Here is a 72089-nt window from a genome sequence, read left to right as displayed (position 1 = left end):
TTGGTAGAGGTTGTGCGGCCCTGCCACAGGCAAAGGCCCAGTTGACCCTGGAGAACAACCACATTTGCTGATATGGGAACAAGGTCATTAAGGTGAAGCCTGGTGCCAGAAGTGTGTTGTTTTTTTTTTTCCATAATCCCTGCAACACTGCTGCTACACAATCATGTGAAATTTTTCTGGGGCAGGCTGGCACACAGCTGCAGTCTCTGGGCATCAGCAGCAGGGTCCAGAGAACGGTGCTAAGAGCAGCTGACACCTGGCCACTGCTTGGTAAGACACTCTTGCAGAGGGGCACAATGGGTCCAAGCCACAGTTCCTCAGAAGTAAGGGGTTGGGGAAAACAGCCACATCTGAGATAAAACTCAGGAGGGAGGTACAGCCTAGCAATCTGACGGCTTGGTCATGGACAGTGTAAAAGCAGGGAGTGGACAGAGCCAGAGACAAAAGACTAGTGCTGGATTGCAGATCAGGGAGAATAGAGTTCCAATACTGAGACTGGGTAGTTGGGTGATGCCATTTTCACACTTCCCGCATATGTGCATACACACCCACACATGCCACAACAATCCACCCCAGTAAGTTAAGCACTGCCATCTAGTGGAGAATGGAGCCGTTACACTAAGCCCCAACCAAGTGAACCAACCTCCCCTTCAGGAACACCACAAGTCCCTGCACCTGCTTAGTTTACAGACTATAAAGTGCTTCAGAGTTTGACTTCTAGGGGAAAATGATGTAATTTCAAATGTATTGCAGTCTGTTCACTGATCCATCTATTCAATTTTCTTTTCTTTTTGTTCTTTTTCCTTTCCTTTTTCTTGAATACAGAAAGAGAAAAAACATGTTTATTTTAAATTTTTATTAAAAATTTTTTTAATTTTTTCTACTATATTTTTTACTTTTTTGTAAATTTTTCCAATTCTATTTTCCTTCCATAATTTCATTTTATTCTATTTCATTATATTAATTTATCAAATTTTCATACACTTTCCTTTTTCACCCCTTTTTCTCTAATCTATCAAGCTCTGTTCACCACTCAGACTAAAACACCTAGGATCTAGCATCATTTATTTGATTTTTATGTGTGACAGTGTTGTTTTTAATTTTTTAATGTTAATTTTTTTACCTTATCAACTCCTTTTCTTCCCTCAAAATAATGAAACAAAGGAATTCACCCCAAAGGAAAGAGCAGAAAGAAATGACAGCTTGGGACTTAACCAACACAGATACAAGCAAGATGTCTGAACCAGAATTTAGAATCATGACAATAAGAATACTAACTAGTTGAAAATAGATTAGGATCCCTTTCTACGGAGATAAAAGAAGTATAAGCTAGTCGGGATGAAATAAAAAAATGCTATAACTGAGCTGCAATCTCAAATGGATGCCACGGTGGCAATGATGGATAAGGCAGAGAAGACAATCAATGATATAGAAGATAAACTGATGGACAATAATGAAGCAGAAAAAAAGAGGCAGACCAAGGAAAAAAGAGCATGATTTAAGAATTAGAGAAATCAGTGACTCATTAAAAAGGAACAACATAAGAATAATAAGTATCTCAGAAGATAGAGAGAAAAAGGGGTATAAGGGTTATGTGAGCAAATCATAGTGGAAAATTTCCTAATCTGGGGGAAGACACAGACATCACAATCCAGGAAGCACAAAGGACTCCCATTAGATTCAACAAAAACTGACCATCAATAAGGCATATCATAGGCATATCAAAGTACTCAGGCAAGGAAAGAATCATGAAAGCAGCAAGGGAAAAAATTCCTTAAGCTACAAGGGAAGACAGATCAGGTGTGCAGCAGACCTAACCACAGAAACTTGACAAGCCAGAAAGGAGTGACAGGATATATTCAACGTGCTGAATCAGAAAAATATTCAGCCAAGAATTAAAGAATTCTTTTCCAGCAAGGATGTAATTCAAAATAGGAGACATAAAAAGTTTCCCAAACAAAAATTAAAGGAGTTTGTGACCAGTAAACCAGCCCTGCAAGAAATCTTAAGGGTGACTCTCTGAGGGGAGAAAAGAAAAAAATACATACATACATACATACATACATACCAAAAGCAAGAAAGACTAGAAAGAAGCATAGAAAACCACTAGACACTTCAACTCTACAAGAAACATAATGGCAATAAATTCTTATCTTTCAGTACTCATTCTAAATGTTAATGGACTAAATGCTCCAATCAAAAGACATAGTGTAACAGAATGGTTAAGAGAACAAAACCCATCAATATGCTGCTTACAAGAGACCCACCTTAGACCTAAAGATACCTTCATACTGAGAGTAGGGGGATGGAGAACCATCTATCATGCTAATGGTCACCAAAAGAAAGCTGGAGTAGCCATATTTATATCAGACAATCTAGACTTTAAAATAAAAACTGTAACAAGAGATGAAGAAGGGTATTATATCATAATCAATGGGTCTACCCACCAAGAAGACCTAACAATTATCTACATTTATGCTGCAAATGTGCAAGCAGCCAAATACCTAAATCAATTAATCACAAACATAAAGAAACTCATAGATAATAATAACATCATAGTAGGGGATTCAACGCCCACTTACAGCAATGAACAGATCATATAATCAGAAAATCAATAAGGAAACAATGTCTTTGAATAACACACTGGACCAGATGGACTTAACACTTATATTTAGGACATTTCATCATAAAGCAGTGGAATACAAATTCTCCTCCACTGCACATGGAATGTTCTCCAGAACAGATCACATTCTGAGACACAAATAAGCCCTCAACCAGTACAAAAAGATTGAGATCATACCATGCATATTTTCAGACCCCAACCCTGTGAAACTCGAAATCAACCACAAGAAAAAATTTGGTAAGGTAACAAATGTTTGTAGATTAAAGAACATCCTACTAAAGAATGAATGGGGTAACCAAGAACTTAAAGAGGAAATTAAAAGTTCACGGAAGCCAATGAAAATGATAACACCACAACCCAAAACCTCTGGGACACAGCAAAGACGGTCATAAGAGGAAACTGTATAGCTATCCAGGCCTTCCTAAAGAAGGAAGAAAGGTCTCAGATACAAAACCTAACCTTACACCTTAAAGAGCTGGAAAAAGAACAGCAAATAAAACCCCAAACCAGAAGAAGGCAGGAAATGATAAAGATTACAGCAGAAATCAATGTTATCGAAACCAATAACACAGTAGAACAGATCAATGAAACCAGCAGCTGGTTCTTTAAAAGAATTAACAAAATTGATAAACCACTAGCCACTTGGATCACAAAGAAAAGGACCCAAATAAATAAAATGAAAATGAAAGAGGAGAGATCACAACAAATACAGCAGAAATAAAAACAATAATAAGAGAATATTATGGGCATTTATATGCCAAAAAATGGGCAATCTGGAAGAAATGGACAAATTGCTAGAAACATATACACTGCCAAAACTGAAACAGTAAGAAATAGAAAATTTGAACAGACCCATAAGCAGTAAAGGAATCGGATTAGTAATCAAAAATCTCCCGAAAAACAGAGTCCAGGGCCAGATGGCTTTCCAGGGGAATTCTACCAAACATTTAAGGAAGAGTTAACACCTATTCTCTTGAAGCTGTTCCAAAAAATAGAAATGGAAGGAAAACTTCCAAACTCTTTCTATGAACCAGCATTACCTGGATTCCAAAACCCAGACAAAGACCTCACTAAACAGGAAAACTATAGACCAATTTCCCCGATGAACATGGATGCAAAAATCCTCAACAAGATATTAGCCAACCAGCTCCAACAGCACATTAAAAAAATTATTCACCATGACCAAGTGGTATTTATACCTGGGATGCAGGGCTGGTTCTATATCTGCAAAACAATTAATGTGATTCATCACATCAATAAATGACAGGATAAGAACCACATAATCCTCTCACTAGATGCAGAGAAAGAATTTGACAAAATACAGAGTCCTTTCTTGATAAAAACTCCCAAGAAAGTAGGGACAAGAGGATAATACCTCGAGATCATAAAAGCCATATATGAAAGACCCAATGCTAACAGCATCCTCAATGGGAAAAACTGAGAGCTTTCCCCCTAAAGTAAGTAACAAGACAGGGATGTCCATCTACTCCCACCACTGTTATTCAACATAGTATTGGAAGTCTTAGCCTCTGCAATGAGACAACACAAAGAAATAAAAGGCATCCAAATCAGCCAGGAGGAGGTCAAACTTTCACACTTTGCCAATGGCATGCTACTTTATATGGAAAACCCAAAACATTCCACCAAAAAAACTGTTAGAACTAATCCATGAATTCAGTAAGGTTGCAGGACATACAATCAATGCACAGAAATCGGTTGCATTCCTATTCATCAGCAATGAAGCAACAGACAGAGAAATCAAGAAATCGATCCCATTTATAATTGCACCAAAAGCCATAAAATACCTAGGAATAAATCTAACCAAAGAGGTAAAAAATCTATACACTGAAAACTACAGAAAGCTTATGAAAGAAATTGAAGAAGACATCAAAAATGGAAAAAATATTCCATGCTGCTGGATAGGAAGAAAAAATACTGTTAAAATGTCAATACTACTGAAAGCAATCTACATACTCAATGCAATCCCTATCGAAATAACACCAGCGTTCTTCAGAGAGCTAGAACAAACAATCCCGAAATTTGTATGGAACCAGAACAGACCCCAAATAGCCCAAGCAATCTTGAAACAAAAAACAAAGCAGGAGGCATCACAATCCCAGACTTCAAGCTATACTACAAAGCTGTAATCATAAAGACAGTATGGTACTGGCAAAGAACAGACACTCAGATCAATGGAACAGAATAGAGATCCCAGAAATGGACACACAAACATATGGCCAACTAATCTTTGACAAAGCAGGAAAGAATATCCAATGGAATATACAGTCTCTTTAGCTGGGAACACTGGACAGTGCAGTGCAGAAAAATGAACTTGGACCACTCTCTTACATCATATTCAAAACTAAACTCCAAATGGATGAAAGACCCAAATATAAGACTGGAAGCTATCAAAATTCTTGAGGAGAAAGCAGGTAAACACCTCTTTGACCTGGGCCACAGCAACTTCTTACTCAACATGTCTCTGGAGGCAAGAGAAACAAAAGCAAAAATGAACTACTGGGACCTCATCAAAATAAAATCTTCTACACAGCGAAGGAAGTAATCAGCAAAACTAAACGGCAACCAACAGAATGGGAGAAGATATTTGCAAATGACATATCAGATAAAAGGTTAGTATCCAAAATCTATAAAGAACTTATCAAACTCAACACCCAAAAAAAACAAATAATCCAGTGAAAAAATGGGCCAAAGACATGAATAGACACTTCTCCAAAGAAGACATCCAGATGGCCAACCGACATATGAAAAAATTCTCAACAGCACTCATCATCAGGGAAATACAAATCAAAACCACAATGAGATACCACCTGACACCTGTCAGAATGGCTAACATTAACAACTCAGGCAACAAGAGATGTTGGCGAGGATGTAGAGAAAGAACATCTCTTTTGCATTCCTGGTGGGAATGCAAGATGGTGCATCCACTCTGGAAAAAAGTTTTGAGGTCCCTCAAAAAACTCAAAATAGAACTACCCTACGACCCAGAAATTGCATTACTAGGTATTTTCCAAGTGATACAGGTGTTCTGTTTCAAAGGGACACATGCACCCCAATATTTATAACAGCACTGTCAACAATAGCCAAAGTATGGAGAGAGCCCAAATGTCCCTTGATGGATGAATGGATAAAGAAGAAGTGGTATATATATTACTTGGCAAATAAAAAGAATGAAATCTTGCCATTTGCAACTACGTGGATGGAACTGGAGGGTATTATGCTAAGTGAAATTAGTCAGAGAAAGACAAATATCATGACTTCCTTCATATGAGGGCTTTAAGAGACAAAACAGATGAACACAAGGGAAGGGAAACAAAAATAATAAAAAACAGGGAGGGGGACAAAACATAAGAGACTCTTAAATATGAAGAACAGAGGGTTACAGGTGGGGGTGTGGGAGGTGGGATGAGCTAAATGGGTAAGGGTCACTAATGAATCTACTCCTGAAATCATTGTTGCACTATATGCTACCTAATTTGGATGTAAAATAAATAAACAAATAAATAAATAAACAATAAATTAATAATAAATAAAATTTAGATATTTTTTAAAAAGCATTATAATCAATAGTAAAAAAAGTTACTTGAATTTTTTTGTGTAGATAATATTTTGTTAATGATATTTTCATTTCTTTTTCACTTTAAAATGTTTTACCTCCTTTATTACTGCACTGGGTGATACAGTGTTAAATAGAAGCAGTGATAGTGGATACCCCTTTTTGTGTGTGTGTGACTTTACATAGACTGCTTGTAAATTTTACTATTGCATATAACTCTCACATGTTTTTTATTGCTCTGTGGGCTGTTTAGAAAATAGTTTTTATGTTTTGGCACAATTAGAACTTTTTGAGAAAATTTCACTGAAATTTAGGATCTAGACTAAAAGAATACACCTTGGAAGCTGATAAATTATTTGATAGGAGAGACTGGAGAAATTCACTTCCCCAGGTGAATATGTTTATTTTCCAAGTGGGGACGGGGGCGTTGGGGGTAGATTCAGGACCTTGGAGACCTCCTTTTAGTGATAAAGCCAAAGACCTTGGTCCTCTCTACTAAAGGAATGTATTTACATTGCAGAGAATAAGAATTAGGACCTAAGTTCTTGTCCAGGAGCAAAGTGTTTTCTCCCTTCCTTTCAGAAGAGGAGAAGAGATGGTTGTCTCTCTTCCATATAAATGCCCAGGTTCATAGTTGTGTGGTTCACTGCCTGCAGTAGACCCCATTATGTGTAGGACTTATTATCAGGCTCTCACTGCATCATCTCAGGGATAAGAATTGATGTTATAGGAATGGGTACAATTATTTGTTATAAAGTAGATAATGATCTGTTCCAGAAACCTTGTATTTGTATTCAGTATAATATTAATTAACACAGATATTTAAAAGTTTGCATTTCATCAGATTAACAAAATTTCCAGATACTCCCAGTTTGCTGAGAATTTCAACAATAACATAAATATGGGAAGAGCCCAAGTATCCATTGATGGGCAAATGGATAAAGAAGATGTGGTGTGTGTGTGTGTACACACACACAATGGAATATTACTCAACAATCAAAACAAATGAAATATTGCCATTTGCAGCTACATGGATGGAATTAGAGGGTAATATGTTAAGCGAAATTAGAGAAAGAGAAATATCATATGACTTCACTCATATGAGGACTTTAAGACACAGAACAGGTGAACATAAGGGAAGGGAAGCAAAAACAAAATAAAAACAGGGAGGGGAACAAAACACAAGAGACTCTTAAATATGGAGAAAAAACATAGTGTTACTGGAGGGGTTTTGGGAGAGAGGATGGGCTAAATGAGTAAGAGGCATTAAGGAATCTACTCCTGAAATCATCGTTGCACTATATGCTAACTAACTTGGATGTAAATTAAAAAAAAAAAGAAACAAAACGAAACGAAATGAAACAAAACGAAAAGGAAAGGAAAGGAAAGGAAAGAAATGTTTTGAAAATTATGGCCACATGAAAGAATGAGAAAGAGTCATTAAGCTCCAATATTTAATCCTGGGTCCATCTTAGTGTCTGTTTTTTGAATTAAGGACTACATGTATTTATTGATTTGGGTGATAACCAACAATAAATAAGAAAAAAAAGAAACTGTTGAATTGATTTTCACTGCAGAGTTGACTGAAACCCAATGGTGGAACCAGGATTCAGAGAGATACAAACTACTCCTCCAAGAAGATGGTAGATACAGGCAGGAGCTCCATGACAGACATTTCTGAGATACACAAAGAAAGAGTTTGAATGTTAAGAGTGCAAATGTATAGAAACAACTCAGATTTGTTTATAATTAGACTTGTTTGTTTTTAGCTAGCTCAAACTGTGTTCCTATTTGATTGGGCACCTTTGATTTGTCATCATGACTTGCTAATAAATGAACTGAGAAAGTTTAAAAAAAACAGAAGCTTGGCTCTGCTACTTTTTACACTTCACATGCAAACAACGTAAGCATCTGGTATTCCATTGTCGAGGGAGCACTGAGTCTACATCTATGCTTCTTTCCAGCAGACTACGTACTTCCAGGAAGGAAGAAACAATAAATGCTTGGGTAGTAATTGCAGATAACCCATCTAACCCCATACAGTTTAACTTTCCCTCATGAAGAGGACTGTGTTGTAGTGTAGGACTAGGAGTTGAACAAAGACTGTAGTATGTGCTGCTATCTCTTTGTGCTATTTGTACATTATTCCCTCTACCTGGAGTGCCCTTTCCACATCTTCTAAATCTACCTGCCCAATTATCATCATTCGCCTTTCTCAGGTCTCAGGTCAAGAATTACATGGTCTTCAAATACTTCCCTGATGACTTCAGGCATAATGGAGTCTAGTACTTGTTCTCCTATTGTGCCTTATGAAAACCACAATGATGTCAATTGTTAATATGTGTTATAATTGTTTGTTTGCATGTCCATATTAGGACAAAGGTCCTGTTCATTCATTCTGGCCTCAATCCCCAACATGGTGACTGGACTATAGCGGTATTCAATAGTCAAAGAATGAGTGACAAAAACTATATGACCCCAAGGCCTCCAGTCCACACTGCTAGGGAAGGTACAATGGACTGTCAATCAAGGTCACAGGTGTTTGATTCCAGAACTTCAGCTAGCATGGTTATCAGGAACCCAACCTCTGTGTGTCCTCTCTTGTTCCACAAAGGTTTTTGTGGCTCATGTATTTTCCTCAGTGACATTTAAATTGTCCCTGATGCTGTGGCTATTGTCTTGCTCACCTTCATGATGTGGTAATATCCATCAGCACTGCTAATACAGGTGTACCCACGGACAGCATCCCCCAAGATGCTGATTTTGCCACTGTTTTCTCCATAGCAGTGCTTCTAAATGGAGGGGAAATTTTGCCCCCCAGGAGACACACACCAATGTCTGGAATATGGGAGAACAAACAGAGATGCTACAGGCATCTGGTAAGTAGGCTAGTGATGTTGATAAATATCCTGTAAGGCACAGGTCAGCCCCATGGCAGTTGTCTGGCCCAAACTGTCAATAGGGTAGAGGCTAAGAAACATTGCTCTAAAATGAAACAGAGTCATCCCTACAGGCATGGCAGTTCTTTTGCTTGATTTCCCAAAAGTAGTCTGACTCTAAGTTTCTCCGTGGACCTTCTTCTTGTCTTCTCTACCCAGATAACCTAGAACAAAATCTCACAGGGCTGAGTTGTAGAGTATTAATGTTCTATCACCAGGTGCCTAGCTAAATAGGACCTCCCCTACTGGCCCAAACATTTGCCCCAAGACAGAGGTTGAACATCTTTACTTTACTCAACCCCGGATCCAATTCTCTGTTGACCCATCAGACTCAACAGTGTTTATTTCACCACTGGATCACGCGTGGTCTTTCCATAGGATTTTAAACTCCAGTGTTCTGTGGCTCAGTCTGTGGTTCAAAAGCCTGCTTCAGCATTTCTTTCAACCAATGTGTAGGATTATCATAAAAATAGAACACCTGTTGTCTCATCCTAACAATGCGGAGTTGCTAATGCAGAATACCAAATAGCATCTCCTGAATTACTTACCATTTAAGTATTGACACTTAAGCATTGTTCTGCAATCATTCTCAAAATAAATCTGTCTTGCAGAAGGAGGCCATAAAATTGAAGGGTGGAAGGATAAGATGAGGGTCCTAAAGGACCTTATAGTCTTAAAGTGATAGGCATGGACCAAGAAAAGAAAGCCATACTTCTCATGTGCACCCTCCCTTAATTTAATCAGAGAGGAAAGGTGGGGGATAGAGCAATGGGTTAAGCCAGGGGTTGTACTCCTCTCTCTGGAGTTTCTGTGATGAAGGCAAAGGCCAAAAGTCGGTTTTGTTCCTACTGTGACACAAAAGGTTCCACTTGGTTCTAAGTAATAAATGTTTACAACACTGTAATTTCTCTTTAAAGGAAAATAATCTTTGGATAGGTGCTAGAAGAACTTGTATTAGCAGCATGGGGGTATATTGTAGGATATCAAATATAGGAGATAACAATATAAAAATTTTTAAATTCTATCTTGAAAAATAGCATATGAATATAGATATTAATATTGATACCTCAGAATATCCAGGGAATACACTACTGGGTATTTACTCAAAGAAAACAAAAACACTAATTCAAAATGATATATGCACCCCTATGTTTATAGCTGCATTATTTATAATAACCAGAATTTGGAAGCAACCTAAGTGTCCATCAAGAGATGAATGAACTAAGAAGTGATAAATTTATACAATAGAATATTATTCAGCCATAAAAAGTAATGAGATTTTTCCATTTGGAACAACATGGATGGACCTAGAGGGTATTATGCTAAGTGAAATAAGCCATTCAGAAAAAGACCACTACCATATGATTTCACTCATATGTGGAATCCAAAAACAAATGAACAAACAGAAAACAGATGTTAAAATACAGAGAACAAACTGGTGGTTGGCAGAGGGGAGGTGAGTGAAGAGATGGGTGAAATAGATAACAGGGATTAAGAGGTACAAGCTTCCAGTGATAAAATAAAAAAGTCATGGAGATGAAAAGCATAGCAATCCAGTGAATAATATTGGAACAATATTGTATGGTGACCATAATTATTGGAGTTACCATTGAATAATGTAAAGAATTGTCAAATCAATTGTCAATATGTTGGACACCTGGAACTAATATAACATTACACATCACTTACACTTTAATAAACTCTTTAAATTAAAAAAATAGTGAAACAAAAAGGAACACATGATGAATGAAGATGGAGCTGGAACAGGGTGAAGAGCACAAGCAGGAGGTGGGTTACAGATGGGTGACATGAGGGGAAACTATGCTCCACTCACAAAAAGAAGATGGAGAAAGCACTCAAGAACACAAGAGGTCTGCTGCTCCATCAGTGCTGGGGCAGAACATCAATAAGATCCTGGAGGAAGAGACCTTATTCTCTCCCCAGAATCTTCTATGTAGTGTCAGACTGCTGAGTTTAAGCAGCTTCCTGACCTCCACCCCACAATCTATTCTGCCTCCTTAAAAAAAAAAATCCTCTCCAATGCCCAAGATTCTCTTAAGTGTTAAACCTTTTATTTTTTAAATTTAGTAATTTTGAATAACAAAATGCTTGGTTTTTGAAGCACTTAGGTGCAGATTATCTTCAAGTTAAATACAGTCAATCAATTAACTAGAACAAATTTCTGATTATAACACCTTCCACTTTTAAAATATTTTGTAGTTTATAAAGCATATTCACCATTTCATTTAATTCTCTCAATATCCCTGTGACAAAATCCCTTATTTCCTTATCTTATAGAGTAAGAAAGTGAGGCTCACAGTGGTTACATGATTAAAAATTCAACCTAGTTGAGCCACAACAAAATTACCCTTACTCTTTTTTACCTGAAGCTGATTAACTGAATCTTTCCCAGTCTGTATTAACCTGTTAGAATTTTGAACATAATACTTATTCATCAATTATTTATTGTCTATAGTTACCTGAATATGAGGGAAACAATATTAAACTACCTTCATGGCATTTAGACACCACCATAGGGGCATTTGAGCATCCAATTTTCATATAGTGTAGTATGTGCACTGATATGGGAGGTCCAGGGTATTTTCATATCATACAGGAGAGTCATCTATTCCAGACCCAGTGGGGATAGGGCAATATGAGGGAAAGCTCCCATCAGGATATGATGTCTAGGTCTAGACATAAAGGATCAGTGGATATAATCAAGTAGACAGGTAAAGAAAGGTATTCAAGGCAGAAGGACCAGCATGGGCAGGCGAGGAAGATTCAGTTACTGAACTTGCACTACAAAGAACTCAACAGGAATGGAGCCAAGGCATGAAACAATGGAGGAGAACTCAATCTAAAGAGAAGCCTCGACTAGATTGTGTAGAGGCTTGTAAGACATTCTTAAGAGGTTTGCAATTTACCTCAGGGGCCTTAAGGAGACTTGGAAAAGTTTCATGTAGTAAGAAGAAAATAATTAGATTTACATTTAAGAATGATTAACTGGTATGCTTGTGGTAAATGGATTTGAGTCACAGAAATCTCTGGAAACAAAACATAATGGAATCCATTGCAGTGGATTCCTATATAAGTTGGCAGAATTGAACCCTATGGAAGTTGGCAGAATTGGCAGAAGAGTGACTTTAGCTCAGTTTTCTGGGACGGGTCTAATGACTGGCCCAGAAAGTGACACAGATACAGGAAGACATCATTCCTGCACTGCCCATAATTTGATCATCTGTGGACAGGCCATGTTGCTCAGGCTCATAATGAGGAATACTCCTTATCACTGCAGGGACAAGTTCTCATGAGAACTGAAGCTTGGCTTCAATAGTTTGAAAAAGGAGCAGCAGGAGACCATCCTTTTTCCACTGAAGAGACTTAGTTCCTTGTCAAATATCCATTTACTGTGTATGCAGGAGTTTATTTCTGGCTCTCTATTCTGTCCCATTTGTCTATGGGCCTATTTTTTTATGTCATGCCATGCTGTTTTAGTTATTATAGCTCTGTTGCATAGTTTTAAACCAGTAAGTGTGTGGGGCATCCAGGTGGCTTGGTAAGTTAAGGGTACAACTTTGGCTCAGGTCATGATCTCAAGGTTCGTGGGTTGAACCCTGCATCAGGCTATGCATTGAGTGTGGATCCCATTTATAATTCTCTCTCTCTCTCTCTCTCTCTCCTCTCTCTGTGCCTTCTCAACTCATGCTTTCTCTCTCAAAATAAATAAATAAACTTAAAAAAACATGGAAAAAAGGAAGTGTGATGCCTCCACCTTTGTTCTTTCTCAAGAGTGCTTTAGCTATACGGGGTCTTTTGTAATTTCATACAAATTTTGCAATTTTTTTTCCTATTTCTGTGGAAAATGCCACTGAAATTTTGACAGGCATTGAGTCTATGGATGGCTTTCAGTAGTTCAGATGTTGTAACAATATTAATTCTTCTTATCCATCAACAGAGGATATCTTTCTGTCTCTTTGTGTCATCACCAATTTCTTTCACCAGAGTCTTGCAGTTTTAGGTATACCAATCTTTCACCTCCTTAATTACATTTATTCCAAAGTATTTTATTATTTTGGGATGTTATTGTGAATAGGATTGTTTTCTTAGCATTTTTCAGACATTTTGTCCATGTATAAAAATGTAACTGATTTCTTTGTGTTGATTTTATATCCTGCAACTTTACTAAATTTGTTGATGAGTTCCAACAGCTTTTTGTTCAGTCTTTAAAATTTTCTATATGTAAGATCCTATCACGTATACATAAAGACAAATGTACTTCTTCCTTTCTGATTTGGCTGCCTTTTATATATCTTGCTTGAATGTTCTGGCTAGAAATTTCAATACTAAGTCCAATAAGAATGGTGACAGTGGGGCGTCTGTGAGTCTCTTAAATAAATGGTGTTGGGAAAACTGGACAACTACTCAGAAAAATAAAATTGGACCTCTATCTTAAACAGTAACAAAAAGTAACTTTAAATGGATTCAAGATTTAAAAAGAAGATTGAAACCGTAAAACTCGTCAAAGAAAACATAGGGGGAAAGCTCTTGGCTATTTGCCTTGACAGTTATTTTTTGGATAGGACACCAAAAGCACAAGCAACATAGACCAAAATAAATAAATGGAACTGCATCAAATTTAAAAACTTCTCTATAACAAAAGAATCAACCAACAAAATAAAAAGGCAACTTAAAGAATAGGAGGAAATATTTGCTAATCATATATCTGGGTAGGGGTTTATACACACGCACACACATATGCACATACATGTGTGTGTGTGTATATATATATATATATATATATATATATATACATATATATACTGATATATATGTATATACTGAATTCCATATGTATATATGTGCTATATATATATATATATATATACATATATATACTGATATATATATGTATATATATATATATATATATATAGCACATATATACATATGGAATTCATACGACTCAACAGAAACTAAACGATTTGAAAAGCAGCCAGAGGAACTGAATAGGCATTTTTCCAAAGAGGATATACAGATGACCAACAGGTGTACAAAAAGGTGGTCAACATCATCAGTAATCAGGGAAATGTCGATCAAAAACACAGTGAGAGCTCAACTCACACCAACAACACAAGAAGTAACAAGTGTTGGCAAGGGTGTGGAGAAAAGAGAACCTTGTGCACTTTTAGTGAAAATGTAAACTGATACGGCTACTATAGAAAAGAGTATAGACGTTCCTCAAAATATTAAAAATAGAAATACTATATAATCCTAAAATTCCACTTTTGAGTGTTTATTCAAAGAAAACAAAAACACTATTTGAAAAAGTATATATGTACCCTTGTATTTATTGCAGCATTACTTACAACAGCCAAGATAATGGAAGCACCCCAATAGTCCATCAGTAGGTGAGTGAATACACACACACATATATACAAACAATGGCATCTTACTCAGACATTAAAAGGAACGAGATCTTGCCATTTGTAACAACATGGATGGACCTCGAGGGTATTATGCTTAGTGAAGTAAGTCAGAGAAAGTCAAATACCATGTTTTCACTTATTTGTAGAAACTAAAAAACAAACGAACAAATAAACACAAAAGTAGACTCTTAAATACAGAGAACAAACTCATGGTTAGCATAGGGGAGGTGGGTAGGGGTGGGAGGATGAAATAAAGAGTATTAGGTACAAACTTCCAGTTATAAAATAAATAAGTCACAGAGATGAAAGTATAGCAAAGGGAATATGGTCAATATATTGTAATAACATTGTATGGTGACAGATGGTGACTACACTTACCAAGAGGAACACAAATATTGAGCAATATTGAATAAATATGTTGTACACATTAAACTAACATAGCATTGTATGTGAATTATACTTCAATTTTTAAAAATTAAAAAAAGAATGTTGCTATACAAAATAGAAAGAGTTCTGTATTGTATATGTGAGAAGTGCTAACAGTAAATCTTAAATTTTCTCACCACACACACAAAACAATGGTTATTAAGTGAGTTGATGGAGGTGTTAGCTGAAGCTATGATGGTAGTTATATTGCAGTATATCAGTTTATCAAATAAACCCATTGTATATCTTCAACTTATACAATGTTATATGTCAACTGAATTTCAATAAATCTGGGGAAGCAATAATGAAAGGACAACTGACAGGATCCAAATGCATGCACCGAAGAGAAAACCAGAAGGTTGTTAGACTCCAAGTGCTCTTCATTTACAGATTCTGGGGAGTGATGGGGGTTAGCAAGAAGACTATGAAAACATTCACCATTTAGGATTAAAAAGAATCCTGGGATTCAGGAAGGTATCATGGTGAGAGCTTGTTGAACAGACGGTGGGAGGAAGCAGAGGGTAATGAGTAATGAAGTACCTGAAGAACTTTAGTGGTGACCATAGATTGAGAGGCATAGATGGGAATAACTGGCCTGAGGATCCTGAGTGGAAATTGGGTGGAGAGTTTTATTAGAGGACTTTCTTTCAGTACGCTGTCAGCAAGGTGCTAACAGAGCATTGCCTACATCTCAGATGTGTCAGGATGTGGATCACTACTGTGAAGATGCTAGAAAATAGAAAGGAGATAAAGTATGTAATATTGGGGGAGATTATTTGCATAGCCCAAACACTGCATGTAACTGTTTCACAGGAGTTTGAACTGATGGCTGCTCTTTCTTGAGATACAGGTTTCAAAACAAACAGAGAGAAAGAAAGAAAGAAAGAAAGAAAGAAAGAAAGAAAGAAAGAAAGAAAAGAAAGAAAAGCAAAATAAAAGTTTGTGCCAAAACCTGCAAAGGTTTTTAAGATCCAGTATCATGCAGCCCCTAATCTCTGCTCTTACTATAATTGGGGTATACATTGGTAACAAGATAAAGATTTAAACCTTCCTAGTTTAGAAATCTCTAAGCACACAACCAACTGACTCAAAGGCCAAGAAGAAATCATAAGGAAATTAAAAAATACTTACAACTGAAAGATAACAAAAAACTTTACAGCATAATTTCTGAACTGTAGCTAAATGAATACTAAATGAAATTTACAACTTATAGGTTTATATGAAAAAAGAAGAAAAAATGGAAGTCAGTAAGCTAAGCATACAATTTGAGCAGTGAGAAAAATATTAACTAAAAAGGACAGGGAGAATTAAAAAAAGAAGGTCAATAATTAATGAAAAAGAAAAAAAGTCCCAAACAGAGAAGACCAAGCTACCCAAGTCAATATACTGATAACATTCATGAAACTTGTCTGACAAACTTCAGGTTAGAATGACTAAGAACAGAAAAGAAAAATGGAGAGAGAAATTACATAAAAAATACCGTAAATAAATAAATGTAAAAGATTTTTAACAATATTGCAATAAAAAGATTTAAAAGAAACTTTAAAAGTCAACACTATGAAAGTCTTTATGCCATAAATTGTTAGACAAAATGAACACATTCTTAGAAAAATGTAAATTTCTAAAGTAGACTCAATATTTAGTAGGAAAAAAAATTCTTATAGGACATTAAAGAAAACCAGTCATTCAAAAACTGTCCAAAAGGATTTACTATAAAGTTACACCAAACTCTCAAAATAAATTTAACTTACACAAGCCCTGTCTGAGATAAGAAAAACAAAATATTGTACCACACTATTGTAAGGCTGCTATGTCTAATAACAAAGTTAGTGAGTTACAGGAAATATGAAAAAGGAAAGACCATCTCACTTATATATACAAGCACAACAATGCTAACAAAGTATCAATTAATTAAATATGAAACTATATTTTAAAAAGTATAGCTCCTCATGATTAATGTAAATTCATTCCAGGGATGCAAGACTGGTTCAATGCCAGAAAATGTTAATTAATTTAATTACATTAACAGATTAGAGAGGACAATTTATATAACTAGATGGTCTGCCTCCTAAGTGGAAAATGCAATTTCTACACAACTTTTTAAGCTAAAATTGCTCACTCTGGACTTGCTCACTCTTTTGTCCTTCCCTGAGCTGGAGTGTCGGCATGATGGTGACCCAAAGGAAGGCAAATCCACACAATGGAAGAAATCTGGATGTTAGAATGGTCTCCTGACGCCTGAACTGCCCACCCATCACTGTAATGTTTTATTTTGGTCTTTTGGAATAACTTCAAATATGCCCTAGTTAACACAGAGAGAGAAGGGCAACTTTATGAAAAGTAGATAAAATCTGACTGACACACTCTCTCTTCCCCATTACAAACCTGGGTACTGAGGAAGAGTAGTGGAAAGGAAATAAACATTAGAGTCATACCCAGTTTTGAATCCAAGGTCTACTACATGCTAAAGGTCGAACTTCGGGCATGTCAATTTCTCTGATCCTCAATCTCACCAGGATTAACAGGGTAAATGTCTCTCCCCCACACTGTGCAGGTTCTTTTTAGAATGTGAATAACAAAGAATAGTAATCAGTGCTGCTCTTGGGAAGAAAGTTAGGAATTTAGGAACACTGATTTTTTTTTTCTGAAAAGTTGCCAGATAAAATACGGGAAATCCAGTCAAATTTGAATTTTCAGATAAACAGTGAGTATTTTTTTAAAGTATAGTATGTCTTAAGTATTGTGTGGGAGAAGGTTAGACTAAAAAGCACATATTGTTTATCTGAAACTCAGTATTTTGTTATTTGTTTTGTTAACTACAAGCAATCATATCTGAAGGAAAGAAGAAAGTAGATTTCTTTGGACTGCCATGAACCATAACTAGAGACAGAACAGTAAGAAATGAGTGATTTCCAGCCCCGGGGGGGTGGGGGGGCTGGGGGGAATCACCCATTTGGCACCTGCAGCAAGCAAGTGGTCAGTCTACCCAAACAGACAAGAATGGACTCAACACAGTGCCAGGGACTCATGGCTTTGGCATGAGTGATGCACAGAATCACAGTCTGGAAGCTAGCATGCAAGCTTAAGAAAAATGTTAAAAAAAAAAAAGGATGTTTGGGAGACATCCAAACATTTCCAAAATTCCTCCAGCTGCTTCTGAACCCTGCTCCCTGTTGGACAAAAAGGATATGTAGAGAGGAATAAGCGAAATCTTGTCTTCGTTAGAGTCTAGCATTTCACCTTTGTGCTTCTGGGAATACCCGTAAGGATGAGATGGGGACAGAGTATCTTTGCCAGAAAGACAGAGATAATAACACTCATCTCTCAAAGTCATTGTAAAAATTAAGGTAAGGTAAAGGGTTTAAGGTCTTGGCTTAACATCGGGTCTGAGTATGGACCCCATCACCAACATCAGTACTATTACTCTCCTCTGTTCCTTGTTTTCCTTCTTCTTCCTTCCTGAGGCTCACCATGGCCTCAATTTGTCCTAGATTCAGGGCTTCAACATCTTCACCTTATTCCTGAGGTCAGACCTACCAGGTGCTGTGCTTCTCTACCCTATGCACCAGAAGCAGTACTACCTCTTTCTTGCAAACAGCAGATATTTATTTAATTTACATTGTATGTCATGTACTTTGCTGGAGAGAGTGATCATGCAGTGAACAAGACAAATGGGCCATCACAATAAAAACCGTGGCCCTCCAACTACTTACTTAAGAATAATTTGAAGATCACGTGAACATTCAGATTTCTGAGCTACACCCTCCAAACATTATTCCAAAGAAAAACCATTTAATGTTCTCTGAACTTTGGGAACTACTGACCTGAGTCCTTATCATACAGGTGCTAATAATGGTGATGTTGCTAACTGCTGATGAGGCTTACAGGTTTTACATTTTGGGGTCCACTGCATGGTGTGTTGCCTACCCCAAACGAAGAAATTTCAAGTAGTGGTAAATCAAACATCAATGACAGGCTGATAAGGCGATATTCCAAGAGGAGCTTGCATAGAGCCCTCAACACTAGATCACAGAACCAGATGCCAACTCTACCTATGTGAGAACAAGAAGCTTGAGGAGGCACAGACCTAAAGCAATGCTCCTACTTTCTGGTCTCAGAATTTCTCTGCAATCACAAAAATTATTGAGGACCCCAAATCTTTTGCTTGTGTGGTAAACGTACTTCAATTTAAAACTGAAAAATAATTTTTTTTAATTTGCTTGACACTAACAATAATGAACATATAATGTATTCAGACAATTTTTTAAGTTCATTTTTTAATTTATTTTAAGAGAGAGCAAGAGGGGAGGGGCAGAGAGAGAGGGAGAGAGAATCCCAAGCAGGCTCCATGCTGTCAGCACAGAAGCCAATGCCGGGCTTAAACTCACTAACCGTGAGATCATGACCTGAACCAAAGTCAAGAGTCAGACACTTAACCAACTGAGACACCCAGGTGCCCTTTTATGCAATATATTTTTATGAATAATTTTATCAAAGCAAAAAAAATACAGTGAGAAGAGAGATACTATTTTACAACAATAAAAGGATTATTAGAGAAGAGTAAAATTCTCATGTCTCTGTATACAGTCTGTTAGTATGTCACACTGGAAAGCTCCACTGTCCACTCATGAGAAAATGAGAAGGAGAAAAAGGGACACAATAGGTTAGTATGATTATTAACATGGTTAGTCTTGTAAGCTTCCTGAACGGGTTTCAGGAATCCTCAAGGTTCTGGGCCATGCTTTAAAGACCACTCACCTAAAGGATGAGGAATTGCCTAGGGATGGCCCCAATGCTTCCACCCAAGTGGTATGCTGTTTGGGAATCAAGATGAAGGTAAGAGAACAACTCTGACACAAAGGCCACCACTTTGCATTTCTCCCCAAGCCTGGTCTTCCTGTGAGTCTCTCTGCCTGCTTTTAGTGACCCTATTACATCCTCAAGGACAGTTATGCTACTGAGCTTCTAAGACATGACTTGAAGCTGAAATGAGCTTCCTGGTGGAAATTTTCCACTCAGAGCTCAAGCCTTGAGACAAAATAAAGAAGAAACCAGTCTTCCCAGAACTCTTAAAGCTTCCTCATCTCCCAAGAATGGCCATAGACCCCCTTCAAAAAGGAGCCTTCTGCCTACCATCCATTCTCCAAAACCCACTCACTCTGTCACACTGTCTCTAAACACAGTCCACGGGCCCTTGATCACTTTTCTTCTTTTTCCTTCCTGCTTTTGACTGATGTTTGGTTCAATCTAGTTATTTGGCTCTATATTTGGCTTACTTCTACTCTGGATGCCGCATTTAGTGCCACTCCCTAGAAGCAGGTGACAGACCTACGTACTGGAAGCCCAGCTCAAGTCCAAGTCTTGCCCTTTTCTGCCCCTCCCTTCCCCTTGCCTGGGGAATTTTAATATAATTAGCATGGTGGCAGACTCTGAAGCTCAGAATGTCAGGAAATCACTTCACTCTGAAAAATAAATCAATAAATAAAATAAAACCAACCAGGAAATTCAGTACTGTTTTTAAACTTTCATCTCAACTTCCACAAAATATTTCTCTCCTTCAAAAATAGGCTTTGGATTCGCATTACATTTTGTCAAGTGTGTCTATTTCCTGTCCTCAAGCACAAGGTGGTTTTTGATGGTTGAATAGCCTCTTTCTAATTAAGTCAAAGTCCACTTTCTTATAACTGCATGTGAGCAAGTGAGTGAGGAATGGCTGAGGTGCAATAATCTGACTGTAGCAACATATTTTGACCTTGGCATCTAAAGCTGCATTAGAATCTCAGAGGTTCAGATACAATGACCTGATATGAGTAAGACATGGTGCAACAATTGCTGTGGAAGCTGATTTTAATTAGACTGCACAAGTTAGGGAAGAAGATGCTCTGATTAGTGCAAAGTGCCACAGCATGTGGCATCTCTGTCTTATTTTTAACCAGTCATGACAGGTAGTTATTATATTTAAGTTTCAAATTTCCTCAATTTCTGTTATTGCTAGATCACATTTTAATAAAGTCTCTTGGGATGGGTTAGACAGGTGTGATCTAAAGAAATATTCCATGAAAACAAAAGAAGTGAAGCGCCTTTAGGCTTTGCATCCACATAGAAAAGAAAAACAATAAAAAGAGCTACAAACTAACCTTACTTCACCTGCTTTTTTGATCCTGCTTGGTCCCTGTACTTAAGGAACTTGGAGGGCAAAAGGGAGCCACTAGGGGTGGCTGGTGAGTGACTTGGCTTGGGGAGATCTTGAACAGATTCCTGAACAAAATAGCAGCCCCAAGCCTCCAGTTAGATGAATAGGGGATCCAGCACTCCCCAGGAACAGCCATCTCACAAGAGAGCCTTTCTCATGTCACTGACAGCATGGGGCATGGATAAGTTACAGGTTTGGTTACTTCAGCAAGCCAGGAGTCACTTGAAACCCAACAGTCAGTTGTATTTAGACTATATGAAGACTTATCAAGCAGGTTACCAACCCTCCTCTAACTACCCAACCATACTCAGACTTGGTATTAATTTCTTCTAAGTGAGCTATGACATATGGGATAGGAGACTAACTGGGATCATCAGAAAATTTAGAATTGGTACAAAGACCAATTTCAATTGGAATTTTCATTTTTTTTTAATTTTTTTTAAATTTTTTTTTCAACGTTTATTTATTTTTGGGACAGCGAGAGACAGAGCATGAACGGGGGAGGGGCAGAGAGAGAAGGAGACACAGAATCAGAAACAGGCTCCAGGCTCAGCTGTCAGCCCAGAGCCTGACGCGGGGCTCGAACTCACGGACCGCAAGATCATGACCTGGCTGAAGTCGGACGCTTAACCGACTGCGCCACCCAGGCGCCCCTCAATTGGAATTTTCAAACACTGTAGTGATTCAGGAGCTCTTGGTTTAAACCATATTCCCCCTGTTGATTTATTTTCCTAGAAAAGTAGTTGGGAGACCTTCTATGAACAAAAAACTTCTAAAATTATGTGATCAAATCGTAGCTGTTCTGTATATCTCCAAGCATGTATAAGCAAAGGCAGAGCCTGTAGAAGGATTTTGTTGGGAGAAAGAATGCTAGCTGTCTGTGAAGGGTTCCTTGTGAGTGAGTGAATCAGAGTGTGGTAGCCAGGCAGGGACAGAGGAGGAGGACAAGAAGGGAAGAGAGAGAAAGGCAGAGTAGGGAGGCAGATGCACAAAGGCCAGGTCTTCAAGAAGAATCCACATCAGAAATGGGAAGGAGAATCAACATTAGGAACTTACATGTATAGGAACCAGACCAGAGGAGTAGTTGGCAGGTCACAGGTAAGTGTTTGCAGTCAAAAAAGAGGCAATTTGCCACAGAAGGAATTAGGACCTTCAGGATAGGGATGCTCCAGGATAGGGATGACTACGATAACAACTGTAGGATAAATAGCGACAGTAGCCACTGTTTTCTCTTCAACTCAGACTCATTTCACAAAAATAATACTGTTTAATTCCCATCTAGCAAAGAATGATTTAAAAATACATAAAAAGATTTCTTTAGAAAAAACAAGCTTAGAAAACACAAGATTTTATTCCAAAAAAGATAAAGTCTATCTTAGAACCATAAGAATGGCCAAGTAAGATAAGGATGACTCTCCTATGTCAGACCCACAGAGAGACAAATGGTGGATGGTATGCCCCAAGAGCATCACCATGCCATCTTTTCTTGGTCAGATGAAGTACTTGAGGAGCACAAGGAGGTCTACAGCACAGATGGATGAGAAATTTTTGTAGAAAAGGGTTTCATAAACAGGGTTTCCTGCATTTTTAACTTGACTCTTTTTTCTTATTTTGCTCTGATTATTTCATTTGATATCTGAACATCTTTGCAGTGTTTTTTACTATGAGATTCCTCTGCTGTAATTTTATACTATTTTCTACATTCAAAGACCTAAGAAAGTCTCCAGTGCAAGTGAGAGAGAAATTGGTTTCATTACTTTTTTCTCACCCATCTTGTAAATCACCAGCATAGGTAATTTCAGTAATTTTCAGCTTAGCATGTACTTTCTCTCCATGTAATAGGATTAAATCCCAGCCTGTCATGCTGTCCTGTTATAGTTGATAAATGGAATTTTTTTTTTCTTTCACTATCTTTATTTGATTAAACACTACTTCCATTTCAGCTCTGACTCCGTTTTCCTTGCTATCTCACAAGGGATTTTTGCAACACATCCCTTTTTCACTGTTTGGGAAGCACAGCCTTACTTCTAGGATGTAGCATGCTGTGGAACTCACTGCATTTCTGTGTGATATATATTTCTAGCATTTTTTAAAATTGGACAACTTTCTTATTTTTTATGATGAAAAAATGATTTTCAGAAAAAAGCATAAATGAGAAAAGAATTTATTTGGTCTCCTTAAATCAATTGGAAAGTTTTTAAATTGTGCCAATAAATCTTCCTTTCCTGCTGTTCAGTATCAATCAGCCTGGAAAACAATATATTTCATAAGAAGAAATTTTCAGATTGATCCCTGAGCTAAGGGTACATGAATTTTGTATAACCACACAGACACACACACACTAATATATATGTATATGTATGTGTATGTATATATATGTATGTATATATATATATGTATATATATATATATATATATATATAAGCTATCCCAGAGTTACATTAATATATATCAAAGTTTAGATAACCATTCAAATTAATTGGACCCTCTTTTAAGAACTAAAAATATGTCCCAGTTGGCAATGCTATTAGTGTGGATAACATTATTTCCAAAAAGTAAATAGTGACTAAGCAGGTAAATAAAGAATCCTCAGCTTTAGACAGAAAAAACAGGACTGAGCTGAATTCCATTTCCCCTTTTTATATTTCTCTTGACTCTTTTACACCTTTATAAAATGCTTTTGAAATACACTGAGGGATCAACAGGTATCTCTTGTTGACTATATCCTATTACCAGGCCCAAGTCTCATTTTGAAACCTATCCTTCCCAATATCACCCGCTCTGAACAGCTGAGAATGTGTATGTTACGACAAAGGGAAATTCCCCACATCTCTCTGCTCTACCCTATGCTGTTGTGACTTGCTCATATCCTAGAGACACTTAATACAAGGCTACATAAATTCAAGTGTTCTGGAAAGAGGAAAGAGAGGAAAATTCATGACCATTCTCCAATCTTTAAGTTACATAAGAAGACACTCATTTCTACACAAGTTTCTATTTCCATTAGCAATAAAACTTACCACAAAGTAGAAAAACTGGAAAAGAACTTATGGAGGTATAACCTCACCTTGTTCACCACAAGACTAGTAGAAGCCTTCATGAAAAGTCCTCTAAAATGTCCAAATATTCCTCCAAATAATCTGAATAGTCCATGGGGAAAGTCTAAGTTTTCTCATTGTGCCTTAAAGTGCTGAGGGCCTGCTTGTCTGTCCTCCCTCACAGTGGCTCTGTCCCCCTAGAAGCCAATGGCCCAAATAATTGCAAGGTCAACAATTAACAGTTTGGTTTTCTTTCCCTTGCATGGAAGTAATGGTTCCTACTGCTTTTTTCTGTGTGGCAAAAAATATTAATTCATTTATAAACTCACTTATCAAATATTTATTAACATCCGCTATCTGTCAGGCAATGTTCTAAACATTGTGTTGCTCTTGGAAAGACTTATGTTCTAGTGGAATATCTAAAGTAATAAACTCTTCCTTGTTTGCCCATGACTTTTCTAGTTTTAAAATTCAAAGTCCCATGTCCTAGGGATCCCCTCAAGTATTGGGTAAATCAAGCTGGTTGGTCACCCTAGAGAGAATCATGGAAAACACAGCTTAAAACTGGAAACATAACTCAGAAAGCCTTTTTAATAAATACTTCAAGTTGGATGTTATGGAAGAATCTTGTAAGTATTGGCATATATATTGGATTCCACAGATGGTGGACCTTATTCTCTAAGAAAAACTGGCTTCCTCTAAAAGATAAGTTATTATCTGGCACTCAGGGTGATAATGAGATAGAAGTTTAAATAAGAAACTTTGGGGTGCATGGGTGGCCCCATTTAACCCAGTTAACCCACTTGGTTAAGCATCCAACTCTTGGTTTCAGCTCAGGTCATGATCTCATGGTTTTGTGAGTTCAAGCCCTGCATATGGCTCTGTGCTGACAGCCTGGAGCCTGCTTGGGATTCTCTCCCTCCCTCTCTCCCTGCCCCTCTTCTGCTCTCTCTCTCTCTCTTTCTCTCTCTCTCTCTCAAAAAAAAATAAATAAACTTAAGAAATAAAAATAATAATAATAATAATAATAATAATAATAATAATAATAAAGAAACTTTGTCTTTTGGTTCTTCTGCTCCCCCATCTCTTCAGCATATGATGTTCTCATACCCTCCTCCTTCCCAAGGCCCCGCCATCTAAGCATGTAAGTCTACACACTATCCTAAGCATATGTTTCATGCCTCCAAGCCTTTGAACACAAAACTCCGCCTCTTCCATATGGCATCCTGCTACCAACGTTTCTAGGCTCAGATCAGCCACTGCATTTTCAGTGATGCCTAAAAAATGTCCCCATTTCAGCCCAGTGAAAGGAGCACCTACCTGTGTTCTGTTTGTGTGGCAGTTTTTACTAGTCTTTAACAGAGTGTCGATCACACGTGAACATAATTACGTGTTTCTGGTATCTACCTTAGAATTTGTGTTCCATGAAGCAAGGAAAATATATCATTTATCTGTTTCTCCAGTAACTGATACAGAGAAAGTGTTTGATACATGCTTCTGGACTTTTCGTTTCTAGAAATGTGATAAGCTGAACGCTCTACAAAGCACCTTTAAAAATATTGGATAAAATATTACAAACATTATTTTAAATTCACAATTCAGATGTCAAGAAAGCAAGAGAGGTCAGGAATAAAAAAGTAACAAATTGGGGTGTTAAGTGCAGACAAACATTGGAGCCACCCTGAGGAAGTTCCAGCCTCGGATACCAAGGAATATAGTTTGTAGTGGCAAGATGAGGAAGGAAAGTAAGCTTTGGTTTTGAGCAAGATTAGGAGTTGGAATTGATGTGTAGAAACTTTCTTACCCCTAGAGGTGGTGTAACTCCACTAAAGAGCAGACCATCTATAACAGCGACAGTTAATATCAGAGAAGTTTGTATATTCAGGGAAGGCAGTTATTCATAAAAATAACATAAATAAAAGAAATAAAATTAAAAACAAAGAATGAATAAACAAACAAACAAACAAATGGTCTCCCTGAGAAAATCATAGACTTGTTCTCACATGATTTCAAGTATGGATATATATACTACATCCGGTCTCCACGAACCCCTAAACCAATAAATTAATAAAAAGAAACATTACTTTTCTTTTCCCATCTTTTCTGATCTCTCCCTCACTGACTCTACTTCTGCCTTCTTTCCTATTGCCTGTATACATTAGCTGTGTGTCTCACTTTAATTCCTCTTAGGGTCTCTACTCTCCATCTTAAACACTCTTTCCCCATATATGTATACTGAAAAATTTAGTACTCAATCAAACCTTTGCTAAAATGTCAGTTTATCAAGGAGGTCTTCTCTGACCACCCAATTTAAAATATGCTCTCAAACTTCTTAATCTTGACTCACTTTTAACTGTGTTCCACAAGACTTAATATCTTCTAAGGAAAGGAGTCAAGTACTAATTTACTATTTTTCCTCTCCCCCACAGGAGATTGTTAAGTGGCAAGAAGTCAGGAACGTTTGTCATGTTTATTTACTAATATATCTCAGTCAACTGGAAAAGTGCCTTATGTATGGTAGGTTCTTGTTAAAGACATTTTAGTTGATGGGATAAGAGAACTGATGATAAACTGAGTCCAGCAGCACTCAATATAAACCTCTGAGCAATAAAATCTCAATTCTGATCATGTGACATTCACATAAATAAAGCCCCACTGAAGACAAGCTCAAAATAAAACATTACAAGCTACATCATCAAATTCAATGGACACAGCATCAGCCAAATGTTGAGACCACTGAGTACTTCAGATAATAGCATCATTGGATACAACACTGCAAAACAAATATGGTTATTAATTACAGATATAAAATTAGGTGTTAAAATGTTAAATAAATATGACAGCTGGAGGAAAAACAAATTGATATACTTATAAAAAACCTAAATGATGATATAGAAAGTGGATAAGAACAGCACCTAAAAAAGCAAAACAGAGACATAAAGAAGAAAAAAATACACAAGAGGGTTACAAAGACATAGCTGATATAACTAAAAAGCCTAGTATGTGACTAAATGTAATATTAAAAGGATGGGGCAGAGAAAATTTACAAAAAAAGTTTTTATAAAATTAACAATTATTACTTTTTTTCAATCTTGATAAAACCTCAGATTCATGTATCATGAAAAGTGCTAAGCAGGATTAATAGAATTAATCTACACATAGATCCATCGTGCTGATACTGTAGGATACTACTGACAGAAAGATTACAGAAACAACCTGAGAGAAATGTCAGATCACTTGCAGAGCCAAATTTAATGATGGTATTAGTTTCTCTTAATAGTAATAATAGGAACAAAAGACTGAATGTGTATCTTTACATTATTAAAGTAATTGTCAACCTAGTGTCAAAATAGGAAAACTATAACATATCCAACAACAACAACAAACAACTAACTGCAAGCAAACTTTTTTTTAAGTTTATTTATTTAGTTTGAGAGAGACAGAGACAGTGCACGTGGGGGATGGGCAGAGAGAGAATTCCAAGTAGGCTTTGTGCTGGCAGCACAGAGCCCCATGAGGGGCTCCAACTTAATGAGGCTGGGAGATCCTGACCTGACCTGGAACCAGAGTTGGAAGCTCAACCAACTGAACCATTCAGGTGCCCTATAAAACAAACTCATTTTATAATGGGGTGCCTGGGTAGCTCAGTCAGTTAAGCCTCAGACTCTTGGTTTCAGCTGAGGTCATGATCTGGTAGTTCCTGAGTTGGAGTCCCACATCTGGCTGTGTGCTGACAGTGTGGAATCTACTTGGGATTCTCTCTCTCCTCTCTCTGCCCCTGCACTGCTTGCTCTCTCTGTGACTCCCAAAATAAATAAATAAACTTAAAAAACAATTTTTTTTAAATGAATACGGAGGGGCTCCTGGGTGGCTCAGTTGGTTAAACCTCACACTTCAGCTCAGGTCATGATCTCACAGTTAGTAGGGACCTGATCTCATGGTTTGTGGGTTCAAACCCTGCCTCGGGTTCTTGCTGACAGCTCAGAGACTGGAGTCTTCTTCAGATTCTGTGTTTCCCTCTCTCTGCCCTTCCCCCCGTGCTCTCTCTCTTTCAAAAACAATCAATACACATATAAAAAAATTTAATTAGAAAGTAAAATGAATACTGAAAACTACTGCCAGTGGTTTCTGAATAAACCTACCAAAGATATTTTTTTTTCTTTCAAAGTTTATTTTTTTTTATTTTTTGGGACAGAGAGAGACAGAGCATGAATGGGGGAGGGGCAGAGAGAGAGGGAGACACAGAATCTGAAGCAGGCTCCAGGCTCCAAGCCATCAGCCCAGAGCCTGACGCGGGGCTCGAACTCACAGACCGCGAGATCGTGACCTGGCTGAAGTCGGACGCTTAACCGACTGCGCCACCCAGGCGCCCCCCAAAGATATTATTAAAAAAAAAAAAAAGGAAATTGAATCTCGAAGTTAGACCTGAGTTACAAAACAGAATCATAAGCTAATCAACAGGTAAATATTTTTAAAAATTTTAACAACCATGGGGCGCCTGGGTGGCTCTGTTAGTTAAGCATCTGACTTCGGCTCAGGTCATGATCTCACAGTTTGTGAGTTCAAACTCCCACCTGGAGCTCTGTGCTGACAGCTTGGAGCCTGAAGCCTGCTTCAGATTCTGTGTCTCCCTCTCTCTCTGCCCCTCCCCCACTCGCATTCTGTCCCTGTCTCTCTCAAAAGTAAATAAAACGTTAAAATATTTTTAAAAAGATTTTTAACAACCTTGACTTATATAAAATAAAAATTATTATAGGCTGATGTTGATGGCATACAAACAAGGCAGAACTGAGATTCTGGTATTAAAATTTTAGAAAACCTAGGATGATCTCAGTAAATTCAGAAAAGCAAATGCTAAAATTTAGTACTACTCATGAAAAAAACTCTCAGCAAAATGGGAGTAGCTGGAAATTTTGTTAATCTGATGAAATGCAAACTTCTTAATATCTGTGTTCATTAATATTATTCTGAATACAAATACAAGGTTTCTGGAACAGATCATTATCTACTTTATAACAAATAATTGTACCCATTCCTATAACATCAATTCTTATCCCTGAGATGATGCAGTGAGAGCCTGATAATAAATCCTACACATAATGGGGTCTACTGCAGGCAAGTAACCACACAACTATGAACTTGGGCATTTATATGGGAGAGAGACAACCATCTCTCTTCCTCTGAAAGGAAGGGAGAAAACACTTTGCTCCTGGACAGGAACTTAGGTCCTTATTCTTATTCTCTGCAATGTAAATACATTCCTTTTGTAGAGAGGACCAAGGTCTTTGGCTTTATCACTAAAAGGAGGTCTCCAAGGTCCTGAATCTATCCCCCTCCCCCAGCATCCCCCCCCCCCCCCGGAAAATAAACACATTCACCTGGGGAAGTGAATTTCTCCAGTCTCTCCTATCAAATAATTTATCAATTAACTTCTAAGGTGTATTCTTTTAGTCTAGATCCTAAATTTCAGTGAAATTTTCTCAAAAAGTTCTAATTGTGCCAAAACATAAAAAAATATTTTCTAAACAGCCCACAAAGCAATCAAAAATATGTGAGAGTTCTATGCAATAGTAAAATTTACAAGCAGTCTATGTAAAGTCACACACACACAAAAAGGAGTATCCACTATCACTGCTTCTATTTAACACTATATCACCCAGTGCAGTAATAAAAGTGGTAAAGCATTTTGAAGTGAAAAAGAAATTAAGTTATCACTAACACAAATATTATCTACATAAAACAATTCAAGTAACTTTTAAAAAATTATTAGATTTTAAGAGTTCAGCAAACATGCGGGTCAATAACGTGAATTTACAAATTCAACTAAGTTCTTTCATGCAATAAACAATTACAAAATGCATTTTTATAAAGATATGATGACAATATCAATAGAAATATGAGGTAGACAAAAATATGCCTATTGAAATATATTCAAGACCTTTATGTATAAATATATGACATTGTACAGGAATATCTTTCTTAAGACCTAGGTAAATCAGAGATATAATATAGACATGAATTTTAAGACTTCTAATATAAAGATGTCAGTCTTCTGCATATTATTATACAAGCCCAATGTAATTCCAATCAAGGCATCAACAGGCAATTTTACTGGAAATTATAAATGGTTTCTGAAAATCACATGTAAGAGAAAATGAGCAAAATAACCAAGACAATTTAAAGAACTAGATGGTTGGGACTCCAATAAAGAATTAATATAGTTATAACAAGGAAGAGGTAATTGCTCCAGGGATAGACAAGAGAGCTGTCTACAAATCAGCATGGAAATGATCATCTATTTTATAAATACTCTTATAATAATTTACATATACTTATCGTTAAAACTAGATCCCTACCTCACAAACTAAATAAAACTGAATTCCAGGCATAATAACATTTAAATGTGAAAGCTGAAATTGCCAATAAAAAATGCAAGTAAATGTATTCAGCATCTTGCAACACAGAATTACTTAAATAAGACCCCAAAAGCACACACCATTAAAAAAATATATGGACAAGTTAAACTGAATTAAAATTAAAAACTTATAGAGAGCAAAATATACTCTTGGAAAGCTCATTAGAGAAGTTACGTTTTAGTAGAAATTATATGCCATGCCCATGACCAAGAAAGGATGAAATTTAGGATTTGTAAGAAACTCTTTGAAGTAATAAGAAGGCAAACAACCCCACAAAAATGTGAATGGCCAATACACAAGGAAAAACACAATAAACTGAAAAAAATTCAACATCACTATTAACTAGCAAAATACAACCTCACTATTAACTAGTAAAATATAAAATTAAAATAAATACAATTTAACAAACATTACATTCTCAATAATGAAAAATTTGAGTAATACCAACTATTGGGGAAGACAGAGAGGCTGGTATTGAAAAGTAAGTGTATGCAATCCAGTATCAAACTGCCACTTACTAGGTGAGTGACCTTGAACAAGTTATTTAATTTCTTTATGCTTCATCTTCTTATACTTAAAATAAGGATAATAAGAATTAATAGTACCCAAACTAAGAATTAATAGTACCCAGTAAGACTGTTACAACCAAAGTGAGCTGATGTGTGCAAAACTAATTAGTACAATTTTAACACATAATGAGCACATGATAAAGGTTATCTTGTTTAGAGTATAAATAGGTACAACCACATCAGAGTACCATTTGTCAATGTTTACTCAAATTAAAATGTACGAATTCAAAACACAGCATCTGACACCTAAGTATAGGTCTTTAAAAAATCTTATCACCTACCATCTTTAATTGATTTTGACAACAGGCCCTCTGACCGTTGTGTTTTTGACTTCCTAGTCCTCAATGTCACCCTTGTGGACATTTCAAACTAGCCAATGACTAGTCAATATTTACATGGAGTTACCATAAACTTTACTGAACAATGCTCATGGAATGATTACAAATAAAGCACAGAAAAGCAATCTCATTAAAATGAAGCAAAGATGGGTCCAGATCCTGCTATCTATGACAAATATGTGAAGAACCCATTTAATTTGTGAGCATGTCTGGGTTTCAGTTGAGGTTCTACTTTCTAGTTTTTTGTTTTTGTTTTTGCTTTTTTGTTGGTTTGTTTGTTTGTTTTTTAACCACGGAGAAGTCATTTCACTTCCCGTTAGCTGCAATGCCTCTTCCATTAAATGATAGGTTGGAAATGACTTTAGAAATCCTAAAAATCAATTCTCAAAGGCAGAAAAATGATCTTCTCATAAAGCCAATGGTTGTCAATTGAGCTGGGGAAGGACCATCCATCAATGTGAATAACCTCAATGTTAACACCTTCAGTGACCTTCCCAAAGGTTCTACACAATAGTCCAGAGATACAGGTTTATCTCCAGGAGCTTGAGCCTTTTAAGGTGTCAGTTTCCAATATGGAAAATGGCCTCCCAAGATTCAACAAATCAGCCTATCATGGAAAATGGAAAATTCCATTGCTCTAGTTCCCTTGTGTGTGACAAAGAAAATAACATTCAAGAATTCTACTTCAAAGATCATTCCCTACAAAACTAGACATCTGGAAACTGAGCAAATGCCTTTCTTCCACAATGGCATAAGAAAAAAAGGTAATTATGAAGATCCTCACAGCAGGTTGTAGAATTTCTATTAGATATGGATACCACCATTAAAATGGCAGATTTAGAGAACACAGACACACAAAACTCTCTAGACTCTGAGAAAGACTGTTTTCATACTATTTTGCTCAGATGAAAACTTTTCCATCCACAACAAGCTTTCAGTTTAGGAACTTAAATCAAAAGACAAGAGGGAGCTACAAGTAAAAGTATTCTCTACTGGGTTTATTTTTTAAACAGAAAGTTGTATTAAAAGTTAAGATTCTATTAAGTGACTAAGAACAGATACACTTATTTATTGAAAATAGGAGTGTTTTTTAGCCTTACCTTCTGGTAGCTATCTGGAGAAGTCACGTGACATAGATGATGCTTGATTCCTGCAACTGTCTAAAATTGAAGAACAAGTCACCTAGAAGAAAAATTAATGATTTATGTTTACATTGCATTGATTATATTTGCTATTCATTTATCCCAGTTCTCTCTGGGTTCTCCAACTCTCAACTCTGAAAGAAACTTCGCTGGGCAAGAAAATGTTGCCTCCTGCCTCCGTGAATATTTATGGTAAAGTGCAGGAACTGTGACCTAAGTCTTTCCAATCAAAGCACCCCGACAGTCACAACTTTTCTAGATAAATAATATGCTGTGGCACACTGTTGGGGTGGTATTTCTCAGGTCAGGAAGGGCTTAATGAAAAAGGAAATTAGAGCACTGAACAACACCAAAGACTCATGTAAATGTTCAAAAATGTATTTCTTCATTCTATCTGCAGGGCCTAGCACAAAGTTGTTCAAGAATTCATTAACATGGGTCATTGGTCATCCTGATGGAATGTATGTTCTCCATCCTATTTTACCAGCTGAGGGGGAATTAGGGTATTTGGCTGCTACTAGGTAGCTGCATAACAACCTGAGCCTTTCAGGAGTCTAATGTGGTCTGAATTTTTCCCATTTCTTACACATAGAAAAGGGGGGAAGCCCTTTACTTATTGGCCCCATCCTCAACTACTGCTCAGTTGGTGTCAAGTAACTGAATATTATCTACATAAATTAAAAAGTCAGGTACACGGTAGATAATTAAATAATCCAATATTCTGTTATTCCTGCATGGCACCAAATAAGGTCACTTTAAATTGCTTTTTAAAGATAATCTAGCTTTGCTCATGCATTCCTGTCCTTAATAAAGAACATATATGAATTACATATACATTTTAAGATTCAACTTTGTGTGAGTACCACCTAGGAACCAAAATAGGCATGATTCCTACCTTCATGGAGCACACAGACTCATGATTGTGAAAATGAGATTTGGGGGGAAAGAACAGGAGGAACCCGCTCACCTTTGAACCCAGAGGGCAACATGCCACATGACCCTAAGCACAAAATACAGTTTTGAGCTGCACGTGTTCCTAATATTATCATTTCATAAAGGTAGTTTGGTGTCACCTAAAATCTTTTTTGGCCAAGGAGAAACAGTGATTTTCAGGAGGAAAAAAAATCTTTCCATAATCCTTATGCCAAGAAATCAAAGCAAATGATTAGAAATTCTGTTTCCAAATAAACAAATAGGTATTTTTTTAAATCAAGAAGATAACATAGGTGACATGAAGAGTGAAACTAATAAGTATCTAAAGGATTTTTACTAAAAGCAGAAGACTTTTCTTCTTTTTTTCCTTTGTATCATGAACAACTCTGCATTCCAAGTGAAAGGATGCAAAGACAAGAAGAAAATTGGTAGAACACATCACTAAAGACTGTATATTTCAGCTCAAAGCAATTTTGGCTTCAGAGAGTGCAGAGAATACCAATGATGTCTTAATGTGCTCAGTCAAACAGAATTAGATAATACGAGCTGGTAGATTTTTCTGTTTCCTAAAATTCCTCTCTGTAGTCTGTAATAGATGCACAAAGCTTTTCACTTTATTAATTATTTATTTACAACAGCATATTCCACTTCCAACAAATTTAATTTTTCCACAGGACAAAATATAGCCAGAATATATCTTTCCTAATAAGTATATTTTGCAACATTATGAATGGATATATTTTATGGTTTAGATTAGATTAGCTTTTTCAATAAGGGGTAATAATTTGTAATTTTATTTTTTTTATTATTTTTTTTAATATATGAAATTTATTGTCAAATTGGTTTCCATACAACACCCAATAATTTGTAATTTTAAAATTCACTTCTGTTTTTCTTCTGGAAATAATTTATTTCCACAGAACTTTGCAAAGCTTGTCTGTCTTATTTGACAGGATAAAGATCAAAATAAAATGGTATTTGTCATTCATATAATGTAGCCCAAAAAAGTGAAAACTGAAAAAAATCGTAACACTATTTCTCAAGATTACAGGGAAGCAGAAACTGACACAATACCTCTAGAGAAACACTTGTCCCATGCTAAATTACTTTTGTTTGCTACTGTTGATTTAAGTATTACTAAAGAAAAAGAAAAAAAAAACAGCTTGAAACATTGTTTATCTCATTTACTTTCTGAATTCACATCTAACTAAAATAGCCTTTTCAATACTTTCTTGCAAAAATTATGATCCCATGCAACTTAGCAGGCATTGTTATATTTTTAAATATTTTAAAAATTATTCTTTATAACTACAGTTACATTGGTTTTTTAATGAATTACAACACACACAGACACAGGGGGCAGATTAAGAAGGTGAAATCCATACCCTAGCAGAGGATCCAGAGAAATAATTACACACGACATTTTTAGTGCTTGAATTGTTTCACTATTACAGGCACTTTACATGCTTTGTCTCAAGTAATCCTTATAAACCACCCCTGCCCCCACAGGTACATATTGTTAACTATTTCCTCACTAGATGAGAAAAACACTACTTGGAGAATTTGGTTAAGTTGGCCAAAAGTCACACAATAAATGACCGTGTCAGCCCCCAGATCTATCAAACTCAAGTCCCCTTCTCCTAACCCTTTCTTCAACTCTCTTGGAAGCATATTCATTGCAAATTCTCTGCCTCCAGAAGTCCTTTGCAAATCTTCTCTCTGGACTTTGTGTAGGCTGGGAAGGAAAAAATGAGTCAAGCTACGTGTATTAAGGAATTTTTTACTTCTGCGGATCCTCAAGATAGTTTTACTCTGAATTTCCTTCATTTCTTCTTTCCTCACTAATTTTCCTAAACTCTCCCATGCCTTCCAAACAAACAAACAAAACCTCCAGAAAGTTCTATGATGGCATGAAATGTGTCCCCACAAGAGATTTTGGAGTTGTAACCCCCAATACCTGTGAATGTGACCTTATTGGGAAATGGAGTTTTGTAGATATAATCAAAGTAAGGTCACTGGGATGGGCCCTCATCCAGTAGGACTGGTGCCATGTTAAGAGGGAAATGTGGACAATGACACATGCAGAGGAGAAGGTCAAGTAACGTCACAGACGTGGATGGCAACATAAAGACGGAAGCAGAGAATGAAGGCATGTTGCCACAGACTAAGGACATGTGAGGCTACTGGAATCTGGCTGAGACAAGAAAGGATTCTTTCCCCCTAAAGCAATGGAGGAAGGTTGGTATGAGACCTCTAGCCTCCAGAACGAAACTAAGAATGTGTTTCTGTTGTTTTAAACTGTGCAGTTTCTGGCCATTTGATATGGCAGCCCTCGGGAATGAATACAATCCCTAAGAAAGAAACCCCCCTCCCCTTTCTTCCATTAGGGCTGAACTTCACATTCACATTTAACTGGTGAATTTGGAGCAATATTTGATGGAGATTAATTTTACCTGCAGCTATCATAGCTAAGGAATAGGATTTATATTATTGTTGTTATGTATAATCCAGTCCACCAGAAAAATTTAGGTTACTGATGAACTGTCTTAGTCAATTTGGCCCAGTCTATACCATAGACTGGGTGGCTTATAAAAAGGAGGAACTTCTCACAGTTCTGGAGGTTGGAAGACCAAGATCAAGGCACCAGCAAAGGCATCCAGGAAGGGCCTGCTTCCTAGTTCATAGCCATTTACTTGCTGTGTCACTACACAACAGGAGGGGCCAAGGGAGCTCTGTGGGGTCTCCTCTATAAGGGCACTAATCCCACTCAGGAGGGCTCTACTCTCACGACATAATTACCTCCCAAAGGCCTCACCTGCAAATACCATCAGACTGAGAATTAGGTTTCTTTACAGCAATTTGGGGGCAGGTAACAGAAGCATACAGTCTAATGCAGGAACCTGTAAAGGACATTTTACACATCATCTTAGGTCTGCCTATATTACACACACCTTGACACTTAACCACAAAGAACAAAGGAAAATCGAGAAAATGCATGAACACCTACAATGTTGCCTGTTCTCTTCCTTCCGACATTTTCAGTAATCCCAGCCCTTAGTTAGCAGAGTGAAATTATTTCCTATCAAGTGATTGCATTACCTTGTCACTGGACATCTAATTTTATCACACCACTATGATATGAATTTAAAGCTCTCCAGAAACTCCTGCCTCTTTGAGATTCACTTACCCAACGCACAGCTGAAGTTAGAGCTAATCTTTCAGATGTTCACAGTACCCATCTTGCCCCCCCCCCTCGCCCTGGCCCATGCACATTGTTCATCCCTTCCTGGCAGGGTTCAAAAGGGAGAACAGGAATCAGGAGTGTGGCCAAAGAGGGAATGGATAATAATTTACCTTGCTACTGTGTTATATACCTCAGACGTTTTCTGTTTTATGTACATGGTCTCATTTAGTTCAACAGGGCAAGATTGTTTCAATTTTACAAATGAAAAGGCTGAGCCATGGAGGAGATAATTTCCTAAGATACCAGCATTTGCTAATGCCAGATTGAAGGAGATATTAGGTGTTCTCAGTCCTATTCCAGTATGTATTTCTGCTATTGACTCTTATGCATATATTCTAACTCCTCAAGAAATACATTTTTTCCTGGATAATGTATACTTTTTTTTTTTAAGGAAAAGACAAGGAGAGTCCTTTTTATTAAACAAATAAAAACAAACATTCTGACCCTTCCACTCAGCTCTCCCTGTCATTGTTCTCATAGCACAGTGTAGTGGTAAATACGACAGATTTATCCACACCTTGCCTCTGGCACTTACCAGCTGAAGGGACTAGAGCAGGTTGGTGGGGCTCCTGCAACCCAAAGTTAGGGGAAGATCAAATGTGTGGATGTACAGAAAGGGCTTAGCTCGGAGGATGGCACATCACAAACATGCAGTGAGAGAGAGAGGTCGCTGCTCTTCCTCAGTCTACATCCTGGACACTCAGCCTTGCACCTGGCCTCAGCCACACAAGTGAGGAAGCCAGAGTGCACCCACAGAGGTGATGGGCTTTCCCAATATTACACTGGAAGTTATCTGTTAGGATACCTGGAGCAGTATGTGTTTGTTTCCACTAAACTCTAAGTCTATTTAAAGCACTAAGGTAGATACAACACAGAAAAAAAATTGTTGTGCAAGTTAATGCCATGTAAAAGCCATCCTAAGTCACCCCTCCTTTGCCTCTGGTAAACTGAGCTTTTCTCCGTAAACATTACCCACTTTAAAATAATTTTACTCTTTTATTGTTGGCCTTTCTAATATCATTCCATGCTGGAAGCATTATCTTTGAAGAAGCCTTATAAAGAATGTCACAATATTCAATTTGAGGCTTCCTTTAATAAGTAGGCATTAGCTTCACAAATAATATTTATTTTAATAGCAAAAAAAGTTCGGATGAATTAAAAAATAAGACATAAAATTATCTACAACACCAATATGCATTTCTTTAATATCTGCTCGTTCTAGGCATTATATAAGGTGTTAGGTTAGAAGAGCCAGCCTTTGAGTCTGTGTATCATGTATACATAGTATTCAATGCCTCTGAAGCTGCAACAGATTTAATGTTACCTCTAAGAATGTTGAGCAGTCTAGAGGTTCTTAGTAAAAGTCCATGTGTGAGAATGTCTTCCTTTGTGCAGCTTCTAGCCAACACCCTGGCAGCACCTGTACTCAGCTTTTCCCAAGCAGTGTGGCCTTGGGCACAGAGGAGCAGAACCCTGGTCCAGCCCAAAGGGTTTTTTCCAAACCTGGGACACACAGACACTTTCCCTGTCTTCTGTACCTGTAACGGAGCACTAGCAGTACACTGTAAAATGCTTAACCAGTTATCTCCAAGAATTTTCTGCCTATCACTACGCACACATAGTTCAGCAAATGTGCTGGAGGCCAACCCCTTGTATGGGGTTGTCATCCAACAATTAGAAAAAGTCATAAAATTTCCCAAGAATATTTTTTTTTTAAGTTTCTTTAAAAATTTTTTTTAATGTTTATTTATTTTTGGAGAGAGAGAGAGAGATAGAGAGAGCGAGGGAGGGGCAGAGAGAGAGGGAGACACAGAATCCGAAGCAGGCTCCAGGCTCTGAGCCAACAGTACAGAGCCCAACATGAGGCTCAAACTCACGAACCATGAGATCATGACCTGAGCCAAAGTTGGATGCTCAACCGGCTAAGCCACCCAGGCGCCCCTCCCAAGACTATTTAATAAACACAACACATGTGTAGTATCTCAGGACAGTAACATGCTTTAACTAAGAAAGTCTTCTTTAATTTGTTTTATTGTGATAAGAGAACAAGAAAACAAAATGATATGCATGGTTTCTTTTTTCTTTTTTTTTTTTTTTTTGGTGGGGGTGGGGGGTGTGAGTGAAGGAGGGGGGTCCTGTCAAAAATATACAGACTGAAAAAAAGTTCACAATCAGGAGATAGAGGCAGGGAGAAATACTCAGTTAAGTAATTTTTAATTGATGAGTTTTCATTAGACGTAAGTACTAATTTATTCAAAAGATATCTACTGGGAGTCTGCTATGTCCAAGGCACTGAATTAAGTGTGTAACAGATAAATCATATCCTTCCATTCATTGAGCTTATAGTCTAGCAGCATGTATAAGACATGTACATAGAACATAAAATAGGTCAAGCATTGATAAGGACCAGAGGAGGTGATCTTTGAACTTGAATGATAAGTCAGATTTTGACTTGTGGATAAGGAAGCAAAAAATGATCCAGATAGGAAGAAGAAGAAAAAACAACATACTAAGATACTAAAACTTGACATGAAAAATAATGTTAATTGAGATAAATAGTATACATGAAAGGGATTGGAAGTCAATGTGTTGAAGGAAGTAGGAACATGTCAGGGTGGACCTTACTATGCAAGTCTGGGACAAGGTGCTGAAGTTATCTAAGCAAGGGAGTACTACCATCAGAGCTGAGGCATAACAATTTTCCAAAGACATATTAAGATAACATGTGAGAGACCAAAAGAAGTGAAACCATCAGAGCACCATTGGGTTGGTCCGAAAAAGGTGGAAATAAAAAGCAAAAAATGAGCTCATGTGTGTTATGGCTCCTAAGGACCTAAATACTGATTACATCTGTGGGATGTATAAAAGAAGAAAGAGAGTCAAGGAGGACCCTTCCACGTGAAGTCTGGGTAACCAGAGGAGAGTGAGGCCACAAACACAAAGGGGTAACTGAACTTCAGGTTTAACGGAATGGTGACGGACTCCAGATATGAAATGGGATTCTCCAGCGGAAAATCTAGGTGAAGATATTGAAAGAGTTAAAAATATGGAACCAGACCTCAATAGATAGATCATGGTAGAGACAGAAGAACTCTTAAGAAGGGATTAGATGTTCAAAGATGAGAATTAAGGAAAGAGAAGGTGTTCAAGCAAGGCCACTGGTGCATTAGTTTCCTGGGACTGCCGTAACAACATACCACAAACGGGGTGATTTAGAACAATAGAAATGTACCCTTTCATCTTTCTGGAGCCTGAAGTCTGAAATCAAGGTGTCACCAGGGTGATGCTCCCTCTGAAACCTGTAGGCAAGGATTCACCAGCCACTTCCAGTTTCTGGTAGTGGCTGGGAATCCTTGCTGTTCCCTGGCCAAGGAAAACATATTCTGATTCAGTTTCACACGACCTTTTTCAGTATGTTTCTAAGTCCAATTTCTCTCTTATAAAGATACAGATAACTGAATTAGGACCCACCCTAATCAATTATGATCACATCTTAATTTGATTACATCTGCAATGATCCTACTTCCAAATAAAGTCATATTTGCAGACAAGCTATGATCTCCTCTACTTGCATTGAAACACAAGTGTTTCACAAATGTCTTATCTCCTGTCCCCCATGGGAAGGGCTGATGTTAACCTTGCTTACATCATTTTGATTTTTGCTAACTGTATTACTCCTCACTAAACAAAATAGAAAACATGTAAAAAAAATCCTAAGGAAAATGCCTATATACTATTTAATAGTATCTCATTTTTCATAAGTAAAGCATCTAAAGTAGCAAAGAAAATATCCCCAAAACATCCTTGCTTTGTAAGCAATCCTCACAGAAGAGTGGGCTATTGGAGCTTATCTTTTGCTTTACAATTCTGTAAAGAAGGTAGAGCAAAGGTCATTATTTCCACTATACAGGTAAATACCTGAGAAGCTTCATCCCAAGTCACACAGAGAAACACAGACAGAACGGAGGCTTAGGGCACTGCTGAGGCACCACAGAATGACTCATTTTTTATAGTCTTCAAAATTTCTATTTCACACTGATCATCACATGCTTCTCATGGGGAAATGATTCATTCTCTAATATAACCTAATGAAGACTAAGCTTGATCAAATTAAAGATCTTGATAATATCAAGTTTATGGAATATTTGAATATACTGGATGCATCTGAAACCTTGTACCCCAAAAGAAGATACCCATTCATTTCACAAACACCTGGCACATTAATTAAAAAGTGTGCCTGATCACAAAACAAATCATACAGAAATACTAAAGAATATGTGTAATGAAATCATGTTGTCTGAACAAACTGCACAAAAATTGGTAATCAAAGTCAAAATGAGCACTTTTTGAAACATTTCTGTATTAAAGAAATCGGAATAGAAATTAATGTTTAGAATTCAATGACAATTGGGGTACCTGGGGGGCTCAGTCGGTTAAGCATCTGACTTCAGCTAAGGTCATGATCTCACTGTTCATGAGTTCAAGCCCCGCAATGGGCACTGTGTTGACAGCATGGAGCCTGGAGACTGCATCGGATTCTGTGTTTCCCTCTCTCTCTGTGCCTCCCCACTCATTCATTCATTCTCTCTCTCTCTTTCTCTATGTCAAAAATTGAATAAACATTTTTTTAAAATAAAAATAAAAAATGAATAAAATAATTTAATGACTAATTAACATGGAACATCAAAACTTGGAGAACACAGCACAAGTAGTGAAGGAAAAATATCACCTTAGGTATTAGGATAAACATGTGACTGGAAAGTTATTAGCTAAATCCGAATGTGAATAACATATCACCCCCTCAAAAAAATAGAAGGAAGAAAATAATAAAAGTAGATGTTTTCCCATCTATTCATCTCCTACAGAGAGATATTTGAACATTAGGAATCAGAACTGATTCCAACAATAAGAAACAGATTCACTCTGTGGGGGCAGAGGACTTCTTTTTTTTTTTCTTTTAATGTTTATTTACTTTTGAAAGAGAGAGAGACAGAGCATGAGTGGGAGAGGGGCAGAGAGAGAGGGAGACACAGAATCCAAAGCAGGCTCCAGGCTCTGAACTGTCAGCACAGAGCCTGATGCAGGGCTCGAACTCACGAGCTGTGAGATCATAACCTGAGCCGAAGTTGGACACTCAACTGACTGAGCCACCCAGGCACCCAGGGGCACAGGATTTCTGAGACATCTATTTAAAATACTTTCAGCATGACTTGAAAGAAGAAGAAACCTCAGGCATTAAAACTGGATGGCACAATTAAATGGTCTCTTATCAGGATGGTGTTCCATACTGGTTTTCCTTAAAAAGCCAATTATATCTACTTTCAAAATGTAAAACTATTTAGAGACAGAAATGTGAAATTAAAATGACGTTTCTGACCACATCTAAAATGTAAAATACACAGGAGGGAATGAAATGCATATTAGACTTTTTATAATTTCTAGGACTTGTGAGGATTTATCCTAATTCTCAATTACTCTACATTTTCTGTGCCAGCAGAGTGACAAAAGACACCAGATGCATGGCTTCCTAACTTTAAAACAAACCACCCCCTGAGACCAGTGTACTCACTAATGGGGCTTATGATTTCTGGTAGGCAATAGGCAAGAAAAATAAGGACTAGAGTGCAGCTCTATTGCAAACAAATAGTGTAACATCACATCACAATTGCCCAACCACACAAAACTCAGGCAATGAGCCAACTCAGACAATGAGCAAAGCAAAACAGATAAGGCAGACAAAAGAGCTGCTAAAGGTTGTATTTCAATCTGAGAAAAATTTCTTAGTTCTTTACTTAAACCTTTCTGTTCCTATTTGTTGTATTATCTAGACACATTGTCTTCCATAGGCTGCCCTATCACTTGATATGCACTTCCACAAATAATGTATGGTCTTTTAATTCTCTGTTAGGATTCTGTTCCCCCACTAGACTGCCTTTAGAATTAATTAGCTCACAGGATGTTGTATCTTCATTGCCAGTCTGCTCCCTTCCAGACTCTGTGTGGCAGGAGGCAGGAGGCAGGAATGGTGTCCATGCATCAGTGCACCATCAGCACAAGGTGGGGCCCATGCCCAGAGCAGGCACTTAACAACAGTTTCTTGGGGTGCCTGAGTGGCTCAGTCAGTTGAGCTTCCAACTTCGGCTCAGGTCATGATCTCATGGTCTGTGAGTTCGAGCCCCGCATCCGGCTCTGTGCTGACAGCTCAGAGCCTGGAGCCTGTTTTGGATTCTGTGTCTCCCTCTCCCTATGACCCTCCCCCATTCATGCTCTGTCTCTCTCTGTTTCAAAAAAATAAATAAAGGTTAAAAAAATTAAAAAAAAACAGTTTCTTGAAGAAAGAGAAAAGTGAGGGAAGGGGTGGGGGGGTGGGGGAGAGAGGAGACACACAAAGCAGTAAATCAGAAAAGGCAAGGCAGTAAGGACCAGCAGTAAAAAGCCTTGCAGGAGCAAAAAGTGATGAACGACAGTCTCAGTTAGAAAAAAAACAAAAACAAAACAAAAGAGAAATCAAAGATAGTAACTTGAAATCATAGCATTTGGATTGTTTGGGATTCTTGTTTGTTTGATCACTTTATTATAGGAAAAAACAACTGAACATACCACAACTGTCCCTATCAGATAATATACTCAGAACATGGGAGAACTACAGATGCTGTGGAATATGGAAAATCCAACTTTACCTGAGTTAACTGATTTTCTCCTTCCACAAATTGGCCCCCAAAGGGCTTCATTTCAGATACATGGAAAACATTATGTACAACACAGCCTATTTGCTGATACCTCCAGATAACCAGGCAGCACTATAATAATAAAGGAGAAAGAATGTCTTTTAAGATTAAAAAGTCTTCAGTAAGAATTGAAAAATTCATGGGACACCGGAGAAGGACAGAAAAGGGTAATGTTTATGTCCCATACATATGCACCAGCAGCTTCATTTTGTTTCACGTGCCCTCTGTGCTTAGAGATAAATTATTATTTTCTTAAAAATTGCTTAAAATGACAAATGAGTTCATGTGAATGACATTCTTCTCAATAATGCCTATGATGGATATTGCATATTTATGAGGGGACTGTACAAAGACATATAGCCAGCCCTGTCCTGAATATTTGGTGCTAAATCACCAAACACAGCTCTTTAAATACCTAAGCTGAGAGGTGACTGGCAGCTCCCTGCTCAAAATGACTTTCATGAAGACTTATTAGCTAAAATAATAACCAGCATAAAACACCAGACTATCAGTGGCTTATATCTCCTAGTTATTATCTTAGTTTTTAGAACATGTAACTTTTTTGTTTGGGAGAACATTATTTATAGCATAAAATATGTTATTTTTCTGTCACTTAAAAGAAATGTGTGAAATATGGATTGCTAGATCTGTAGAGAAACATTTATCAGATTATAAAACTGCCAAGTGACAAATACAAGAAAGAAAACACCTTGCACTACACATCAGTCCTTTCACAAATGATAGCACTCACCTATCTAGCACTCGCTCTTCATGGGCCAGGTCTTGTGCAAAGGTTAAGCGACTTACTCATCATAGATAGCACAGCTTGTAAATACCAGAGGCAGGATCTTAATCCAAGTCTTTCTGACAATAAATATATAGTTTTTAAATATATACTTATATTTTATTTCAGTTTATCCTTATCCTAGCCCTGAAATTAAGCCAAGCAATCATAACTGAGTAAATTAGCCATTCATCCATACATACATTCACCTGCTTATTCAAAAGATGTTTGTTGAGTGTCTACTATGGGTCAGTCATTGTATCTTAGTGGATAAAGAGAATGACATCTGGAGAAGTTATGTTTTCTGACTGAGATTCCCGTTTCATTCCTTCTATTATTTATAGTTTTGCAAAGCATCCTATATTGATTACCTATATTTAGTCCAGATTAAGTCAACTTAATTATTAGGCATCTGTACTGTTATAGAATGACTTAATGGAAGATACAACATTTTCCAATTGCACAAACAGAATAATAACAGGACTTGGTAGTTAGAAGCCGGTAGACTGAGGCTGCATACAAATAGTGCTTCCAATCTTACAATATGCAACAGGAGATTGAATATGGTTTGTGAGCTTAAAAAGATGGCATGCAGGGGCATCTGGGTGACTCAGTCGGTCAAGCATCCAATCTTAGTTTCACCTCAGGTCCTGATCCTAGCGTCATGGGCTCAAGCTCTATGCTAAACATGGAGCCTGCCTGAGATTCTTTCTCTCTCCCCCTCTCTCCTTCTTCCTCGCTCATGCTCTCTTTCTCTCTCTAAAATTAAAAAACAAAAAAACAAACAAACAAAAAAAGATGGACTATACCTTGGTGGCACTCATACTGAAACATGAAAGCTATTTCTTATGTAACTTTCAAAGGCTAAGTTGTAACTTGATTTCCTCCAAATACCTCCCTCTTTCAGAACACTGTTTAATGTAAAAAAAAAAAAAAATCCAAGGAGTGTAACTATGAATTCCAAGCTCCTACTGATTTTTCAGCCTTGTGCCAAGTACCTCTATGGTACAAAGTTTTAAGCCATTTATGGGCAACAAGTTTTCATGCCCCAGCAATGTGAATTACAGATGAGCAAGGTCAGTGATTGTGGAGGACACTCCTCACTGAATCATCTTAGTGGGGTCTAGGAAGTATGAGGAGAGGCAACCATGTAGGTGGACAACATATCATCATCAACAACAGAAGTGTCCACTGGGAGCTGTCAGAAGGCAGGCCTACTGAAGCTGGAGACTACTGAGACAGAGAATAGGTAAAGATTGACTAAATCTACGTGAAATGTTCTTTATTTGAAAAGAAGGAATTTGCTACCTGAGATGAGTGTCAGCACCCAAGCCACAGCCAGGTATCCTGGGAGAGAGGAGCGCCAATGGTTCCCTTTCTTTGTGCGGTATGAATCTGAATTGCATACTTACCACAACTGCTCACTTTTTGATGTGTTTAAGAATCTCTGGAAAACAGCGTGGAGGTTCCTCAAAAAATTAAAAATAGTTCTATCCTATGACCCGGCAAGAGCACTGCTAGGAATTTACCCAAGAGATACAGGAGTGCTGATCCAAAGGGGCACTTGTACTGCAGTGTTTATAGCAGCACTCTCAACAATAGCCAAATTATGGCAAGAGCCTAAGTGTCCATCAATTGATGAATGGATAAAGAAATTGTGGTTTATATACACAATGGAGTACTATGTGGCAATGAGAAAGAATGAAATATAGCCTTTTGTATCAACATGGATGGAACTGAAGAGTGTTATGCTAAGTGAAATAAGTCATACAAAGAAATACAGATACCACATGTTTTCACTCTTATGTGGATCCTGAGAAACTTAACAGAAGTCCATGGGGGAGGGGAAGGGGAAAAAAAGAGGTTAGAGAGAGAGGGAGCCAAAACATAAGAGACTCTTAAAAACTGAGAACAAACTGAGGGTTGATGGGGGGTGGGAGGGAGGGGAGGGTGGGGGATGGGTATTGAGTAGGGCACCTGTTGGGATGAGCACTGGGTGTTGTATGGAAACCAATTTGACTATAAATTTCATATTAAAAAAAAGAACCTCATTTTCCTGCTTTCTATTTTATTTATGCTAATGTGGCATTTCATGATTATTACAATTATTTTTTCTGGAACTCGGCCTATAGCTTCTGACACTCCATTTACTTACTCTTTGTAAGTATATACCAACATATATTACAATAAGTATAGCCAGTGGGTTTTTAAGTGATCTCCAAGTATTTACGATCATGCCTCTACTTATAAGATATTTCCTAAGCAAAATTTTGAGAAAAAAATAATCAATTGATATGTGGGTTGCAAGGCAGCAAAGGTATAATGAAGTAGATGGTGAACCTGAAGTCGAGAGCCCAGAATTTAAATCTGAGTTTTACCACAAAACATTGAGGACAGGTTGGGCAAGCACCTTAACTGTAATGACTGCATGTTCAGTTATAAAACGAAAATATAACTGAAGTGTCCTCTGACGTCACTTGAAAGTACAATTCGTCTGCAGTGGCGAATTACGAAAATTGCATTAATTTTGTCTCCATTTTCTTTTAAGACCGCATCAAAGTCTCATCCAGTTATATGTGGAAGTCCTCGGCTGTGTCTCAAGTACAGTAAAACTTGGATTATGAATAACTTGTTCCATGAGTGTTCTGCAAAACAAGTAAACATTTCTAATAAATTTTAACTTGATAAATAAGTGATGTCTTGCAATACGAAGTGATGCCGAACATCACATGATCACAACTGAGCCAATTGTTTGTTCTCTCTCGCTCGCTCTCTCTCTCGCTCGCTCTCTCTCTCTCTCCGCAGGATTGTGGGTGATCCTCTCCCATGCTCAGATGCTGTGTCTCAGGCCATGGTGTTTGCCAGAAATCAGTGATTTTTCAGAACGTTGGAAGGTGCCCACAACTGGAACTAGTGTGTTTTGTCCCTTCAAAGCATCTATGGACAGTCCTTTGCTTTTCCATACAAGAGTAAGCTTAGGAATGCTTAGCTTTATTCTAGGTCAGGCTGCCTGCATATATAGACCCTTTCCTCTGCTGCCTTATTGCCAGTTACCTTAAATACAGTACATGGCCAGAGTTTATGAATACTGTACTGTAGTCAACATCCATTAGTGATAGTGAAAGTTGTCCTACACAATAAGCCTCCTCTGTCTTCTCTTTCTCACACAAGCCACAAAGAGGTTTTTAAAGGTAAATGCAGGTTGATTAGTTCATTTTTCTTTATATTTTGTATTTTCTTTATTATTTTGTATTATATTACAATATTGTAATCTTTTTTATATGACTATTTTTGGGCTGTGGAACAAATCATCTGAGTTTTCATCATTTATTATGGAGAAATTCACTTTGATATACAAGTGCTTTGGATTACAAGCATGTTTCCAGAATAAATTATGCTTGTAAACCAAGGTTTTACTGTCTGAGACCATGTCTTCTGGCCATGGTGCACTAAAAGGTCTCCTGCTCTATCATCTGTGCTATCTGAAGCCTCCCTGCACGCAGTGCTGCTGGTGTCCAATCCAAAGGTTCTCCCTCCTAACATCATCAAATCCTGATGTCCAATCCAAAGGTTCTCCCTCCTAACATCTTAAAAACCGCGACCTCTCAAGCTGCCAAAGAATCCAAAGCAAGAATCAACTGCAAGCCTATCATTCCCTGCATTTGAGTGCTCAAGGCATCAGTACCTCAGGGCATCTCAAAATGAAATTGAGAATAATGCCTTTCCACCCACTTGTTATCACTCTGGACAACACAGTGTAGTTTTCAGTCTCATAGATTCCAACAAGAAATCACTGCTCCAGCTTCTGCCACAATCCCTTTCTCCACAGAGCTCACAATGTGTCTTGGGATGGTCCCACCCAAGAGTTGCCACAAACCCTTGGATGTCCTATAAGTTTGGAGCATAAGTAATGCCACATTTATTTATATCCCTTAATCTTAGAATATCTTCCTCAAGCCTCCTCACTGCCCAGAGCTATCAAGAAATTTGGCTCAGTCCTTTTCATGCTCCCTCTGCTTCCCCTAGGTTGTTTCTGAATTAGCAGGCTTCCATACTTCAGGAGAAACAAGGAAAAGCCCCGGTTTTCAATCCAGAACATCCTAATTCATTGTGTCTTGTTCAGGTCCAATGAAGAACCTATCTCCCTGCTTCCCTATGATAGCTCTTTTCTTGCTAAGCCAATTTCTGCTTTGGAACATTTGCTGTGTTTTCCAAACGAATAGGGTTTTGTACCTAAATCTCTGAAGGTGCCCTTAGAGGTGAGTAGGACTTGGGTCAACCACTCACACAGGCTGCCACTTTTTGGTCCTCTGAGTCTTAAGGAGCTTTGTGATTACTACACCCTCCTTGGAAACAACTCCTTCCTGCCTCAGATGATCCAAGTTCACTAAATTGAAGGACACAGACCAGAAGTCCCAGAAGCAGTCAGTTAAATACAGAACCATCTGTTTCATCCACAACGTAGGTTATACCATGTGAGAGAATAATTAGAAGTGAATTCACTTTAGAATTCATTATTTGTGACTTCAGTTAGTAAATCAAAAGACCTGACCAACTGGATCCACATTCCTGAATGTTAAGAGTGAACAACAATTAAGAAGCATTTCAGACTGGGGCACACACCCACAACTTTTCTCAGTCCTCAATGCTCCATACGGTTTTACATTCAGCTCTCTTCATTCCTTTATGTTGCCTTGTTGGCCAATGTAGTCCTTAGACCCAGACCTACACCTTACCAACAAAGACAGCATGGCAAAGTTATCTTTTGTAGTATGGCTATAGCTGGCAATTCAGCTCTTAAACAAAAAGACTCAATGTGTCTCCAGGACAAGAACACCCAGAAATCCAGACCATGGGACCTAGACAGTTATGTCCCATGGTCTGGATGAGGAAGTGGTAAATCACTTTCCCCTTCTTTGGCTGCTGAGTCCAAAGTACTATATCTCATATAACTTACTGAATCTGACTCTGTCTCCCACACTCCTATAATATACATTATTATGCCCCATCTAGTATAAGTATACCCTTCTGACAAGTATCAGTCCCTCCATGTGAACCAACACATGCCTCTCCCACCATTCCTCAACTGATACCTATAACAACGTGATCCCAGCAGTTGCTGCTTGTCTTCAGCTATAATAATGAAGTGTGTGTCTGAGATGATGTATGCATTAGGTGAGATCATACGTGTTATGGGCTCTTTGGGTTCGGTCTTTGCTTTGCCTGAACTCCCCATTGCTTACCCCATTTCAATTGTTATATCCCATCTGTTCAGATTTTTTAGGGTATAATAAATTGTCTGAAAAACCAGATGGATAATTAAAGCTAAAGAAAAAAAAATAGGGGCTATTAAGCATCCCCTGGACACATGTCCAAACTCTGTCCTTGGAAAATTGGAGGAGGAAAGGGTATGCCTTTGCAGGCTGTGAGTCATTCTACTGGAAATTTGAAAAGTAGATTCAAGTCACAAGCCTAAGTTTTGAGGGCATCACCCTAGGAGCGTTCACAGAGGCTTGCAATGCACTTTAATCTTTGCTGACTGACATCAACAAAGACACAACCCACCTCTTCAGAGTGTATAATAAGGAGAACACAAGTGCAAGTTGTCAAAGGAAGAGCCCGTGACTTGCTGCTATGCAAGAAATTAATCATTGGAAAAGAAAAGTAAAAAGGTGAGCCTGTATCTCACTTCCTTTAAACTATCTCCAAAAGACAGCAGAGAAATACAGGGTATTTCAAGTTACTAGAAAGCAAATGATGTTAAACAGCTATCAGTTTATCTGTATTATTCTATAACAGTACCCTCTCATTGGTTTTATATGAAGAAATGTCCCTTCCCCTTTCCAAAGTTAATTCTCCCCCCACCACACATCTCACCATTAGACTCATTCTATCAATATGTTTTTCTTTTTCTTCCTATCCCACCCTGCCTTCAGTACTGTGTGTGAGCCTCTTCACATAAAACAGCTAAAACCTTCTCCTAAATTATAAATATACTCACACATAACTACATTTTGTCTGCTCTGTGGCAGACACTTCCATATCTATCTGTATCACTTCCTCCCACTGCAGCAGGGCTACTTGGAAAACCAGTTCACTTATGACCTCCACCTTCTCATTTCCTACCTGAAAACCCAATATACCACTGAAGCTACTCTTGTCAAGGATATGAATTCATTTTCCTCATTTATACTTTGTTGCTAATTAATATGGACTCAATCTGGTTCTCATTCTGTTTAACATCTTCACATAAATGAAAATGTCCTCTATGAAGCTCTATTTTCTCTTTGAGAGCATTGTTCCATGACATCTGGGTTCTTCTCCCTTATTTGTTGAATCTTTTATCCGTCTCCACTATTGGCTTCTGTTCCTTTCCCTTTCCTTATCAATGGTGGTGGTAACCAAGGTTCTGTCTTCCACTAACTTTTCACTTTAATAATGTCCCCAAGTAATTTTGCCCAGGTGCAGAGGCTCAACTATCAGTTTCACCCAGATAACCTTCCAATCTATACACTTACCCACCACAGATCTCTTTCCTGTTATGCAGAACTCATATCCAACTATCCAGTACTTATTATCGTTGAGACACTTCAATTCAGTAGAAGAAACTAACCTTAAATCTGTTTTCTTTTTATGATCCCTATGCTGGGAACTGATACCACCATTTAACACCATTCACCTAAGTAAGGAAACTGGATGTCATCCTGGATTGCTCTCTCTCCCTTATACCATATTGATGATTAAGTTCTTCTAATTCTACTTATCCCCCAAATGTGCTATATCAGGCCCTCATGACTGCCCAGTTAGCGTGCAGAACCACTTCTTAAGAGATACTTCTGGCTGGTTTCATTCTTTTCTCTCCTCCCATCTATCCTCCATACCAATACCTTCATACTTAAAACTTTACAATTTCTTTAAGATTAAAAACTGTAGCAAAGTTGTTTTGGACCTCTATGATCTGGATTCTGGTTACCTGTCCAATGCCATTTCCTGCCTTTTCTTCATTGATGCCTAGGAGCTTGTAACATCTGTGAACAAAATATCTTACTGCATGGCTTCACGTCTTCACCAGTGTTCTCTTTGACCATCATCCATCTTTACTCTCCTTCTCATGAAAAGAAATCCAACTCTCTCTTTTCTCATCTTAGACATTCTCCCTGACTACTTCCACTCTGCCCACCATCACCACCAGAAGGTTGAACATTCCCTCTTTGGTGCCCCATCCTAAATCCGTGCCTATCAGACCACCAATCTCAATGAATTTAAAAAATACGTATCCAGGTATCTGCTTCCATTATAAAGCTAAGATACCTCAGAAAGAAGCACTGTGTTTTGTCTTTGAATTTCCAGTGCCTCATGGAGTGCCTGATACTTATCAGGCAGTTAACAAATGTTTGAGGAATAGATGGATCACTTCAAATTACAAATATTCAGTAAGAACTTAATAAGCTTCTTTGAACTGAGGAAATAAGAATCAATTAGCACTTTGTGAAAGTAACAGTCTAGATATACATGTAAATCAGAATACTTACACAAAAGAAAAACACAATAGAAAATGTTGGATGTATTGTCATTGGTAGGATTGGGGAGATGAATTAGAGTGACCTATTGTGATTTTCTGTTATTACAAAAATCCAGATTTGCATAACAGTTAAGATAGGGGACAATATATGCTTTTCACAAAGATGGTTTTTATATATTTACCATGAGATATCTTGAAGTTACCAAAATCTGTGAAATAATGTGTTTTATAGTAAGTCCTTTACATGGAGATTGCATAAAGTGTGCGAACCCCTATCTGCTTTATAGGCTAGCTCTGTTATTACATCATTTTACAAGACATTCAAGACTGATGCTCAACTTCTCAACAGACTCCAAAAGTAAAATTTGGGTCAGGTCAAAATCAAAGACGGTAAGTCAAGAGGCCATATAAGAAATTACTTTGCAGGATTTAAGGGCTGGCACAATGAAAACATAAAACCAACATCTGTAGAACTTTGAACCCATCCCTTCACAAAGATTCCAGAAATACACACTATTTTAATCATATTAAATTTCAAATATGTTTCATTCATTACTTAAACAAATGCTTATTAAAGTGATAAAGCTGTGGACAAAATATACATGGGGCTTGCCATCACTAATCACAGTTCCAGGAAATCAAGATCTGTGCCATATAATGGGGCAGGTTGTGGGGGGGGGGGGGTGGGCAGGAACTGTGAGAGAACCTAGGAAAGGCATTCAACCAATTTGAAGAGGGAGCAAAGTCCAGGGAGATTTTCCAGGAAGAAATAGTGTCTTAAACTGAACCTTAAGTTTATTCATTCATTTAAGTATGTTCACTGAGAAGCCACTACTTTATGTAAAAAGTCAACTCCACAGAGAACAGATTGGTGGTTGCCAGAGGCAGCGGTCAGGGAGAAGGGTCAAATGAGTGAAGGAAAAGAAAAGGTACAAACTTCTAATTATAAAATAAGTCCTGAGATGTAATATACAACATCAAGACTATACTAAATACTGTATTGCATATTTGAAAGTTACTAAGAAAGTAGTTTTTTAAACTCATTGCAAAAAAGACAATTTGTAACAATGTATGGTAATGGACATTAATTAGATATATTGTGGTCATCATTGTGCAATATATAAATATCTAACCACTGTGTTGTATATGTTAAAGTAATATAATGTTGTTTGTCAATTATACATCAATTAAATTTTTTTAAAAGATTCATTTAAAAAAATGAATTTTGTAGATTGGTGTACTATTGCTATAAGGAGCTCCTGGAAAACAAAGTAGATACCTAACAGGTTTGTCCATGAATCAGTAACAAATTTTTGCTAGCTTGCTTCAATGGTATTTACAAACATTTATACCCTAGCCTTTCCCCTGCCACGTCAACACTACCAATTCATAAGCTAAGTAGCGATTTCCAGGAAGGTCTTAGGAGAAATTCTCTAGGTAAGTTGTGCATACATTTTGGAGTCAAGAAAATGCTAAGGGATTTAGAACAGCTTTGACCCTATTGTCCAGGTAGTATGATTATCAAAAAGATCCTGTTGGTGTGATTTCTTTCCCTTACTCCCCAGAAGTCTTGTTTAACTTCCAAAATGCCTTTTTAATTCATCCAATTAACTTGTTTTCCACTTGCTGTGTACTGACTTGTTTTGATTTTGAGTTCATGTTTTGAAAGTTTGTTTTAGACAAAATTGTAGTTTGAACTTGTTTTGAATAACCTGCTTTTTATAAAATTGTTTTGAAATTGGATATTAGGACTTTCTCATCAAACCCTCTCACCTCTCAAAAATAAATAAACATTTATAATTTTAAAAAAATAGTGCTAAAGCTGTAGTTTTTATCTTGACTCATTTTCTCAGATGCTCTGATCAAGTCAGTGAGTTCTGGCACCTGCAAATACAGAAACAGTTCTGTTCTGTCCTGTGGGGCACAGCTTTTAGGATGACCTTTTAAATCTGTTCTCTTGTTTTAGCATGTCTGTCCCCTGTCATAAATCACAGCCAATAGTCTTAATTTCATTATTATTAGCTTCCCTTGCTGCTTTCCATGGAGATGTTATAAAGGGTAATATATTAGGTACAAAAAAGTCTGATCAGCAACTTGAGACTGTTTTGTCTGAGCAAGGCTACTCTTTGCTCACCTCAGGAGCTCTCCAGAGATCTTAAAACACCTGTTTCTATGATGGCCAGGCTACTTTTGGTAAACAGTGTTGGTAAACTATGTAGCAGGCTCAGGAAGAGAAGGGACATCTGATCCTGCCTCGGCAAAGCTACTCCTCATAGGCAGCTCTGCAAACCAGGTAACAGTCCTTGGAGTGACAATCTTCAGAGCAGCTCACCTTGAATGTCAACACTGGTGGCCGTGACTCTCTAGCTATGTGCCCCAGCAGTAAGGAACCTAAGCCAGCAGTTAATAGCCAGCTTTTAGTTAGTAGGATGGACTCTACCAAGAACGAGCTTGTAATTTGGACTTTATATCTTTCATCTCCCTTTAGACTAAAACAAAAGTGCAATTAGTCTGTCATTGTTTTGGAGTGTGTTATTTCTTTACTGGCTTATTAAGAGGAGTTATCCTGCTATTGACTTATGAAATATTATAATTCCCACAGTTAACTTGTGTTAAATAAATCATTAACAAAGACAATCTCAGTCTCTGACCATTATTTGCACAGAACAAAACAATTCAACCTGACCCAAAGTAACAATTAAAATTGGTCAGTGCTGGGGAATATACCATTCCACAGTTCATACTTGAAAAAAAAAAAACAGGTTGATAAATTATGCTAAATTTACAATTAACCAAAAACTGGTAAAGCTCAAACTGGACTGACAAACTTTTTTTTTTAATTTTTTTTTAATGTTTATTTATTTTTGAGACCGAGAGAGACAGAGCATGAACGGGGGAGGGGCAGAGAGAGAGGGAGGCACAGAATCGGAAGCAGGCTCCAGGCTCTGAGCCATCAGCCCAGAGCCCCACGCGGGGCTCGAACTCACGGACTGTGAGATCGTGACCTGAGCTGAAGTCGGACGCTTAACCGACTGAGCCACCCAGGCGCCCTGGGACTGACAAACTTTAAACTTGAGGCGCCTGGGTGGCTCAGTCGACTGAGCATCTGACTTCAGCTCAGGTCATGATTTCGCGGTTTGAGTTCAAGCCCTGTGTCAGGCTTTGTGCTGACGGCTCAGAGCCTGGAGCCTGCTTTGGATTCTGTGTCTCCCCCTCTCTCTGCCCCTCCCATGCTTATGTTCTGTCTCTCTCTGTCTCTTAACAATAAATAAACGTTAAAAAAAACTTTAAACTTAATATACCATTTATCATCTATAGCATCATACTGAAATTATAGCCTATAAATGAGCAAAATTAATAGAGCCGTTATAGTTTGGATTTTAAACCTACTCACAATACTTATCTTAATACTGTCTCACACTATATTATAAACAATTTGGAACATTCTAGTAAGGATGTCTATAATAAAACGGACTTTTTGAACAGTGTCATCAAAGGCAGGAGGACATCAGTGAATATGCTTTATTCAGTGATCTCATCAAAATTACTCAAGAGGTTGTTTAGCGGTATTTTGAATTATTTATTAACTTCTGAGGATCCATGCAGATCTAGTCAAGATTTAGCCCAGATAGACTTAAAATTAAGGAGACTCCAGATGTTGATCTAGTCATCCATCCCAGTGACTTGTATCCTATATTAAAAAGAGCAAATATGAAATTGCAGGGCTCTTAGGATTCAGACAACATTGATGCAAACAGAAAAGAAAAACTATAGCCCAAAATGTTATCTCCAGAGTAGGAGAAAACCCAGACCATCTTTTTCCTTAAAAGGAACTAATCAACACTCTAAAGATGATGGTTATTTTTTCTCTTTTGATTTGGGGAACTTTAATCTACTAGAAATTAAGCCCATGAGAATAGACAAAAATACAACAAATGATAATATGGAACCAAACAGGCTTACTGAACAGAAAGCCTCTACTAGGCAAGAAATGACAAAAACTACAATGGACTTACAACAAACTTATTTAGACAGTGAAAACCTGTGGCTATTGGAATTATGGACCAAAGGAGAACAAAACATGTTCCTCATAGGAGTAGAGACTGTGCAACTCAGACCCATTACCAGTGGTGCTGAATTTACTCAACAACTTAGATTATCTGGAGAAAATTATACTGATACACAAAGATCTCAGTTTGACTGGTAGCAGCAGCCTAGGGATTAAAATGGCCTATAGCTAATATATTACCCTTTGAAACACCTCCATGGAAAGCAGCAGGGGAAGCTAATAATAATGAGATTAAGACTACTGGCTATGATTTATGACAGGGGACAGACATGCTAAAACAAGAGAACAAATTTAAAAGGTCATCCTAAAAGCTGTGCCCCACAGGACAGAACAGAACTGTTTCTGTATTTGCAGGTGCCAGAACTCACTGCCTTGATCAGAACTGCTAAGCAAATGAGTCAAGATACAAAATATAGCTTTAGCATTAAATGATATACACAAAACAGGCCTACCCCTAATGTCAACAGACATAGCAGAACAAAACCTCTAAAACCCTTTTGGTCAACTATACCATGTAGACCACTACCTTTTAATCCTAACTGTAAAAACAGAAACACAATTAGAAATCCCAGAAAATACTTACAGTGGCAGAGAATCAGAAACAAACAACCTTTTAGAGAAAGTAGACTTACAGGGAATAGATCCACTAACCCATTCAGTACGAATAACCCGTTCACAAAACCTAATCCCATTTATAGATGAACCACTGACAAACTAGACAAAGTTAGACAAACCCCCTATAGAGGCTTAGCAGTCTGCCTCCTGGCCAGAGAAAATTGCCCTTATGTACAAGGGTCACTTCAATAGGAACCCTTTTGTAAATAAAAATACTTTATATACCACTATGCTTTCGGACACAGAGTCTCCAGTAACAATGATACAGGGAAAATGCAATAAGACAAAAATTAAAAAAAATAAGATGAAGCTAATTGAAGAATTAGGAGGAAAATAAACCCCAGGAACATGGGTAGATATATCCTAACAGTTGATGAATTGATGACCATCACCAGGAAAGGCAAAATGCCTCATAGGACCCAATTTAGAAAACATCCCCAAGGTGGATAAGACAACATGTGAACAACAAAGATAGGGCCACCCCAAAGAATAACTTAGCTACACCAAAATGACTGCAATTGAGCTGCCTGCCCCTCTAAATTAACAAATATACCCCTTAAGGAAGGACACACTGGTGAAAGAAATGCAGGAACTCCTGAAGGAACAAATTTTTGTGCCTACTGGAGATTTGCAGATTATAGGAATTTACACAAACACTCTCCCAAAATTGAGAGAGAACTTCCAGATATAGGTAGTAGCACAAGCAGTATCACTACTGAATCAGAAATTACTATACACTGATAGATTTATCTGGCATGTTCTTTGTTACACACTTTGATGAGAGAGCCAACCCATGACTGCATTTACACAGGAAGGTAGAAAATATCAGTTTACTAGCTCACCACAAAGATACCTTAACAAACCTGTGATAGCCCACACCCCTTCACAAACAAGGCATCCAGGCCCTTCAAGAAAACACACAACAAACATAAACTCTTATTTCCTATCTTGAGGACATCATTCTTTATAGTGATAACTTTGAAGAACAGACTAGGGTCAAGATAGACTCAACTGAATTTGTTACACTCAAAGGATGATTTACCCAGGTAAGGTCCAAAGACCCCAAACTACAGTAAAATTTCTAGGAATAATTTGGTCTTCTGAGGGTAAGAAAATAACAGACCCAGTCATCAACAAGATAGGTTGCATCTCAACTCCTATCACAACAGAACAATCTCAGAAACTGGTAAGACTGCTTGAATATTGGTAACAGCATATACCACATATGGGGATCATTTTAAAACCCATCCACAAAGTAAATAGGAAGAATAGGAAATTTAGATGGACAAACTCAAGAGGCAGACTATTTATTTGAAAAATGCTTTCAGAACTTTAAACTCATTCGCGCCAGCTAATAAAGACTGTGAATATATACTAGAATGCCTATAACTCATAAGAGTTTGCAACATGGCCATGGTAGACAAAAACACTGAAGAATCCTAAATTTTACCTGACTGCATTTTGGACCAAAAAGTTCCTGTAGTCCAAGTATATATAACCAACTGGAAAGCTAAACTGGCCACTCTTTGAAGCCCTGCAAAATGCAGAGCCACCAATAGAAAATAAGCCAATTATACTTAGACTCCAACATCCTATTCTAAACTGCATACAACAGACCTCTAACAGAGGGGAACTACTATTGACCATAAAGTCATAACAAGGAAATTATTTATTCCTAGTGAGATATAAAGATGGATGGTCGATGCTCTGCATTAACTGAAGAAATCTCAGCAATGCCAATAGTGGACTAGCTAGAGTTTCTGAGGGGTGAGCCTATCCAAGCTGGAGCAGTCAGGCAATGGGGACCACCTGGATCCACAGCACTCAACAATGTATAAGCGTAGAGAGATTAATTATAGTCTAGCCCTGAGAGAATCAAGTTTGGGACAACCCATACAATTTGGTGAACTAATAGACACAAAGTAGGCCATTGAACAATTGACTTAGGAAAATAAGAATGAGGTGTATCTTTTCTCAGACTCATGGACAGTAGCTAATCTCATACCTATTTGTTCAAGGACATGGAAAGAACAATTGAAAATTAGAAATAAGGACAGGTGGGATAAGGACATATAAAATAGCACAGGCTGATATTTCTATATTTATCACATACATCTTAGCTCACCAGAGTGATCACTCTGTGCTAAGTATAATAATCAGGCAGACAAACTTACCAGCCATCTCTAGGGATTCACTAAAATTCCTAAAATCAGTCTTAAAAACCATAATGATTCATAATTTATAAAATAGCCTATTCAAAATATACTTACACATAAATCAAAGGAATAATAGGCAATAAAACAGGAAAGCACAGATATGCCAACTGACAGAATTGTTAAATGGGCACATGATCAAACAGGACACGGAGGTATACAGAATGCTAAAATGTGGTTAGAAAACAGAAACATATAATAACAACTCAATATCTACAGAATCATGCTAAACAAAACATTGAGAACTGCAGAAATTTTAAAGCTTAGAAATCTTTTATCAACACTCCAGACAAAGTTGACCTGATCAACCCTTCCAAAGAATTCAGAGTGACTACATAGGACCATTGCCAGCATCACAAAATAATATTCATACCCCAGAGTAGATATATGATGAGGAATAGAATTACCCTATCCATGCAAGAAGAATGACAAAAGGTGAACAATCCAAGTGCTAAAAATATGCACTGCATGTTATGGCACACTAGTCATCATAGAATCAGATCAGAGCACTCAGTTCACAGGAAACCCATCCCAAGAATGAGGCAAAAACAAGATGTAATGTGGAACTTACACCTCCTATATAATCCTACCACGTCTAAATCATTTGAAATATACAATGGCTTGCTTGAACAAAAGCATAGCTTGCTTACTCACAATCTAGTCATGAAAGCTTGGACTAAAGCAATATGAGAAGAAGCAATTTTATTAAACCATAGGTACAGAAATAGTAGCAAAACACGTATAGGATCAATACTGCAACTGCTCACAGATATAAAAACTACCACCAATAGCACCCCAAACACTAAGTGAAAGAGGAAAGTGCTAATTAAACAAAACAAAACAAAACAAAAAACAAAATGGCACCTATAAGTGAAATTTTAGCACCAGCTATAAATAACACTTGTTGGGTAACAGAAGGTTAAGTTATACTGCACCAGACAGAAGAATTTCATGCTTCTGTAAAACTTCCAGGCATAAAGAATGTAAACTTCTGTTGCTTACTGATAACACTGTATCTAAGTACTTGATATCTGCATGTGCACCTCATTACAACCTGAGCTCCCTTGTTGATTACAGGACACTTAGCAGAGACACTCATTTAAGGTATTGTAAATGCTCGATTCTTTTTTTTTTTTTTTTCAACGTTTATTTATTTTGGGGACAGAGAGAGACAGAGCATGAACGGCGGACGGGCAGAGAGAGAGGGAGACACAGAATCGGAAACAGGCTCCAGGCTGCGAGCCATCAGCCCAGAGCCTGACGCAGGGCTCGAACTCACAGACCGCGAGATCGTGACCTGGCTGAAGTCGGACGCCCAACCGACTGCGCCACCCAGGCGCCCCCATCTAAGGTATTGTAACAGGGAGTGAATTTCACATACATTGTGGGTGGTTCCTTTGCTGGGAGGAGTATCATCAGTGGCAGCCACTCTTGCCATAGACCTTGAACAGCAAGAACAACAAGGGAGGCACAGAGACTGATAAAAACACCATCTTTAGCATTTACAGAAATGAACACACTATGCATCTTCAACCCTACAAATATTGTTAAGTGGGTCAGTACAACCTATTGATCACACCATTTTGCTTATTGCTCACTACTCAGTGCCATACTCTTTGTAGCTATGGACACTCGTCTGACACTTTTAGCAACAGTTTTTCTACAACTTCAAGTTGGAACACTACCTTCTGGTCCAGATACAGCTCCATTGTTTGTGATACCCTCCACTTCATTCACAGAGCAACAACCTGGACAACCAAATTGCAACTCAACATTCACCCACATCTCCACCTCCCTTATCTTCACCCTCAGTGTCATGTGTACTCTGGACAACTTTTGTACTTTTTCTCTCCTCCTTTCTGGAGCAGAGACTGACGCCTGAGGGAAGCTAAAGCAGCAGGCAGGGCCTACATTCCCATCAGGAAAAGAATTAGAGAGAGACACCTAACATCAGACATTATTAGAATCTGAAGCAGAGGACAAAGGTTGGCCAGCTTTTCTTATGGGCTCTTGGCATTATAACCCAGCATGTATTCCAAGACATTCAAGTACTGACTTTCATGTCCTTCCCTTCCCTTGTACGTTTGAGTTCCACTAAACACAATGCAAAGACTCACTAAAAAGAACCCAGATCTGGTTACTGATAGAGTAAGCATATTAGCACACTATCACAACAGAGTAGCTACAGAATTACACAATGGGTGCTTGGATACCTGGAGCCAAAGCCTAGGACACGACAGTAGCACTGACACCTTTATTTTACCATCTGCATCCTCAGCACCAAGTTCTAGGGTAGCTACATCTCTCACACATCTATAAGAACTCAAGTTAGCTCTATCAGCACTCTACTGATCCTTACCCAGTAGATCAAAATCCTATGCAATATCAAGGCAAACATTTGGCTTTAGCAATAGACCAAGCATGGCTACAAGAAATTACAAAATTGCCCGCATACACACATACTAATGAGGATGTATTAGAAAAGATGCTTAAACCATATGCAGAGAGATATAGAACGAACAACTTAATACCCCATGCTATGAAAGAATTAAACATGAAGGAGACGTGCTCGCTTCGGCAGCACATATACTAAACATGAAGGAGAAATTCTCATCTACCACATTGGTGAAATATGATGAGATATACTAATTATATACGAGAGAGATTATATGTACTCTCTTAATGCAGATCCCAAGACCATATTTATAGATATGCGTCTATGTTTTACACTCACAGGATGCTCGCCAAGTAGATTTTATCATTTTGGAAGGCAAAAAAATAAGCATGCTGATAACACACACAGAACCACAACCAAAGGTTCATAGGACATGTGCCTGGTTCTTAGAAACATCATGATTCAAAGGACTATATCACTTAGCTATGTGGCAATGTAGGTCTGCATGAGAGAAGGAGGGGAACCATTGATGATGATTTTTATTTTTATTTTCTTAGACTAATAGATTCATTAAAACTAATGTGACAACAATGTGAAATGTATACTATTCCCATTGGGAAAATTAAAAAGTAAGTTCACATAGATGATGGGAATTAACGAGTACATTTGCTGTGATGAGCACTGGCTGAAGTATTGAAATACTGGATCATTATGTTGTACACCTGAAATGGACACAAATCTATCAGCTATATTGGAATTAAAATGATTAATTGGAATTAAAATGATATAGTCTATCAGCTATATTGGAATTAAAATGCAAAAAGAAAATTAAGTTCACTATTTAGGTCAAGAAGAATTGTGTAAGTATAGAATATTCATTCAAAAATATTTATTTGAGCATCACCATATGTCCAGACGAGGTTATTGACATTTCTGCATGGGAAGTTTTCAATCTAGTGGAAAGACTTGGATCATAAACAAAATTATAGTATGAGAGATGTTGATAACTGATTTAGAGAAAAAATACAGTGGAAAAGATGAAAGGAACTGTGTGTATGTTGAGGTGACAATTTTAAATAGGAAAGCCTGGGCTATAAAAGAATGTGCATCCACTATTGAATATTTGGTAAATACAGAAACAGAAAATAATAAAATTATATACAATCTTACAAACAAGATGAGCCTCATGAACATTCTGGTTTTATCTTTTCTGACTTCTTAGAATATAAATAGGAAGATATTTTGTCTATGACTTTTTAAAAAATTAAACACCATTTTTGCAACTACTTGTTCATCTTACTAGTGTTTTACAAATATCTGTCTATGGATGATGATTTTTATTATGAAAATAATGGGGCACTACCACTCACACCATCCAAAGCACATCTACCATGCAATACCCACCATATCAGTTAAAATATTTAACAAGACACTTTGAGTGCAACAAAATTTACCTGAAATAAACTACAGACTACCCCCATTCCTATACAAACAACATCTGTACCTTAGGAATCCCACAGGAATACAACACTGCTGATGGCAAAGAGGTTAGACTTATGTCACAGCAAGGCCTAACATGCTTCATCATGGCAATCTATCCATACATGAGACACCTACTGCTGCATCCCCATCACCACGAATCCCTGTTTTTTTAACCTTACACATGATTTTTTTAAACTTTTTAATGTTTTGTGGTTTTTTCTGAGAGAGAGAGAGAGAGAGAGAGAAAGACACACAACGTACGAGCAGGGAAGGGGCAGAGGGAGGGAGACACAGAATCTGAGGTAGGCTCTAGGCTCTGAGCTGTCAGCAGAGAGCCTGGTGTAGGGCTCAAACCCACAGACCATGAGATCACGACCTGAGCTGAAGTCAGACACTTTACTGACTAAGCCACCCAGGTGTCCCAAACATTTACACATTCTTTAAAACATAATGATTCTCTTGACTATTCTGAGCTACATTGCCAACATAGGATTTCCCATTAATCTTGATGACCTTAAATTATGAGACCTACAAACATGACCTAATACAATAAAAATTCTTCAATTACCTATCAGGGTATACAGAGACCAAAGTCACATCAAAATGTAGAATGGAAATATTCTTACTATTTACCAAATTTTACCAAGATGACTGTAGACCTGGAGATTTGATCAAGGGAAAACAGACTGGTAACCCAGGGAGAAGACCAGTAGTATATACACAGACAAAAATTAGCACAGCAATGAAGAAGTAAGCTAAACCAAAGAAAGTAGAGTGAATTGTTACGTGCAATTTATCTGTGTGCTCTGATGGTATACTAAATGTTTATGCAAGTCCAGACAGTATCATATCTTTCATGCTCACACTGAAGGGATATAAATTATTTGGTGCTGTAACAAAACACCTATCAATACTCCAGTGACATTTGTAGACTATAACTTGATCTTTACCTTACAAAATGATTCTAAATCATCATGTAGGGATGCACCAAACAATTCAACTATGAACCAAACATTATGATGGTCCATGAGTAAGCCCATTATTAAACTTTAAATTTTATGAAGAACATGTTCTTGAGTAGAACATGTGACATGACAAATAGAAATTCCAAGCATCAATCACAGTCAGATGCCTCCTCCAATGATGAGAGAGAAATCTCAGAACATGCATATACATGCACTGGGATGTAAAAGAATAACGAAGATGTAAATATCACTAGATGAATGGAAATAACATGGTCATATCAGTGTAAAACTTTTCTTATACTAGTAATATACTAAAAAGTTACCTACTGGAGCATAATTGTGCTCTATTTATTGAACAGAATACATCAAAAATCAATAGATGATTGGTGGAAACCAAGAGTGAGAAGGAAAATACTAAGTCAAAAAATTTAGGACAATCTAGAAAAACTATTTTAAAAATATAGAGATGCATTTACCACACGGAATACTAAGTATTTAATTCCCACCATGGGTAGTAATACTTTAGGAAAAGATATTGTCAAATCACATCCACATGATGACATTCAGGCAATCATACCTTTACATATAAATGGGCCTAATATTGGTCATTTAGTACACCCTCAACTTACACTGTTTAATCCATACTCATCTTTTAGAAAATTATCAATAGATCCATATATATTATGTCCAGACTTTAAAAGAACAGAGACAGGGGCACCTGGATGAATAGTCAGTTGAGCATCCGATTCTTGATTTTGGTTCAGGTCATAATCCCAGGGTTGTGGGATTGAGTCCTGCATTGGGCTCCATGCTGAGCATGGAGAATGCTTAAGATCCTCTCTCTCTCTCTCTCTCTCTCTCTCTCTCTCTCTCTCCCTCTCTCCCTCTCTCCCTCACTCCCTACCCCCTCTGGTGTTCACTCTAAACTTAAAAAGAATTAAAAAAATAACTAAAAGAACATAGACACCTTGAAGGTGTACAGCAGGCATACAGAGAACTAAGCACATAGCACAGATCATTATCTTTGGTGGCATACATCAGGCTTATATATCACACCACAGATTTCTACCCCAACAATATGGAAACCTATGCTGATAAAACTTACTATGATCATATTGGAACCTACAAGTGTAGCCCATAACTTGAAATTTAGTTTGACTTTTCAATCAGACGTAGATCCTCAAATTGTGCTGTTTTCCCCATCTTCGTTTACGTCCAACTTACAACTTATGCCCAAAGTACTTTCAATGAAAGAAAAGAAACCCTGGCATTCCTGGTGACTCCGTCATTTAAGGCTCCAACTCTTGATCTTGGCTCAGGTCGTGATATCCCAGTTCATGATATGGAGTCCCGCATCATGCTCTGCGTTGATAGCATGGAACCTGCCTGGGATCTCCTCTCTCTACCCTTCCCGTATTCATGTGTTCTCTCTCCCTCTCCCTCTCTTTCTCCCTCTCCCTCTCTTTCTCCCTCTCCCTTTCTCTCTCTCTCTCTCTCTCTCTCTCTCTCTCTCTCTCTCTCTCTTTCAAAATAAGTAAACATTAAAAAAAGAAAGGAAACCCTTACAACCCTTTCTTGTTGAACTGGTAGATCTAATTGGAGATGCAATGGCAGCTATATTTTCTCAATTCCAAATTGATCAAATAATATTCTATTTTAAAAACTTTTAAACCAAACCATCTCAGTTAACACATATGCAATGGCAGCTTTGTCTTCTTTGGGTACAAAAGTGGATAAAATCAGTAGCATATTACAAGACATAAATTTCACATGAAAATAAATACAGCAGTAGAAATTCTACATGAAGCAGTAGGGAGAAAAACTAAAACAATACAGTATAAAGAAATAACATAAAAGAATTTTGTCTAAGTGTAGACTGTCGCTTAGTGCAGTTAAGATTGGTTGGTATGTGGAATACTCTTAGATCAGCTATAATTTTGGGGTAATACTGGTCATCTGAGATAACAGACAACTCAACCAGAACTGTAGTAGATACTTTGCATCCTAATGGCTGTGATTCCTTGGACAAATGTAAAATTAAAATATTGACACTTAAAGAAGCAAACAGGACATTGTGTTACCCCATTTCTGCAATTCCCCAATGTCAAAAGGGAGACTGGGGAACCTAGGCCACAGAAAGTTCCCTTATGGTAGAAGGACAATGTGTTCTTAAGGATATACTGGTGGAATGGAACGAATATATCTTCGTCACTGGAAGATATGTATATAGACCTATGGTATGAGTAGCCATGACTACGACCTTGATACCTCCACAACTAGTTATATGTAATATGGGAAACTGGACCATGCTCTAAGTCAAATCTTACCCTAACCTATTAGAAGGGCCAAACATGATGGAATGTGAAAAAATAGAACACGTAATGAATGTGACAATAGAAGGTAAAAGATATTATTCAAAGCCAATAGACAATAGAGGAACACATCTAAAATAACTAGAAACCTATTCCATGTTGAACTTCCTAAAACCAATCTAATAAATATAAATCATACATTTAAAAACTTTAGACGAGTAAAAGAACATCTAGACTATGAGATGAATAAAATAAAAATTAATTTGTAGGAAATGAAAAAAAAGAGCAAAAACATGCTTCTCTCAAAGTTAGGACAGCTTTTAATTCTGATATAATGGCAAATGAGCCTGTGCTTAGAGATGCTATGGAAGCTTGTAACCATGGAATTTTATTAAAACTATTTGCCTGAAAATCTGTCAAGGAAGTTAACTGGTTTAAGCTACTTAACTTTTGGTCATTTGGTGATTGGATATGGCATCATGTTAAAGTGTTCTCTACTCTGCATATATCCATAATCCCAGGAATACAGTCACTCCAAGTCATGAAAGTGTAAAAGGATGTGCGTCAAAGGAAAACACCCACAAAATATGACTGAAGGTTTGTGATTAACATCATAAATGATTCAACATCATGGGGTGAATTGATACATATGTGAACTTATATTTGTTGAGAACAGTATGTCTTTAGGATATATATATATATATATATATATATATATATAGAGAGAGAGAGAGAGAGAGAGAGAGAGAGAGAGAGAATGTAAGTTATCTGAAATCCCAGGGTAGATTATTGTATACTGAATTATTATTTCAAATCCATGCTTTGGACAAAGTTGCATTTTGAATAATTTGTTTTATGAAATTGTTCTGAATTTGGATATTAAGACTTCCTCATCTAACTCTTGCACCTGAAGTGGAGAGGACCGTTGCATCATGGATATCACAGTAATGGCACTGCTGTCTGTCATGTGGGGTACCTGTAAACTCTAAAAACCAAGATGTCTGACCATCAACTTGAGAGAGTTCAGTCTGACTAAGGTTATTCTTTGCTGCTTTAAGAAGCTCTCCAAAGATCTTTAAACACTTGCTCCTGCAATGGCCAGGCTACTTTGGGTAAACAACAGTCCCAGGAAGAGAAGGGGCATCTGTTTATACTTTGGCAGGGCTACTTCTCATAGGCAGTAGTGTAAGCTATGTAATGGTCCCTGGAGGAATAACCTTCGAAGCAGCTCGTCTTGCCTGCGAACACCAGTGTGGTCACCCACCAGCTCTGTGCCTCGGCAGTGAAGGACCTAAGCCAGCAGCTCATACCCAGCTTTCAGCTGACAGGATGTACTCTACTGAGAACCTACTCATAAAAAGCACCTCAACTGAATTTTTATTTCATTTATTTTATCACCTCGTTGCCTGGAGCAATAGTGCAATTAGTCTATCATTGGTTTGGGGTGTGCAATTTCTTTACTTTCTCAAGAGACATTATCTGGTATGCTGCTGGTGTATGAAATATAACTCCTGCAGTGGACCTGTGTTGAATTATTGGCAAAGACAACCTCAGTGTTCGAACATCATTTTTCCCAAACAAAACACCACTGTCACTTCCTTAAAGAAAATTACTCTCAGCTACTGCACAGACTATTGAAAAAATGCCCCGACTGGCTCTTACATCTATTCCTGCCCCTACCAGCAGCCAGCATGAACACTGTGGAACCATGAATCTGATCCAGTTTTTCTCTTAAAACTCTCCAACGGCTTCCCAAGGAGCTCAAGATCAAGATCAAAATCAAAATCCCATGGGGCACCTGGGTGGTTCAGTCAGTTAAGCGCCAACTTTGGCTCAGGTCATGATCTCACAGTTTGTGAGTTCCAGCCCCACGTTGGGTTCCATATTGACAGCTCGCTCTTTCTCTCTCTCTCTCTCACTCTCTCCCAGAAACATAATAAACATTAAGAAATAATTTTCAAAAAATAAAAATCCTTAATATGACTCAGAGGATGCTATACCATCTGTTCCCTCCAATGCTTCAGCTTCCTATCGACCAAAATTATCTCTAACACTCTCTCCAGCACTCATCACACACTCCAGAACTCTGTGCCCCAATAACACCACTCTGTCTCTTCTAAAGACAATGCATTAGTTTCCTCTTTCTGGATACTCTTCAGCCTCCTCTGCACTTTGATAATTTTGGGGAGATCATCAGATTTAACTTTATAAAGGAGACTTTCTCTGACACCTTGGGCTATTTTAAGTCTGCTTGTTACCTGCTTCTTTAGCACTAGATTCTTTACCTTCATGTCTTTTTCATAGTATCTAGTTATTTATTTATTTGAGTACTTCTAAGTTAATGTTTGTCTCCCTTATTTGACTATAAACTCTGTGAAGGCAGGGACCATGTTTGCTTGGTTTCACGTTAAATCCCAGAATTTAGTATGGGCATTGCGGCATATTCATTTAATATGAATGTGTCAATATGAAAATAAACAACATGACCCTCTGTTAACAAAAATTCAGCGATGTCTCTGTAACTGATTTCTTTGCCATTTAATAAGGTCATATTTTGAAGAAAAAATGCTCAGTTGAACTCTACCACTCACCAGTGAGACCAAAAACCAAGTCACATACCTCTCTGATTCTTAATGTATTTATCTGTACTCTATTTTCCAATCTATAATCCTAGGTAACATTTTTTTTCACTCCTATGAATTTTACAAGTCATTTTAAAATGAATCTATTTTTGGCCCTTCACTTAATTACCCAAAGGAGAAATCACTTGCTTTTATTTGATATCAAATTAATTGCTGAGCATCATAAAATCTATTTCACAGAAGTCATTCACTTCTTTTCCTTGCTTTTTACTCCCAGCTTCTTTCTGAAGCAAAACAAAATTAGCTCAAAATGCATATATGTTGGAATAAGTCTGTGTTACCATGGCAATAACCAGAAATAAAAGCAATGTGAAAATGTGGTATACCCTTTCGATTAGAGTAAGGAATGAGATCTAAGGAGAATTATCTTCAAAATTAAAAAGCTTCCCAAAGTAGAAACAAATTTCTAGTATAATATTTTAGCATATAGTCTACCTTTTTCATCCCTACTTTTGACACTCCAGAATTCCAGTAAAGAATCATTCAAAATTATTTTTATATGTGAAACATAAACAAAGTATGTTCTGTGGGTGTGCTTTTCCTGCTTAAATTTGCATGGAGTCTCCCATCCAGAAGAAGGCACTTCTCCTTATTACTGATACTCTGTTCCAGGAAATGGGAGGCTTGGTATGACTTTCAGCTGCTAAACTCATGCTCAAAGCAACACCAAGTTAGATTGTGTTTTCAGTCTCTTTTGTAGAAATAGCAAGAGTGGAGCCCAAATAAAGGCACAGTGCAAAATCTTAGGTTCTACTGAGGTTTGATGATATGACAAACACTGTGCTATGAACAGCACATGCTATGAAAATTAAATCATGCCTCTGCCTATAGGAGAAACATTCTTAACAATGTGGGACAGGAAAGGACAGAGGTATGCAGAGAGTTAGTGCAGCACAGGAGGAGGACTAAAGAAAGAAGGTCATGGGGTGCTTTGCTGGAACCTTGAATGCCAAGTAGGATCCACCTAGAAAAGAGGTAGAAGCAGGAATAATGGTGATATGATTAGCAGCTGGGATAGCCCAGACAGTAAGGAATCAGGACTTAACTCAGGAGCAGTTTCTGACAGGTGTGCTGTCAGATGTTAGACTCACTGGGAAAGAGGAGGGAGAAAGGACAGAGAGTCTTGGGAAGGACAATAGTGATAATTTATATGTCCCTATGAGAGTATGTGATATCTTAACCAGCATGTCCTTGCTACTGCCTATGCACCAAATATCCATCCTGAGTAAGGGAGAACCTTAAAGGCACCTGAACGTATAGAATACTAAGTGACCACAGAGAGCTCTAAGCTTTCCCATTTAAACCTGACAGACTGAGCCCAAAGGAGAGGATGCTGTTTTAACAGGCAGACAGGTAAGTTCCTGAAGCAGTCTTTTCTTGAGACTAGGAGGATTCAACTTCTTCACTGTGATGGTTAGACATAGAAGACTGTCATGCAGGGTAGCGACATGGTTAGATTTTCATTTTAGAAAGATCACTCTGGTCTTCAGATGAGGATTACATCAGCAAGGGGATACGACTGAAAACAATGAAATGGGGTACAGACATTTGTTTCTAGCATCATAGCAGACTAGAGTCTCTGAAAGCCCTTTTTGCTTCAATACAACTGGAAACTGACACATAATAACATTTCTCTTTTTAATACACTACTGGAGCACAAGGGAAATGACCAAAAATAAAAGAGAAAATAACCAAGTACATGAAGTCACCGTGACAGGGAGCCTTCTGGAAGCAAAGGCTGATACCTTCCCTGGAGTCCAGAGGCTAAATTCAGGTTCAGTCCTGCCCGAGAGCTGAAGTTAAGACTTGCATTAAGCGGGGAGGAGTACACTGAAATACAGAGTGAACGATATGCCTGATTATCCTGATAATCTATCCATATTTCCCTATAGATGTCGAGGCTAGATCTTTTATACACATTTAGTATTATTTTATCTTCCTGTTGAGTGGAATCCTTCATAATTATGTAGCAATTCTTTCTTGTTTGCTTTCTCCTTAAAGTCTATTTTGTCTGATATTAACATAGCAACTAAATCATTTTTTTGGTAATATTTGTCATACATCATTCCCTTTGCTTCAACTTTTCTAAGTATGCATATTTTCCCACTTTTATCAGTAATTCATGTATAGCACTGTGTAAACATAAGGTACACAGCATAACTTGACTTACATATGTTGTGAAATGATAACCACAATAATTTTAGTTAACATCCATCATCTCCTATAGGTCCAAAAAAAGTTTTTCCCTATGATGAGAACTCTTCAGATCTACTCTTAAAAATTTTCAATTACACCAGTGACATCAGTGTTAACTATAGTCATCTTCATGTACATTGCATTCCTAGAAGATAAGATAAAAACATAAATTCTAAGTGGAAGTTTCTATCTTCTGACCGCCTTCTTTCAGTTTCCCCCATCTGGTTCTTAGAGCATGGTCACTTATTTTTCAAATCAATAGACGAATCTAAAGTTGTGAGCTTTCTGCCTTTACATTTACTATAATTAGTGATAGATTTTGTGATGTCTTAACCATCTTAGAGAGCACTTTCTATTTTCCTTATTTATGTTTCTCTCCCCTCCTTTCTTGGCTTTATTGAATTAACTAAAGCATGGTTTTGATTTCCTATTTATTTTTCCTTTACTGATTTGTAAGTTATATGGTATTTCTGTTATTTTAGTGGTTCCCATTCAAATATTGCCAAGCATAGTTAACCAAGTCTGAAGTTGATAATGTCTTAGCCTCCCAGAGGGGAGCCAAGATGGTGGAACAGCATGGAAGTTTTTTGTGTGTCTTGCATCCATGAAATACAGCCAGAACAACACTAAACCATCCTGCACACGTAGAAAACTGATCTGAGGATTAACATAACAATCTGCACAACCTGAGCCACAGAATTCAGCAGGTGCAGAGAGGTGAACTTGGGAAGCAAGAAGCCAAGGCGTACAGGGAGCTGCTTTTGTGGGCAGAGAGAGGACAGAGACTGGGTTGGGGAGAATACGGGAAAAGTACCCCTCCGCAAAAGCAGCTGGAGAGAAAGTGGAAAATTGGAAACAGCTGCAGGGACTAAACTAAAAAGGGAGAAAGGAGAAAGGAACATGTTTAAATTCCATTAAGACTGTAAATAAGGGGAGTGCGGAGTCTGCAACTCCACAGTTCAAAACCTGGCGGCGCTCTGGTGGGAAGGGCAAATCCCCAGAAGCAGAGTGGGGTCCAGGAGGTTCTTGGGCCACACGGGGAAAGGCAGTTCCACTGCTGGAAGGACATGTGGTAGGGACTATTGAGGTCACCTGGTCCTAGCAGACCCCAGAAGGCAGCCACATTCGCTGGTGCTGGAACAAGATCATTAAGGGTGAAGCCTGGTGCCAGATGTGTGTTGTGATTTTCCATAATCCCTGAAAAGCTGCTGCTACACTATCTCACAAACTTTTTCTGGGGTGGGCTGGCACCTGGCCACAGTCTCAGGGCACCGGCAGCAGCAGGGTCCAGCAAGACTTCCT

Source organism: Prionailurus viverrinus, chromosome D1 (assembly GCF_022837055.1).
Source record: "Prionailurus viverrinus isolate Anna chromosome D1, UM_Priviv_1.0, whole genome shotgun sequence".
Lineage (NCBI taxonomy): Eukaryota > Metazoa > Chordata > Mammalia > Carnivora > Felidae > Prionailurus > Prionailurus viverrinus.
The sequence above is the reverse complement of the archived record's forward strand: the minus strand, read 5'-3'. Positions refer to the sequence as shown.